This window comes from Impatiens glandulifera, chromosome 7, assembly GCF_907164915.1.
Source record: "Impatiens glandulifera chromosome 7, dImpGla2.1, whole genome shotgun sequence".
In the NCBI taxonomy this organism is placed as follows: Eukaryota; Viridiplantae; Streptophyta; class Magnoliopsida; order Ericales; family Balsaminaceae; genus Impatiens; species Impatiens glandulifera.
In genome coordinates this window covers 9,838,871-9,910,959 of record NC_061868.1, presented here as the reverse complement: position 1 = coordinate 9,910,959, position 72,089 = coordinate 9,838,871, and the positions used below count along the sequence as shown (strand labels likewise).

The 72,089-nt window shown below is 31.7% G+C and overlaps 4 protein-coding genes across 4 annotated transcripts; 1 reads left to right on the top strand and 3 right to left on the bottom strand.

Moving 5' to 3' along the window:
* Positions 1–28,698: 28,698 nt before the first annotated feature.
* On the top strand, positions 28,699–30,958 carry LOC124944945 (transcription factor GTE4-like). Its single transcript, XM_047485293.1, has 4 exons — positions 28,699–30,050; positions 30,115–30,160; positions 30,233–30,313; positions 30,392–30,958. The coding sequence occupies exons 1-4, from the start codon at positions 28,887–28,889 to the stop codon at positions 30,475–30,477; spliced, it is 1,377 nt and encodes a 458-aa protein (XP_047341249.1). The 5' UTR covers positions 28,699–28,886; the 3' UTR covers positions 30,478–30,958.
* On the bottom strand, positions 30,458–32,484 carry LOC124944946 (malate dehydrogenase, mitochondrial-like). The gene is made up of 7 exons (XM_047485295.1): positions 32,183–32,484; positions 31,931–32,104; positions 31,656–31,824; positions 31,280–31,341; positions 31,067–31,188; positions 30,868–30,985; positions 30,458–30,774 (listed from the first exon to the last, which is right to left on the bottom strand). The coding sequence occupies exons 1-7, from the start codon at positions 32,426–32,428 to the stop codon at positions 30,634–30,636; spliced, it is 1,032 nt and encodes a 343-aa protein (XP_047341251.1). The 5' UTR covers positions 32,429–32,484; the 3' UTR covers positions 30,458–30,633.
* Positions 32,485–55,733: 23,249 nt separating this feature from the next.
* Positions 55,734–59,179, bottom strand: LOC124945054 (probable beta-1,3-galactosyltransferase 14). The gene is made up of 7 exons (XM_047485424.1): positions 58,642–59,179; positions 58,358–58,510; positions 58,192–58,274; positions 57,972–58,071; positions 57,788–57,901; positions 56,541–56,683; positions 55,734–56,003 (listed from the first exon to the last, which is right to left on the bottom strand). Exons 1-7 carry the CDS (start codon positions 58,992–58,994, stop codon positions 55,918–55,920), a joined length of 1,032 nt encoding a protein of 343 aa, XP_047341380.1. The 5' UTR covers positions 58,995–59,179; the 3' UTR covers positions 55,734–55,917.
* Positions 59,180–60,151: 972 nt separating this feature from the next.
* On the bottom strand, positions 60,152–64,891 carry LOC124946177 (increased DNA methylation 1-like). The gene is made up of 9 exons (XM_047486747.1): positions 64,375–64,891; positions 62,935–64,085; positions 62,095–62,212; positions 61,913–61,995; positions 61,557–61,792; positions 61,380–61,466; positions 60,904–61,003; positions 60,572–60,758; positions 60,152–60,501 (listed from the first exon to the last, which is right to left on the bottom strand). The coding sequence occupies exons 2-9, from the start codon at positions 63,961–63,963 to the stop codon at positions 60,305–60,307; spliced, it is 2,037 nt and encodes a 678-aa protein (XP_047342703.1). The 5' UTR covers positions 63,964–64,085; positions 64,375–64,891; the 3' UTR covers positions 60,152–60,304.
* Between the last annotated feature and the right edge of the window lie 7,198 nt (positions 64,892–72,089).

Genomic DNA, 72,089 nt, shown 5'->3' with positions numbered 1-72,089 from the left:
TCCAAGCATATATTTACGCATGTATGAAAAAGCATGCTCTATCTTTTCGACTTTATTATCATCCATGATAATGAAGGTTTGACAAAAAAAGCTAAAGTTAACAAATTCTCTTTTCTATTTAAAAAAACATGAAATTTATTTAAACATAAAGAATATAAACGAGGACAAAAAAAAAGAACGAAATCATCAAATAAACAATTTTTATTTTAATTCTTCAACAAAAGACTTTCTCAATTTTTCTTATAAAGATGGTTCTATTTTTCTTGAAGGATGATATGGAATTGAAGTCCTAAATTCAATCTTTTCTTTTTTTTTAATCTTAATTATAATTAAACAAAACATAACCCTAATGAATTAATTATTTAAATGAAATGAAAAGAAAAAGAAGAATTCATGGTGATAGGTCATTGTCACGTGTGCTGGGTAATGTTGACACAAATATTTTCAATTTGTTTATTGTCTAGACTCTAATGATTGTAACGGTTCCTTTACCATATTCAGAAAATATTTAAATCTTATAAATGGGTCCTTCAACTATTTATATAGTCTTTAAAATTTCTAACTTTTTTTTTAACTTAATTAGACTTTTAAACAATCTTATGTATTGGTAACCAATGTTCTAATAGTATATTTTTTTTATATAAAAAATTGATATATCTAAAGTCTTGTTTGGTTGATTTTTTTAAAAATAATTACAAAAATCCAAATAAACAGATCTATGTAGGAGTTCGGTTGGGCTAAAGTTCACTTCGAATTTTTTTACGGTACAAATGTGACGTTACCCTATAATTTTTTAATTTTTAATGTAATACACTACCTTTTTTTTTATCTCATTTAAAAAAAGGACAAAACTTACATTTGTCTACTTTCGTTTTATCTATAATATTTTCTTTATTTTTTTAAGTCCATATATTTTTTTAAAATCCACCTTAACTTAGATTCTTGAATCCGTCCCTGCAAACAAACCCATAACCTTATGATCACGAGCTTCGCGATTTATGCTAAATTTCTATTATATAAAGAGATAATTTGAAAAATAATACTTAGACTTTCTTTTCTCTAAGTATTTGACAAAGTGAAAAAGAGAAAGATAGAAAATGATTCTCCATATATATAAATGAGATTGGTCATTGGTCCCATGGACCATCACGGGCCCCATCAAAGTGAATGAAATCAACTATGAAGATTCACAAGGGTGGCCGTAGCTATCTATCTATTTTATCAATTTGAAGGAACAAAGAGGAAGAATCATAATCTATGTCACTATAACTCTTTTAACCTAAATATCTCATTTCCTTTGACAAATGAGAGACCACACAAGTTTTCCACACTTTTCCTCATATGTGATTTTTATGAAAATTGAATAGTCATCAAATTGAAACAACTAGAAGATGATCGTGAGAGTGTGATGATTGATACTCATAATGTTATTGAGGTCGGGACACGAGACGAAGATCGTATGTCCCCAAAGTTGGGAATGAAAAATTTTTCGACTTAATGGACTTGTCGAGATGTATGTTTTATCATCAAAAGAAACCTAATTTTCGAGATGGATTTATATATATATATATATATATATATATATATATATATATATATATATATATATATATATATATATATATATATATATATATGTTTAATTTGGAGTGTTGAAAACTTGGAAATCTATGTGATCTTAAATATATGATATGTTTAAAAAAAAGTACAAATGAGTTTAATGGGCCAAAAGGCCCAAAATCAAATGTATATGAAAACAAATAACCTTTAATTATTCCAATCCTAACAGTTCAAGTATATGAAAATTTGAAATTAAGGAAATCCTTGATACATTCTTTAAGAAAAAGAATTATTATTAGTAAAATGAAAAATCATGGATTACATCTGTTTAGGTATAAGATATTAGCAATACTTTTAATTTAACCCGTTTTAAATAAAAATTGAATTGAAATATTTAGTTATATGAACTAGGGGTGGTCAAAAAATTCGATCCGAAAAACTTGATCAGTTAATCCGATCGATCTGATCCGAAAAAATCTGTATCCGATGGATCGGTTTCGGATATCGATCCGATATTTTTACCGGATGTTCGTATCGGATACGGATCAAGCAAAAAAAAATCGGATACCCAAAGCCGATCTGGTGATTTTTAAAATTTATTAAATAAACAAACCCAAATTAAAAAATTATTAAAAAAAATACAAACCCAACCAAAAAATTTTCTCTTCCTATCTTTTTCTTCCTGTTTCTCTTTCCATTATGGTGCAAGTTTGAGGAAAACATTTTTATAACAGATGTCTACTATCACAGTTCAGACTATCAAGAACACCAGAAAACAAATTATCCTTGATGTATGCTCCTAGAAATGATAATTCAATTAATGTCATCTTAACTTATTATAATCAAAGTACATATAAAATCAAAGAATATCTCTTATGTTGTACTATTCTGGACTTCAACCAGTCAAAGAGAAGAACAATGACCTCTTGAAGAAGGTATAGCCGTTGAAGTCATAAATATATCCGTTGATATACTGGCCAACTTAAGAAGACATGAGGGAATCTGCTTTAGCACCTTTTCGACAACATTTTCCCGATATCTTGAATCTTTGCTATCAAATCGCTCAAGCTTTCGAAACTTACAAGTTCTCAAAGAGTGTCAGAAACGCAAGTGTATTACAACACTACCTATTCTGTGTGAGTGGTGAGCATTGTAAGTTGACAAAATTTGTTTCTGTTCAACAGAGTGAGTATATTGAAGGGTCGAAAACAAGCAGTAATTAAGCATGGGTTGTTCGACTAAGTTTGTGTACGTGTTGTAAACAGATCGAATATTCTAGTGAATATCATTCTCAAAGATTTGAGAAGAAGGAGTGACGTAGAAGTTTATCTCCGAACATCCATAAATCTTGTGTTGTGTCTTCTTTCCTTAACTATCTTCTAAACCGACCATCTGCTGCTTCAAGTTGAAACAAACACTTTCGCACTTGAACTCGGTTCATGAGTTTGTGACAACTTGTGAAAAATAGAGATCGATATTAACCTCTAACATGGTTACTATCAACCGACGTGTGTGCAAGCGTTCCCTATTGGCGATCCCGATCCTAACACATTCTGTAAGAGATCCCAACTCCAGTAATGGATTCCTCAACTGCTGATATTCATACGACTACCATAGCCGCTGATGAAAGATTCATTCATACTCCAACATTCCCTCGAGGAATTTTATTCAACATGCCTCCTCCAAATGAACATGCATTAAGAAGGGCTCTAGTTGAATCATTCTCTTCCTTTGTCGCTACGAGAACAATGAGGAAACTTGAAATTAGAGAACCAATTCTAGAATTCGAACGAGAGGAAGTCATTGAGCCAGGCAAAGGCAAGACAGACAAAGATGTCGCTCCTCCTACTCCTGATTCACCTCTTGATGTCACCCTAGAGGCACATACATCCATTCAACTGATTTTTGAACAAGTTGAAGATGAAGTTATGGTTAAAATTGCCTTCAACTCATGGGCGAACCTCAGATTGGAAAAATAAATAAATTAGTGAGGTGTTTGCGGATGTAGCAGAAATTAAGAAATGCTCAAGACTCTTGAAATTGGAGGAGTTAGTCTTTTCCATTACTAAAATAAGATCAGTCGCCGCAGCTCTCAGAAGAAGTGAATTCGTGGAAACCTATGCAAGGGGCCGCACGATCTTCCCTACCATCCAAGCATGTCAGTCAAACTTTATTTCTACCTCCGACACAACGAAAACAGATGCGGATGTGATCAATCACCTAGTTGGGCTACTAGAGAAGTATATCTCTACTACTCTTCGATATATGGATGGGGTGAAACCTTAGAAAACCCCGACATTCCTCCTTAGAAATCCAACTTAAACCATGACGATGGGAACGAGCCCCTAGATTTCATTGAAGAGATGACTCCTCCTCGAAATTCAACCTATCAAATTTGCGCCAATCATCAATGAAGAAACTCAAAGAACGGACAAATGTAGATGATCATGACAATTCCTATAGCTATAAGGTAAGAGGACCTTTTATCAAAGAAAAGTATGGTGGTATGTCAAGACATGATTGAGAGCGTTTTAATGAGCGAACGAAACCTACATCTACCGACGTAACAGAATCAGGCCTTCTTGGCTCTTCATCTAAAGGTAAAGAGAACGAGGATGGGCGAGATGAAGCCCACTCGTTTCCATCATCCGAAGCGAACAAGGATTCTGCCTCCTCTCATCAGGTCGAAAATCCAAAATTAACCGGTATTGAAGTATATTAGAATCGGGATCGCCGATAGAGGACCGGGGTCCAGCTAAAGGAGATCTCTTAGATACACACAACGGTTGGCGCTAATCTGGTTAGGAATTAACACCGATCTTAACACTATACAGACTGTCACAAACTCTTGAACCGAGTTCAAGGGCGAAAATGTTTGTTCCAGCCTGAAATAACACACACATGGATCAGATAGAAATAAGAATGGAGAGGGGTCGGTTAGAATAGAGGGAAACCTGTTCGGTTAGTTAAATGACCGGAAATAAATAAAGAACACAAGACACATATTTTATGGATGTTCGGAGATGAAACTCCTACGTCACCTCTTCTTCTCAAACACCGAGAAGGATATTCACTAAGGAATATTCAACCACACAATACAATCGAGTCTTATTTACTGCTCGATGTTCACTTTACAACACTCACACGGTATTGTAATACACATTTACATTTATGTAAAATACTCAGAACTTTAACAGTTTGTTTTTATCACTCAATAGCTTGATGGATTTCTCAAGGTATGTTCTCAGGAGTAAAAAGATCGCGTAATAGTTTTCTCAAAACGGAAGAGGAAGGCGACCAAGAAGATTTTCGTCAGCTCTTTAGCTTCTTTTTATAGTAGAATTATGACAACTGTCATATTTCTCTCTCTAAGATGGTTGGTCAAAAGGACAAGCAATTCATTGGAAGCTTCCCAAATTATGATGTCGTGCCGGCTCAAGTCAGGTAGCTTGTACGTTTGTATATTTGTACGCTTGACAACTGTACATTTTCCGGCTGCCTGCTCCTTGGAGGTTGCTTCTGGATTTATACCAAGTCAGGTGACTGTTCACCTGACAACTGCCTTCAGTGTAATCAAAAGACTTTTTTCAGAAGACAAGTGACGCAGTCTGAACCTTTGAAGACCTTCCTCTGCACATTCCAAGGAATATATGTTTGCATCAACATATCAACTGCCAATGTATCTATATCTTTGATCTTGTTTTGATTTAAAACTGTCCGGTGAAAGTTCATGTTGCCTTAGGATTTGATCTGACCGGACACATATCGGTTGATAACTTGACCGGTCCTAAATTCTAGACGAGCTGGACTTTCGAGAAGATAAATAAGTTGTTTCAGTTTGTACTGTTTCGGGAGAATAGTTTTGACCGGCCAAGTTGAAAGTATGTACCTACACATAGAGTTGAATTTAATTAAGTCATTTAGATAGTTAATTACTTATCAATTAACTTATCTATTTTTTCTAATAATTTCTCTCTTTTTGATTATTTAAATTAAATATTCAAAACCCTATAGTCGTTGGCCGATTTTAAAGAGGTTATATTTATTTGGCCGGTTTTTAAAAAATGGTTTGATTTAAGGAAAACTTTATTGAGAAAAATATTTGTATGAAGAATTTTGTATATTTAACAATTTCTAAATATCAAAACCATTTTTATTTAAAACCAGTAAGTTGAGACTGAAACCGAAGACTTTGCATTTTCAAAATATCATAATTTCCCAAAATATTCGTAAGTCATATTATATATATAATTTTTAAACCGAATAATATAAATTTCCAAAAATATCATAAGTTATAGTTATAAGATATATATATATAATTAAAAAGGAAAGCTTAAAGGTTGAGAATTCATTGGCCCCTTTTATCCGGTTGGTTGATCGTGTCCATGACGCATCCGTATACGAAACTCGTTCCCGGAGCAGTAGGATCTCGTAAACTGCTAGTCGGTTGACCTGAGAGTCCAGCCGACTGTTGGGGTCTTATCAGTCGAGCAAGAGCTTGAAAAGATGAAGTTCTCTGACTCTGCATAAAGTTTTCAACCGAGTCTGCTCTAGTTCCTTGATCTGACCGGGTACTGGAGTGAACAGATTGAGCTCGGGTTGCTGAGATCGGTGTGGTTGAAACTGCAGACCGACACTTTCTTGGATTCAGAGGTGCAGCATCTTCCTCTTCTTCATCAGCAGTTGGATTATTTAGACTACCGGCTGAATTCGCAGCTGTCTGAATGTTTGTCTGTTCAACACGAGCTAAAACTGCCGCTACTTGTTCTCTTTTTCTTTTCTTTGCCTGAGCCCTTGTCTGTTTGGCAATCGGAGTGGGTGTCTTTCTTCTTTCTTCATTTGCCACCTCTAAAATTTGTTGTTGTTGAAAGTTTCTAGCCGCATCGACGTTTTCTTGTTCAGCCGCTTCAAGATTATCCTCTTCGTCTTGAATTCTCTAGGCTAGTTTTGCATCAGTAATTTCGGTTTCCTTGGTTAGACATACCCTTTCTTCCTCATCGACCTGAATCTGTCTTGTCGTTTCTTCATCTCTTCGTATTTGTTCTTCATTTGCAGCAGTTTTGATTCTAGCCAACTCATCTATCTGTACCGACATGGCTTTCGCCATTTCTAAAGTTTGATAAACAATCTTTTCAACATTTTCAATTTTGGAATCGGTCGATGAAACCCTAGCTTCCAGGAATGCCTGCCACAAGGCCATGAAGTCCTGAACTGTTTTCTGAATAACGCCTTCATTTATCTAGAAATGGAAAACAACCTGATTTTGTACCGAAGGCGCATAATGAACCGATAGAGATAGAGTTGTACCGGTCTGTCTTAGAGGATTGTTCTCTATAGATTTATTTCGGTTAGGAGACTTACCCGATGGAGACTTTTCATTAGTTGTGTCCTTGTCTTGGACATTTTCGGTGGATGGAGAAGCCGTTGTACCATCTTCTTTTTCCGGAGATGTAGAGGAAGATTTAGGTTAACTTTCTTCATGTTGATCCCCTGTCGGTCTGGATGATTGACCGAATTCGAAAGTTGTATGTTCCGGCTTTTTTCCGTTTCGGTCAGCCTCTTCAACTAGAGTAAAGTTCATTGCAACATTTCTCTCGGCTTCTTCTTCCATCCTCTTGATATCGGCCTGAAGTCTCTCTACAACCGATTTTAGTGCTTCCATCACGCTCTTATCTACCCCGGTTATTTCAATTCATAATCGACTGAATCGAATGGAGGCAATGCACGCATCCTCTTCAGGTGCGCACAACCAAGAATTGGAAAAAATGAGGCAGGAGATGCGTCAAGAGTTAGGTAAGATGCAACCCATAATTAACAAAACGCTCACCATTCAGACTGAAACTAAATCCTCCGTTGAAATTCTCACATCACAAATAATGGAGATGGCCAAATCTCAGAATGTTGATGATGCTGAGAAATTAAGAGAACATGAAGAAGCAGCTCAACGAATTCAAGATGAGAAAAACGCAAATGCTGAAACTGCTAAATAGACTAAAGTTGCTAAAAAGGCTAAGGCTGCTAAACGAAAGAAGGCTAAACAAACTTGGGTTATGGAGGATGGAATGACATTATCCCAATACACTACTCAAGTTGTGAATTCTCGGTCTCAGCCTAAAGCATCTCAACTGGAAGTTTCACGTAGTGCTCGATCTAATCGGAGGTTCTGTCGAAGTGATGAGATCCATATTAACGACATACTTGATCAACCAAGAGAAATGGGCCATGGGAGCAACATCGAGGATCAACTGAAGAACAACCCAATGGACCCTTTATGATCGAATTAAAAAGGATATATCAAAGAGAGTTGCGAACGCTAAAATGAAAAGAGGGAGACGCTAAACCTTTTCTTCATTAACACATTCTCTTACTGATTTTTGACTAACCATATTTTGTGCTTCAATTGTTAGACATGGTTGTCAATTGTTTCATATTAAAATTATACTTGAATTAGGTTTTGATAGTTTTAAGATAAAACAATCAAAAGGAAAAATTGCTAAGAGATAGATAGTAGGCTTTGATAATTTATTCTAAACAATTAAAGAGAAAAAAATTGTTAGATTAAAGTATTTAATCAACTTAAGAAAATTAGCCAACAATTATAAAACTACTAAATTTTGAATATTTAGTTTAAATAATTAAAAAGGGAAAAATTTATAAGTAAAAATAATTAATTAAGTAGTATTAATTAACTATTTAAATAAGAACATAACTGTGTCAAAATAATCATGTGCAGATTAAACCAAATCGGTATTAAGATTAAAGTTTGTGTTGTCAAAATATCAACTTTCTGTAAAAATTGGCTTTTGGAACAAATTGAATTTTGGTGCATATCGGCATTTGGACCAAATCGGCTTTTGGAATAAATCGGCTTTTGGAATAAATCGGCTTTTGAAAATATCGGCATTTGGACCGAATCAACTTTTGGAACAAATTGACTTTCTAGAAATATCGACATTTGGTACAAATCAGTATTGGAACCAAATCGACTTTTAGAACAAATCGGCATTCTAGTCATATCGGTACTTTGCAGATCGACTTTCTGCAAGCACATTCGACATTCTATGAAGCGCATCCGACATTTCACAACTCCCATGCTTTATCAACCTAGTGACATTTTCAGAAAATTCAGACATCAACTTTACACTTCCCAAATGACTGTTTCCATTTAAGTGCAAAGACGAATGAAAATCTTCATGCAGCAGCAGAATCATTATCAGAGACAGGTCAAACAGTCTGAGATATACATTCTTTGGAGAATGAAATCGCATTAATGAAAATTTGGCTTATTATTATTCAAGTACATACAAGATCAAAGGATAATCCATATGATGTACTTCTCTGGACTTCAACCAATCAAGATCAAGATAGATGTCCTATGGAGCAGTTATAGTCGTTAAGCAGCAAATATATTCGTTGATATTTTTGCCTACTTAAGAAAACATAAATCAATCTACTTCAGCACCTTACGCAACCTGAACATTTTGCAATCACTCTAACCTTTTCAATAATCTTGAGAGACAATAATTTGCATCCAATTACGAACCTTAAGCTATCAACTTTTAAAGCTCTCAAGAAGTTCAAGTATGTTAGAGTTCCAAAGTTGTATTACAATACTAGCTATTCTATGTGAGTGGTGAGCATTGTAAGTTGACAAAATTCGTTTCTGTTCAACAGAGTGAGTGTATTGGAAGGTCGAACACAACCAGTAACTAAGCCCTGGTTGGTTCTTCGACTGAGTTTGTATACGTGTTGTAAACAGACTAAATATTCTAGTGAATATCTTTCTTAAAGGTTTGAGAAGAAGGGAGTAGGAGTTTATACTCCGAACATCCATAAATTATGTGTCTTGTGTTGTGTGTTCTTCCTTATCTTATCATTCATATTAATCATCTGCTATTTTAAGCCCAAACAAACAGTTACACACTTGATTTTGTCAAGAATTTGTGACGGCTTGTGTAGAGTATAAACGAGATAATCAACATCTAACAGGGTTATTATCGAACGATGTTTGTGTAAACGTTCAATGTTGCGACACCCCGTCTCCTTCAGCGATCCCGATCCCATAAGAATGTTTTTAGAAGGCCCCTTTATAAGTTACGATGAAGTAGTACGGGCATTCTTCGACTCGACGAAGATAGTCGACGATTTCATTCATGCCAATGTGAATAATACAGAGTTCACTCTTATAGAAAAAAGGTTTGCCAAGATTTTGAATCTCTCGACAAAGGGACAAGACTTCTCTAAGGCAATCTCATCTAACGTACTGTCTGCGATGCAATCCCACCTTTCTAATATCAATGTTCCAGTCAGCTGCAGCGGAAAGAAAAAGAACCTGAAGTGCGAGTATCGCATTCTTTGCGATATCGCTGATAAAGCGCTCCAAGACAGAGGAGGAGCTTACAATTCAATCACCCAGTCTAAATTCGAAATAATGACGGCTATAATTAGGGGTGACACCGTCAACTAAGGATACATATTGTTCAACGTTCTATGCGAAATGGTGTCTCTCCCCACACAAAAAGAAGTATGGGTTTCTCAGTCCAGATAGGGTGGATATTGAAGCACTTGTATGTACCCACCGGTCTAGGTACACCTTTGAACCCTAACAAGATCATGTCCTCTATCACTATCACTCGATATATTACCAAGAGAAAGAAAGCCAAGGAGTCTTAACTTCGAGGCCTCCGGACAATAGTCTAGTGGTGGTGAAACGGCCAGTGCAAAATCGGTAGGAGGAAAGTCGATAGGCGGCTCAAAGCGCATAAACACGTCCACCTGTGCCGCGTTCGCAAAAAGACTTAGATCAGGGGTTAAGTCTACTGCTAGTACCACCAGTATTGCCAAAACTAGACTTGGAGAATCTAATGAAATCACCTCATCTCGAAAGAGAACTCAGCCTGAGGTAAACATCTCTTTTCCTCCATTATTTAATGCCTCTTCTTTGCCGGTAAATGTTCCAGTTCAGGAGCAAGGTTCTGCACCTCTTGTCACTCCGATTGAGTCTGCGGTTTTAAAGGTTCAATTGATAGTTATTGATGTTACAAACAAGGTAGTCGATGATGCTGCTACTGATCGGTTGGAAGTCTTTCAAACCGACCGGATAGATGATGTTTTTCAAACTGATCGATTGGACGATTCCTAAACCGCCCGATCAGAGGCTGCCAAACCGATCGGTCTGTTTCTTTGCAAATTGGCCGCAACCGGTCAACTTGATTTTGTCCCAATCATTCCGAAGGAGGTTCCAACTCTGGTTGTGGTCTCCTCAACAAGTCAAAATGTCACAAATGAAGATCCAACGATAACACTTTCAAAGGCTTCTCCTCTTTTTCTCAAATGAGAACGGTGAGAGGAATTGAGTTTAGAGAACCTATTCCTAGTCCTAAACGCGCTTTAGTTGTAGGGGCTGGAAAAAGTCATGTTGACCCCCTTCTGCCTCGCTTCTTGACGTTTCTCTAGAGGCTCAAACCTCTATTAACTTGATTTTGGAAGAGGCTAAAGTTGCGACACAAATGAAGCTTGATTTTGGAAGAGGCTAAAGTTGCGACACAAATGAAGATCAATATGTTCAACAATTGGGCTAACATAAGATTATGCAACAACTTTAATGATGTGCTACCAGATATTGTAGAAGATGAGAAGTGGGTTGAATTGTTGAATTTGGAAAAGGTGATATATTCTCCTTAACCAAAACTAAATATGCTGTTGAAACCCTCAAAAGGAGTGGATTTGTAGAACCTTATGCAAGAGGTTGCGCCCTATTCCCGTACTATACAAACTGCAGAAAGAACTATGATTAATCTGTTGTTACTGCAAGAACGGACGCGGACGTCATTAATCATTTAAGATGGCTTTGGGAGGAGTATGTTTTTACCACTCTCAGATATGAGATATGTGGACGGTGGTAAATCTTCTAATTGTATACTGTTTATTCTGTGTGAGTCCTCAGTATTGTAAGTTGATATAATCTATTTATGTTCAACAGAGTGTTGTGTTTTAAGAGTTTGGAAACAGACAATGTTTAAGTCATGATTGTCCGACTGAGTTTGTACAAATATTGTATTCAAATCAAATCTTTTAGTGAATATCTTTCTCAAGGTTGAGAAGAACGGGTGACGTAGGAGTTTTTACTCCGAACATCCATAAAATCTCTTGTTTCTTGTGTTCCTTCCTTTCAATCTCACTCACCTACTATTTGAAGTCTAAACAAACATTTCCGCACTTGAACTCGTTTCAAGAGTTTGTGACGACTTACGAATAATAGAAACAAATATTAACTTCTAATAGAGTTAATATCAAACGAAGTGTGTAGCGTTCAACATAGTCAGACCCCCGTCTCTATCGTTGTACCTGATCCTAATAATATCTAATAGAATCGGTACACTTTTGTTTTTGCATTAACAATCTAGATAAGAGTCTAAGGTGAACAACAAATGGTGATTTTAATATCTCAACCAACAAATGGTGCAAATTCTTGCATTTTCCTATTTTTGAGTTCTCACGCATAACCTCCATTAGAGAGATGAAACGCCTCTGTTGACAACAATGGTTCCAAGTTTGGGCATTTAGACTTTTCCACAAACTTTTCCACGAGCTTTTCCAAAAAGTTTTCGAACGCTCTATAAGTTTTTCAAGCGAGTTAAATCGGATAGTATTCTATTCGAATTTCAAGAGTTACTTTGGCTCCTTTTGAGACAGTCAAGGAAATTGTTGACTTTTCCTTAACCTTACTCATTTTCTACATCCTCATTTCACTCTTCGTGTTCTTTCCTTTATCCATTATTCATTAGAGGGATCAAAAGGTTTACACTTGTCTGAATGTAATCATAATCAATCGTGTGAAAATATTTGATTGTTTTAAATACCCCTAGTTTCGATGTTGAGTTTTGACGTTTGACTTGGTCAATGTTAGCTTTTTACCTAAGTTAAAAAGTTCATCATTTTAACCATCATTTTTATTTTAGTAAAAATACCCCTAGTGTTGAAATAGAAGTTTTGTGTTTTTGTTTTTTTTTTATTATGATTAGAACCAAACCCATGACAGAATGAAGAAGTCAATTCGATGGAGATGCTTGACTGCCTACGTATTCTCATAAAAGGAGAAATCAAACCCAACGTAGTTCTAGTTACAAATGAGTTGAAATTGATATTGTCCTTATTGCGATGTCCCTAGTGTTGACATAGGGGGTTTTACATGACAGGTTGCATACGTATTCTCATTAAATGAGAAATCAAGTCCAACGTAGTTCCGCTTATAAAAGAAATATTTTTTTATTGGGGACCAAACCTCATGAGAGGCTGCCTCATGAGAGGCTGCCTATGTACTCTCATAATAGGAGAAAATTAGGTCTGACATAGTTCATTACAAAAAAAAAGTCAAATTAACCTTGCCGTGATATGCCTTCCTCCTTTGGCTTTGGTTTCTTGCTTCCGATGTCGTTGACGTGTAACTCAAACCTTGATTGTCTGTTGTATGCATTTAGTTCGACTCTTCAATATCGTCACCACTGCCTTCAGCTTTTCATCTTCAACAATCAATCTTGATGGATCACTTCTGCCTTCAGATCTTCATGCACCTCGATTATATTCACTATATGATTTGGTAAGGGATTCGACTTGGCCTTTGGGGCTAAGATGATCTTGTCGATAAGTTTTTGAATCGCGCCTCTTAGTGAAATGCAATAATTAGTCCCATGCCCTTTAGTCTAATGGTATTCACACAACTCATTTGAAAACCTCCACTAGTAAAAAAAGAGTCTATACCGATCGATAAACCAATCGGTAATATCTTGAATACCAATCGGTATAGAAAAATATCGATTGAATTTAATCCGATCGTCACCGGTCGCTAGAAGCTCTCTCGGTCTTACAAATTCAAGGCATGTCGATTGGACTCTAACTAATCGGTATAGGGTAACACCGATTGGTATTTTAACCAATCTGTATAGACCTTTTTTCAAAGAAAAAATTGATGAATCATCATATCTAATATGGCTTTACAAGTAAAAAACATATCATTGCTTAATATTAATTATCATTGCATTAGGCATATCAGGGTAGTGTAAGTCTAGTTGTGTTGCATGCATGCACCTTCATCCATTAAAAAAGGTCATTCGTAGACATGACTTGTGGCCAAACCTAATCAAGTTATGGATTTAAACTTATAAATTATAACCAACCTGTTCCACTAAGTTCCTCTGAAAGCAACAATAACCGCATTTTAACTCTTTGCATATCCTACATATATATATATGCTTGCCAACAAAACCATATTTTCTAATCATTATAAATTTATAACCAATGCTGCAAATTTTTTATCTCGAAAATATATAAACTAAGACCAACCTGTAAGCAATGCTTACCATCAACAGCTCGATAATTTCGAACCCCTGTTTAGTAGCCATAAGCAAAAAGTATTTCAATAATTTCCATCATTTTAACCTAAAGTTCATTAACCAGGTATGAACAAATTACAAAATCATTCATAAGCAGTTGAAGGATAGTACCTCGGTCAAATCATTGCCTCTTGAACATGTCCATGTGAATAGTTCGGTTAAATTTGTTAGATAAACCTGTCAATCGTTAAAAATACTTATTTATCAATAGGAAAAATATAACATTTTAGATATCTAACCATTACATTAGGATTGAAAAGGTTTGTGTTAGATTTGGCCAATGACCATGAAATAAAGCATTTACATGAAAAAAATTTAAGCATTGTAAAAATCTTAGTGCTTTCCTCATGTGGTTAATGAAATACAGACATGGTTGATATATTATTGCAATGATTCTAGTATTCGTGAGCAGAACTTACTGTAGAGTGTAGAGGCGTATTCAACTATAATTGTTGCAAGAGTCTGAATGTATACAGAAGAATTTTCTGTTTGCTTCATCTTGATTTTTGGACAGTCATAATTAGAACATGTCACACATTTCCATATGAAGAACATAACGGTTTATAAGAGAAGCAATCGTGTCTGCCTAATTGCGGAAAGAGCAGGGTTAGTCAAGCAGCCATATACAATCGATGCAGATTAGCATTTATCAAACCTAATAGACCAAATCATTTATGCAGCATTATGTATTGATCGTTTCTGCAGTATGTATTAAGCACATACGGATGTCCTAATCTAACCTAACTTAAAAAAATTTGCTTATCTAATGTCCTCATATTAAGTAGTGGAATTTCCTGACATATGTTATATTTTTCAACTTGAACAAAGAGTTTAAAGCAAGCTAAACCAACTTTGCAATTTTCATTCAAGAAAATTCAACCATTGACCCAGCCATATTTATTGACAGTCTAACTATTGGTCATAAATTCATCAAGAAGAGAGAAGTCGACTAAGACAGATAGAGATTGAAGCCAGCCACAAGAAAGCAAAAGGGAAAGAAGATTGAAGAATCTAGAGAAAGTTTCAGATAAACAAATTTGAACTTAACCAGATCATTCTTTTACCATTAAATTTATGGCCCATTAGAAACACTTTTTTTTTGTCAATTATATCAATCGGATGTCTATCTAGATTATGTAAGGTTTGAAATAAAACTTATTTAGAGGTGAATTCATATTTTTTGTTGAAGTTTTCTCATCCAAACCCATATCCAAAAGTGTTTCTAAATGGGTAACTTATTACCAGGGGATTACAGATTCGTTTACAAGAAAGTGAGTTTTTACTGATTAGTTTTCTCATACATTAGGCAAGACAATAGTAAAGATGACTACTCTTATCCTTTTTCATAAGAATCCTTATCAGTTTAAAGCTTATTTGGTATGATTGAAAACCCATGTGATGTTGACTGGTTATCAATCACTATCAATTATTGAGATGCTGACATATTTGAAATCCTTTTATGTTAAATTTGAATTAGACATTGTCACTATGTTAAGCCTTGGTTACCTATTATTATTACTATGTATAAAAGAACCAATACAAGTTTGTAGTGTAATTTTTGCTAAGAGGAAGGCACATACCTTATCATCTCTTACAGGAACCTTGCAGCATAAAAGTAGATTCAGGTAATTGTAATCATAAGCACAGATTCGATGGCCACTAAGCCTGTTTAAAGATTACATGAATCCCTAACCCTAATTAGGTTCAATCAACAATGGTTATATCTCTAACCGCAACAGTAATGTAGAAAACGAAAAGAAAAGGAGATGATACCTAACAGATCGAAACAGCAGTTTCTCTAGTCCGTTCCAATGGTGATGTATACATCGTATTGAATTGAATCCCCTGGAATCTAAAAAACACAGCTAAAGCTTTGGCTTGTCGCTTTCCATTTGGAGTAAGAGCGGCTTCTGGACATTGACCAGCAATCAAATCAAGGTTTGACTGTGCGATCATCGTGAATGGCGTCGAATGAGAAGGTTATGTTGAATTGAGGCGGAGGAGCCAGCGATGGGGGCGGGGAGCAAGAATAATTATAATTGTAACTATGGGTGAGAATATCTTGGGTTCATGCAAACTATTAATTTGGATTGGGTATGAATTAAGCTGTGAATGGTTTGGTTTAATTATTCAAATTAAATTAATATAAATTAATCATCTTTCAATTTTAATATATATTCTTTTAATTTTTATCACGTTAATCTACATTGTCGAAAAATAAAAATAATTAAAAATTTTTAAAACTTATTAATAATATTTTTATTAAATATAGTACAATCATAAAAAACTTAACATATTATTATTTTTCTTAAACTTTTTAATAAATTATTTTGTTTCTCAAAATTAAAGAGTTATCATATTCAATTCAAGACTTTATTTAGTATAAATTATTAAAATATTATTAAAATTATTAAAATTATTAAAATTCTCTTATACAGATAAAAATATTAAAAATAAATAAATCATTAAAAAAATAAAATAATATGTATTTCAATGTTTAATTTTTTTAATAAATCATGAATAATATATTAAAATAAAAAATAAAACACTCTCATTTACCCACCCACCAATTTATCACAAATTTTAACCAATATCATTCAAGTACAACTTGACCTTCTTTATCCTTAATTCGGGTAACTATCTATCTCATTCCACATTTATCCACCGCAATAATCGACCTCTAATATGTGACCTTACACTTTTACTTCGGTCAAAAAACATACATAGAATATTTTTAATTTTATTTTTAACCGTTTTAAGTTTATGGACAGGTTAACCTACAATCCGACCCAAGTATTCATTTACTCTCACATACATATCCAAATAACCATAGCTCTCGACCCGACAATCCAAACACTTTTAAAATTCTAGTTTCTCCTTAATTCAAAATATATATATATATATATATTAGTTTGTTAAAAAGTTGAACTTATATTATTAAAAAATTTAGCGTTTATCAAATTGGTGTTGAATTTAAAATATAAAGTCGTATTAGCCTAGTTGGTTAAAAAGTTGTACTTGTTTTTGTTAGGTTGCAAGTTTAACACATATATATAATATTTTAAATTTTATTTTTAACCGTTCTAAGTTTATGGGCGGGTCAACCCATAATCCGATCCAAATATCCATTTACTCTCACATATATATCCAAATTAACCACAGCTCTCGACCCGGCAATTCAGACACTTTTGAAATTATGCATAATTATATATAGAGAGAGATGAATAATCCATATTAATCTCACCTATTATTTCTTCAAATAATTTAGTAATTAAAATATCAAAATAATTTCAAACAAATCAAAATTATTTTAAACTGATCAAAATAATGTATAATAATGTCAAAGACATATTATAATGAGCAAAACAACAAATTAAACGGAAAAAATGTTAAATGTGTCACAAGTGTGTTAACAGACCAAAACTTGTTAAACATGTCAAAAACGTGTTAAACGTACCAAAATATGTCAAACATGTCAAAACTTATTAAACATGACAAAAACGCGTTAAATATTTCAAATATATATTAAGCGTGCCAAAATTGTGTTAAACTTGTCAAAAACATGTTAAACATGTCAAAAATGTGTTAAACGTGCAAAAACATGTTAAATGTGCCTTAAACGTGTGAAATGAATTAAAACGAGTTACATACTTGTTAAAACTAGAAACATATTAAGCGAGTTAAAACAGGTCAAACGAATTAAATATTAGATAAACGAGTTAAAATGTATTGAATAAGTCAAAAACGTATTAAATTGGGTAAAATAAATCAAATAATTGTTAAACGGATCAAAATTTGTTAACCGGGATAAAAACATGTTAAATATTAAACGAGTAAAAAACGTAATAAATGTGTTACAAACTAAAATTTAGTTTGGGCTACCCAACTCATACCCAACTCAACCCTACCCAACCCATATTATTCAATATGAGATGGATAATAGGTTGACCAAATTTAATTTGGGTTGAATATGGGTTGGATTACCCATTTGCACACCCCTAATTGTAAGGATCCCAACCCTTGATAGAGTAGCCGAGATGCGGCGTGTTAAGAGAGAATAGCTGGGGAGAGAGAGGAGAAATGGAAGCGTGGGAATGTAACATTTCTTCGGACGATAGTAGATCAGAGAAAGGGAGAAGAAAGAATAAATCGAGAATCTCTATATACTAAATAAATGGAAAATATCGATTGGTGAAAAAACTAATCGGTAAAATGACTAGAAAAAAATGGCCTTTTTTCCTAGAGTTTTTTAGGTCTATACCGATTGGGTTTTTTGACGATTAGTTTTCGTACCAATCGGTAGTATTAATGGGACTTTACCGATTGGTTGTAACACCAATCGGTATTAATAGAATAATATTGATTGGTATTATCAATCAGTATTATTCAGTTAATACCGATTGGTGTTACAACCAATTGGTAGAGAGGATCGTCATTTGCCTTTTTTTACTAGTGCTCGTTGATATAAGATTATCGGGATTTGGGGTTAGGACCTAGATTAGATTTTTTAATTTAAAATCTTGAGAGCTTAATATAGTGTCATGCCCAGATTGTCGAACTTCTTGGGGCTTAAGTGTAAACAAGGTAGCTCCATTAAAACGGTGTGTGATAAATTTGTTGACGGCTAGCGGATGATCCTTAAGGGTGCATTTGCTCGACATTCATGATTTCTTATATTTCTACATCTCATGCATTGGCGATGTAGTTTACTTGTGTCTTTATCTTTTTCTAATTAAACTAAGGATTGTCTTGGTATACTGACTTGCCCTCGATGGCTTCTTTCTTCAGTGTCGTCAAGATCCTCCATGAAATTGTATTTATTGACTTACATGACTTTGGTGTACTCTATATTCATGTTAACATAGATCATATCTACTTGAGTTTGTTCATTCGACAGTCCATCGATCAGAGACGCCACAGCCTTCCACCTATCAACATATGATTCAAGAGTTTCATTCGGACCTTATTTAATACTCATGAGCTTTCTCTCAGGCTTGTCCACCTTCAAGAACATACCGACTCAGCTAATGAATATCTTGACTAGCTCTTCAATTGTTTGGTGCTAGGCTATATTTTGACGCAAATACCACTCAAGTGTCACTTCTTCAAGATATTGATAGAACAACTATAATATTGTGGGCTTCCTGAGCTGCAATGGCATGATGTTTGTTAAATACATGTTCATATATGTCGTTGGATCTCTATTATCGACATACTTGGTTAGATGTGATAATTTTAGTCCATGAAGGACGACGGCTCTCTTAGCTGCATCTAACCTAAATTTCTAACTCTCAGCTCTGTGTGTTGACTTTCCTTTAGTTAGGGCATCAGTTTGTGCTTTTATTTTAATCTGAGAAGCCTTGAGTTGCGCTAGTTCGTCGCTTTAACCAGCTGGTTGTACGAATGGTACTAAGATGAGTATTGATGATGTAGTTTGTGCTCTAACAGGTGAAGGTGTTTCCATCTTCAGAGCTTGTTCAGTATTGGTACCCGTATTACAACCTTGATGCATGCCTAGTATGGCGGGTTCTTTCTTCTTCAGTTCTTCAACCATGACTTTCTTTCCCTCTCGGCTGTTGTAGCCTTAGTTTCTTGAAAGTGTCTTCCCGAGCTTCCTCGTCATCTGAGGCATACCATGATTCTAATAACATCTCATCTTTATGTTCATGTGTCGTACGAGTGGTTGATACATTGGGCTCAAGTGGGTTAGTGGGTCTGCTAGTGGTCCTAAACAAAGGGTTTGTTTGGCTAGTGGGTTGATTAAGTAATTGCCTCATGTAGTCCAATAGCAAAGACATCTTCTCATTGAGATTGTCCACTTGGATCCCCAAGATAACGCCATAGGTAGTTTGCTCATTGACCCTTGGTCTAGGAGGAATAGTGGGCAATGAAGATTGTGATGTTGGATCCATATCAGACAATTTTTGGATTAAGTGTCCGGTGGTGAGATCTCGTGTGCGATCCGTGGTGAAAATTTTAAGCCTGTAGAACTATCAAGAAGAGTGAGTTCAAAACAAGTAGTGAGGACAAACAATGTTACCCTTATTCATTTGTGTTTTATAATCATAGTAGATGCCCAATTTCCGATTCATTCTAAAACGTATTGTATTTCGATGTGAGATAAACATTAATAACTCGAAAGGGAAAATAATATAAGAAACGATGATATAAATTTAGTTCAGGTCCTTCATTGTTCGTTTACTCCTTCGTTTCTATCTCTGGCTTGCTTCTGTGTTGTTTTCTTCGTAATATTTTAGCCTTCTTGAGTGAGCTTTCTTACCTCGCAGATAACACTTGAATCTCCTAGTCTACGTGGCTAACGGTCTTTTATATATGTAATAAATGCTCAAAGACAATAAATCGTTATGTTAGATGTTTTAATTTTTCCTTTTATTTTCAAACGAATTTTAGAATGTACTTTTGGACGCTTATCTCATCTAAATGCATACATGTATTTAATATGTATAATAGACACATAAGAGGCTCTTTGACATGGTTTTGTTTCTTGGGCACGACAAGTCAACAACTTGGTATAAATGACTTTTTGGCTTTTTGTTCTAAAGTTATTAGTGACTTAAGAGAGAGTTTTCCACCAACAGGGATACTATCTTAAAAAGAGATCTTTTGATGTAAGAGGAGCTCTCAATTGGACGTACCCCTCACCACTATTTAAAAGTCCCTAATTTTCAAGAATATGGGATTTTTGAAAAGTAGAGAGAGGGTTAATTCGGGATTTTCCTAGTGTATACTCATCGTACAATTCACACAAAGCCTTAAATGCAGATTGAGATCATCATTCCTCATTGACAATCCTAGCACGTAATCAATAAATGTATAGGCTTCGTTCAACGACGTATACCTTATAACTATCTTCACATCGGAGCCCTAGAGCTCATGCACATTAAGAAAACAATATTTTTTTCTGGATAATAACATTAAAGTGTAAAATAGATTTCTAAATTGGTCAAAATTATTTTTTCAAGCTAAGCATTGAATGTCCCCAACAGAGTTTCCAGAAAACTATACACGATAAAAACCGTTGAACTAGATCTTACATCGTTTAAACTGATATTAAATCTATATTTTTTACGTGGAGAATTTATTATTTTAATGGTATCGAAAAATTAAGCGATGAAAATATAGACTTTATAGTCAACCCCATAATTAACATTCCCGTTGAATCTCGTCTAAGATTAAGATTTTAATAGGAGGTTGACATATGTCTTTTTAATTTTTTCGATTAAGAATAACCTCACGACTAGAGAATCGCCACCTAATTTTTTTTAATTAGGAATTTAATTGAGGCGTATGCACGCCACATAATTAGAGATCTTTTTATGAATTCAGTATTTGATTACGTGTGAGAAATGACTAAAAACACTATATCCCAAAACACCATGTAGGTCTCTATTTTAACAATTTTGGCATTTAGAAGAAAAATATTACATTTCACCTTTTAGACATTTGAAATTTTGTATCCTACCGTGCTAAGTCTTAATGTTAAGAATGTATGTTTGAAAGAATAACATAAATCATTATATAAGACATATACATCATGAATTTCCAATAAAATAATCATGTTAATCATTCATAATCATTAATCACTAAACAATATATGAAGATCATATAATTATATAAATAAATATATTAAAAAAAGAGATTATAAAAAAAAATATTTAAATCATAGGCCTAATAATAATGTGAAACATTTTTCTAATTATGTTAAATATAGACAATTAGAATATTAATAGGTATGCATTAAAATATTAATTTATAATTGTAAGTGTAGAAATATAAACGTGATATATTGAGTTTAAACAGAGATCATGGTTGTGGGGGTGTCATTCTAGCTCTCCTTTATTTAAAAAATAAAAATAAAAAATAAATTGATATATATATATATATAAGGTCAATTTTAAGATTTTTAGAGTCCTAAAATAATAATAAAATAATTAAATGAAAAAATCATGACCAAACAGGTCATTAATTAAACATTTCATACAAATATTACTTCATTCATTAATTTTGTAATTTTTCAACCATTTAAAAAAAATTAGGTGGCGACTCTCTAATCACGAGATTATTTTTAATCGAAAAAATTAAAAGACCTATGTCAACCTCCTTTTAAAATCCTAATCTCATACGAGATTCGACGGAAAGATTAGTTATGAGGTTGACTATAAAGTCCATATTTTCATCACTTAATTTTTCGATATCATTAAAACAATAAATTCCCCACGTAAAAAAATATAGATTTATTAGCAGTTTAAGCGGTGTAAGATACATATCAAAGCTGAACGATTTTTATCGTGTACACTATGAAGATTATCTACAAAACATAAATGAGTAATATCATCCTCCCTACAATATGGATGGTGGATGTATGGTCGATTCCTAAGAAGCTTCTTCAAAACACAATCTAAAATCTCCATGATGAGGACAAACATGTATGAAGAGAGAAGATTCACCTCACACCATTTTCACCTTTGAAATATCCACTATGGATGCCATGCACACAAACGATAAAGTGAGTAGATATGCATTACAAAATCCAATCAATAACAATGTAGGGAAATCCAAAAGTAACCAAAAACTCATGAATAATGTTCCATCTAATTGAGTCGAAGGCTTTCTGTATGTCAATCTGAATCTACCCTAGGCGATATATTCTTTCTACCATAACCTTTTAATAGACCCTGCATAAGAATAATATTATGAGGATCGTCCAGGTATGAACGTTGATTGCCCAAGACTAATAAGCTTAGATATAATATGTTTTAAACGATTTGAAATGATTTTATAAATGATATTGCAACAAGAAATGGGGAAATTCTGAATTTTCTCGAGTATGAGACTATTTGGCATAAGATTCAACACTGTTACATTCCACTACTTGAGCATTCTTCAATTCCTAAAGAATTCTTTAATCTCTTCGCATATGTCATTGCCCACAATCTCCCAATTGTCCTTGAAAAACTTTGCATTGAAACCATCTTGTCATGGACTCTTGTTTCCATTTATGGTGAAAATTGTTTGTTCAATTTCCTTGTTAGTAACAACCTCAATTAGTTTTCTACTTTCCTCCTTTGTGACCCTCTTATGAACAATCTGACAAAGAATATCACCCGAATTAGTAACATTTGTCCTTGTTTCAACGAGTTCTCGATAATAGTTGATGGCTTCCTCATGAACTTGTTCTTGTCCTTGAGTGATCGCACCGTTGCTCTTCTTAAGTCTATACACATTGTTCATGAGATTCCTTAATGAACATTTCTTGTAGAAGAAGGTAGTGTTTTTATCCTTAGGGACAACCCGTTTTGTCTCGACCTTTGCTTCACAATACTCTCTTCATGCATACTAAGTAACCGAAAGCAAGTCATGCTGATTTCTTCAACTCTTAGCCTTTTTTATTCTTCGCTTCCCCAATAATTGACTTTCTATATCCTCAAGCTTGGCCCTAGCTTCAACAACTCTACTCGAGATATTGTTGAACTTTTTGTTGTCCAATCTTTGTAGCCGAATTTTGAGCTTCTTAGTTTTTCACTAGCCCCAAAACATACATGTTCCTTAAACCTGCTTTGACCAAACATCATTCAGTGTATAGGGACATCAGTTGTATTGAGTCAACTAATTTGGGTAGCATGTTCACATGGTCATCAAAATGAGCAAACAAGGAAAAGTTGGATTGGCCGAGGATTAATTAAATGGGCTATTCAAATTACAAGCACTCATGTTCAGGTTCTTTGTCTAGGGATCTTTGATCACGGTTCAAATAAACTCTTCTGGAAAAGGAAAAGAGAATGAAAAGGACATTTAAGTTTTTTAATTTTTTTCAAAAAAACGAACTTAAAATTACCTAAGAATTAAATTAGTTAAATTAAATCGTGTTACTAATAAACTAATTATATGAGAGTATTGGATTACATTTATTCGTTCAGTGTAGGGATCATGACAATAGTTAATGTTCACGGAAGATTCAATTTTAGATAACTGGAGGTCAATTAATTCTTTATTTTTGATACAAATATTATTTTATCTATATATTTGGGCGAAATTTAAATTGAATTTGTGGAAGGTTTAAATTTTTTTTTTTAGGAGCTGAAAAATAAAACCATATTAATCATTTAAAATGAATAAAAACTACAATTTACATAAAGATTAATATCTTTGATCTCTTAGATAAAAGTTTTTGACATTTCAATTATATATAGTATTTTATTGTAAAAGAAACCACTTAAAATAATACCGTTAAACTAAGGGGAAAGGGGGGCCTCTATGAGTGAATAATACATGTGAAGAAGAAGATATGATATAAATTGTGATCTGCCTATGAAAACGGAAAGAATGTCTGCCAATGTTTTTGGTGGTTGTCCTATCTTAATGTCAAAGAGAAAGTGGTGACATTTAGGTCAACCGTGTCTTTTAGTGGATAAGATGAAAACTAGAAAAATAAAAAAAGTTTGGTTGATTCAACTTATTCATGTTATTCATTCTATCTTATAATTTTGCTCAAGGCCTTGAATTATTATTTTTGAAAGGGTTTAACGCGTAATAGGGGTGAGCTCGAACTTACACTTAAAAATAAGGCATTTTAATCAATAAGTTACGCTCAAACTAAATATTATGTGTTTATCGGCGAATCACAAAGAATAACATCAATCAAACTAGCTAACACATATATTTGTCAGCACCAGCAATCCCCATTTAATCAACTTTAACTCAAATTAATTATAAAACTAGGTTTAATTTGGCCATTAACTAGAGAGAACCCCATTTGACTTTTGTGTGTGTGTGTATTTTGTGTCATTCTCTAATTGTAATATTATTAGGTGTTATCTAATCTACAATCTTTTTCCTTTACCTAATTATCTTGTTCTGAATTTATTCACAATTAAGTTTTTTTTTCTATATTATCTTGTATCAAATCCTAATTGTTGGTCTTTTCACTTGATTAGTTCCATCACCCATTACATACGTTAAAACAGATTTTATGTAAATTTGTTTGGTTTGGTAGGATATATAATGTGAAACAATCATAACTATGTTCATTATGAGTTAGTTTTTGGATCCGATCTCGCAATTATCATAAAAAAATTCAAAAAATATAGAAAACTTTTAAATTAATGAATTTACCTTCGTTAAGAATTGTTTTTCTTCGTACTTAAAGGGTAATTGGCGGTATGATCATTTTGTTTTTAATATTTTTAAACTTTTTTTCTTATTAATTAGGAGATACATGTTTCTTTTGAATTAGTTGTAGGTTAATTGTAATAAATATAATTAATTTAATATATTAGAGATATAATATAAAGATAATATATCTGTAAAATATTATCACAGTATGATAAATTGTGATAATATCAATATTATATTATATTAGTATTTTAATAAGTGTAATTGAATGTCTATATAATATACATACCCTATGTAATTCAGATATAATTCAATGCAATCTTCTTTTATATTTTTGTATGGTATTATAGCCAAAATTTTGTCCTTGACACAAAATATAGTCTTCTGCTGCCTCAATCAATGGTTACTTTAGCCATTGATAAAAAGCTCAAATAAAGCTCTACTACCTCTCTCTATTTCTTTTTTTCCCTCCTCCTCTTTGTTATTCTCCTTTGCGTCGTCTACTACCTCATCTTCTTCGTCGTTCGGTTTATCATTTCCTATGTTTTCTTCAAACTCTAACCCCAGTGTCATCTGCTTCTGCTAGTTCCTTTCATTTTAGAGCAAGTGGTGTCCCTGCCTTCAGATTCGGAACAACTAGTGCCTCGATTTTAGCCGCTTCCACACATTTCTTTGGAACAACTGGTGCCTCGACTTCAGTCGCTTTCACACCTTCTTTGGATTTGGTGCAACTAGAGTCTCTGCTCCTTTTGAATCTGAATTAACCAACACAACGACTTCCACAACCTCCACTCCTTCATTAGAATTTGAATCAACCGTCGTTCTTTCTTTGCCATCTCCTCCTTATGGGATGGAAATTAGTGCATCGTCGTCTCCTTTTGGTGTATCTACTTTCGGATCATTTACGACATCAATAGTGTTTGGGTCTTCATTTGTTGCTACTCTGACTGAGACACCTTCTTCGGCTTCGGCTACTACACCATCGCTGTTTGGGGTTTCTTCGGGTTCAGCTTCTACTGCACCCACTTTTTCTAGTTTTTTTGGATCTTTTGCATCTAGCATAAGTGTCTCCTCAGCTTTATTTTCAGCAGGCTCTACCCCTTCATTTTTCTTTAATTTTGTATTCTCAGTTTCAACAACACCTACGGTTGAATCGACTTCTTCATACATCATCAACTTGCGGATATCTTCACGAAGTCTTTCGAGAGTTTTTTTGAAGAGTTTTGATACAATCTCAGTATACATCGCTCACCTACTTCGTTTGCGGGGTGTAATAAATAGAATCAATCTATATTGAAGATCGATATAATATAAAGATATCTGTAAGATATTATCACAATATAATAAATGGTAATAATATCGATATTATATTATTATATTCTATTAGTTTTTTTATAAGTCTAATTTAATATATATATATATATATATATATATATATATATATATATATATATATATATATATATAATAGACATATCTATATATATATATAAATATTCTTACCAATTGTATAATTATAAAATATTCATATCAAATTCTAAGATGTTCTTCTTTATTTTTGATTTGTGTTCTAGTTTGTTTAAATTTATTTGTTTTTCTTCTATTAAGTTGTTTCTTATTTTTATCACTGTTGCTCAATTTTTTTAGGATGAAATAATTGAAAGAAAGTAACTAACAAAAGTTGGGTGCATTTTTTATTTTATTTCATTCAATGTATGCTATTACAAAGTAAATGATAGAATGTGGAAAAGTGTAAATGTCACTTGGGTTTTATAATTAGGATTGATTAATCATGTTCTCCCACTAATTCATTCTCATTCTAAGTCTTTGATTAAAGTTGTCTTATCTCTATTTATAAGTGAACATTAATGGAGTTGAGAAGTGAGCAAATCATTCTAAGAGCTTGAAATGGGAGTTTTGAAATGTTGTTTCTTCTCTATTTTCTTGCTACTTTCGACATATACCTTCTCTAATGCTTATAATTCCGTCACTTTTTCCAGAAGAAAAGTAATCGCAAACTCATTTATGACCAAAACCAGAATGGGGCGACAAGTTTTTGCTATGCCTCTTAACTATGACGCTCATCTCCACCGACTTAGCCCCGGTGGTCCTGATCCCAAGCACCATTAAGCTACCCGACAATTATTCAGCTTGTTTAGGTAGATACAAATATGAGTCTAAGTGTGTTGGTATAATATTTAATTCACGTGTAATACTTATAAAAATAAATTTGCTAAATATAATATATAGCTATAGAGAGTTTAATTTCTTGTGAAATATGTGTAATCATCATACATATCTGCCTTTGTGATATTTAATTGTTATATTTGTGCATTGTAATAAAAATGTATATATGTTTGTAATCTAAATTGTTATTGATTAATATTTTATTCAAACCAAATGGATTTAAACATTCTTACAAAATGATTAAAGATGTTTAATTTAAGTTATAAGCACAATTTTGTTGGTGCTTTATTTATGGTTTATCAGAAATGATATAGTTTCTAAATTTGGTGTTAGGTGTGATATTCGTTTTTGTCAACTAAGAAAAAAATATGTGTAATTAAATTATTCAACCAAATGTAATAAACAATTTTAAGAATAAACACACTATTCAACATGACAATAAGAACTTTAGAAGTAAATAAATGAAGTGTGATTAACTAGAACGAATTCAGAAATTAGTTAAAAATTAACTTAAAAATTGAAATAAATTTGCAAAATAAAGGAAAAAAAACAATTTTGATAACAATAAAGGATTAGAATATATTGATAATAATTTGGTTGTGTTTGTTGGTTGAAGCCCAGTTCTTTGTAAATTAATAAATTATTAGAGGAGGATGTTTAGGATGAAATTATTTTTCTAATCATTTTTTTATATTTTTTTGATGATATTTTTCTTTTGTTTGTTTTTTATAGTGCAATTTGGAATTTGGAGGTTGACTTCAAACAATTTTTTATTTGTTTTGGATGCTAACATAAATATGTTTTTTTATTATTATTAAGATCTGTATTGTTTTTTCATTTTATTTAACAATCATATAACTCAATTTATCAAAAAAAAAAAAAAAATTAGTTTTCAGAATAATTAATTGTTATTATATATATTAATATACTTAACATCATTTTTACTATAAAAAAAAAATACACTTTTATAAATTAAAAAATACAATTATTTAAATAAATTATTTTACTATGATCTATACATTTTAAATTCAGTTTATTTAAAATAAATAAAATATTTATTCAAATAATTGAGTAATATTGGAATCTGTAAAGAATCAGTTATATATGTAATAAATAGTTTAAAATAAAACGAATTAGGTGACAATTTAAATGCTACGACAATAAATTTAATAATAAATTTTTATTTAAAAAAATCAAAGTCAAATTCTCTAAAGTTACACGTATCTTATTAAAAACATTAAAAGGCGTAAGAAGCACGCAATAAGTCCCACTCGCAATTATCTCGCGTGTCATAAAGATGAATAATGTCTGAAAATTAGTACGAAATTGCTTTAGTGACACTGACATGTCCGACAATTAACAGCCTTACGATCAAAAGTTAAAATTGGCGCGTGAGATTAAAAGATACACGCTTTGGCCGTGTTTGAATCGTCAGTTTGGAGAGAGAAAGTAGAGGAGCGGTCGTCTTCTTCATTTTAGGGTTCCTTCTTTCAAAATCGAAAACCCTAATTTCTCCTCCAATTTACTTTGCTTTGTTTAGATTTCGTACAGTTATATCTTTGATTTCTCTGTCTGAGTTGCTAGATCTTCTGATTAGGGTTTCCTTTTTCATGTATGGATTCGGGGGTAACATTTGCAGATAATTCAAGAGAAAACCATAGATGGGGTGATTCTAGCAAGGTATATACTAGAAGAAAACTCAAGGACGATACAACATCTGCCGGCGCCGGCGCCGGCATTAATTCTCTCCGGCAGCATCAAACACCTTCACTTGTTTCTAGAGTTAAGAACAGGGTTAGGATTAATTTGGAAAACTTATTCCCAAAGGATGATGTTCGAATACTTAAGAGGAAGCTGATTTGTGAGCTTGATCAGATCAGGAATCTACTAAATCAGATTGAAGCTAAGGAGAAGATCCAGCTGAGTGTTTCAGTTGTGGAGAATAAAGAATTATTTGAAAAGGAGAAGAGAACTCCCAAGGCTAATCAATATTACAGCTCTGAATTTCTCCTTGCCAAAGACAGATTGCCACCCGAAAGGAACAGCAAATCGAAATCGTCGATTCGAGGGAAGAAACACAATAATCGAAATGATCATACTAACAGATCATCATTAAAGAGTTGTCACAATTTGCTTGCTAAACTATCCAAGCACAAGTATGGATGGGTTTTCGGGAAGCCTGTAGATGTTAAGGCTCTAGGGCTTCACGATTATCACGATATCATCAAGCAACCGATGGATTTAGGTACCATCAAGAATAAGTTAGCAAGAAACTTGTACAAATCCCCCTTAGAATTTGCAGAGGATGTAAGACTTACGTTTAGCAATGCCATGACTTATAATCCTAAAGGTCAAGATGTTCATGTTATGGCGGAGGAGTTATTGAAGATTTTCGAAGCGGAACTAGAAGTTCTTCTTTTGAGGTATTCAAGAACATTTGATAGGCCTGAATTGATCAAAAGGAGTGCTTCAATCGGAAAAGCACCTGCTCCGAAAAGGCCTAAAGCGAAAGATTTGAATAAGAGAGATATGACTTATGAAGAGAAGCAAAAACTTAGTACAAAGCTTCAGGGTTTACCGGTTGATAAATTGGATGGAATAGTGCAGATTATTAAGAAGAGAAATACCCAATTGTCTCAACATGATGATGAGATTGAAGTCGATATTGATAGTGTTGACGCCGAGACACTTTGGGAGCTTGATCGATTTGTGACCAATTATAAGAAGAATTTGAGCAAACACAGAAGAAGAGATCAAGCCAAGGCTGATCCTACTAAGGTAAGGCTTCTTAATTGTTGTATTATTTGGTTTTGTAATAATTTAAGATATTTTGCATTTTTAGGCCTCCATTGCCGATGTTGCAGACACTGCAGGAGAAACGAATATAGGTAAGATCTGAGTAGGGTTATGATTGTTGATTGTATAATGAACTACTTGATAACCCTAATTGTCTTGAACAGTTGCTAGTGGAGTTGTTGTTCCTCAAGGAGATAACGTAGATAGATCAAGCAGGTCCAGCAGCGAATCTAGTTCTTCAAGAGGTGAGCAATATTTCCAATTCAAATTGGCAGATTAGGGCTTCTAAGTGATTAAACTTACATGTGTTTTGATTGTTGCAGATTCAGATAGTGATAGTTCTTCTGATGGGTCAGATGAAAGGAGGGAGCTTAAAGCTAACCTGAACATTGATGCAATATTGGATTAGAATAAAGGTAAAATTGATTGCAAAATATGAGAAGATTCAGTTTAGGTATATGTATCTCCATTATAAACCTAATGGAGAGACATTATTATTCACTCAAATAGAACCACCATAAACAAATAAACATATCATTTGTATTATTTATGCTTTGTTTTAGATTTAACTCTGGTTTGCAAACTTGATTCCTTTCTCAATAGAAGCCTTGAGCTCTGGTAGGAGGCTTGCCAAACCTTGCTTTTCAAAGTCTGTTAGATTACCCAATTCTAGAACTTCCTCTACACCATTCTTCCCTAACCTCACCTGTATATTTCAATATATTGTAAATAATGAGTTTGGTTTGAAATTGTCATCTTTATAGTGGGTTGTTTTGTAACAATTTTTTCAATCTATTACCTTGGAAGCAAAGAATGGAAGTTCGGTGACGGTTGACTGTACATATGAACATTCTATAACATCTGGAACTCCGTTTAGACCCTTTAAGCATGCATCCGCAAAAATAGCACCAGCATATCTATCATGGGGAGAGACATTATCAAATGTCTAAGAGATCAAGCATAAGAGTGTTTCAATAGTTTAGGGTTTTGGTTCTTACGCCATTGAGAGTGTTGCAGAACCTTTTCCGGCTTTAGCCTCTACAACTTCAGTACCACCATCTTGTGTCCTCTTTGTGAGAGCAATAATCTGTTCATCAGACAAGTTTGCTTGTGGACTAGCCTGGAAGGAAACATTACCAAAAGTAAAATGTCATAAAAATGAAAACAGATGTGAAATTTATGTAAAGGGATAAAATTTAACAAAACAATGCCTGTGAAAATAGAGGAAGAATGGTTATCCCAGCATGACCACCAACAACAGGTACAATAAGCCCTAAAATTCAGACCAAGAACAAACTTCTTTGTTACATAATCAAATGAAACTGATAATTTTCACATATTTCATACTAATTGCATATAGAATAACTTTCATTTAATTACTTTGATACTGAACCCCACATCAATGAAGGTGTTTTAGGTGTATATCAAACATCAAACCACTTGACTTCCCACAGCCACGGGTTTCATAACCCCACCCGATTCAAGTTAAAGTGTTATTAGTGAGAATCGAATATAAGATATGTGGTCTCTTAGGTAACTATTATATATAATCATGATATAATAAATGAGAAGGGAAGAGAGACACACCCTCAATAGGAACATTTGCCTTTCCTGCATAGAATGTTTTGGCCCTAACAACATCCAATGTAGTCACACCAAACAGTTTCTTCTCATCATAAGTTCCAGCTTTCTTGAATACCTCGGCCGCAATCGGAACAGTAGAATTCACTGGATTACTAATCATATTCACAAGTGCCTGATTCATGACGATGATCACAAATGCAGAAAACAAATCAATTTCGATTCAACAACAATAATAATTTAATTGAAGAAAAGAGAATTTGTTGCTATTGTTTACATACATTAGGGCAATATTTTGCAATAGCAATGGAGAGGGATTTCACAATGCCAGCGTTGATGTTGAAGAGATCATCACGTGTCATACCAGGCTTTCTAGGAACACCAGCTGGAATTATAACTAAATCTGATCCTTCCAACGCCTGCGCTAACTGTTCCTCGCCTGCATATCCAGCTACCTAATAATGCAGATCAAAAGCAGTTCAGACCGATTGAAATACAAATGCTGAAAAGGAAAAGGAAAACAGAGAAACAACCTCAGATCTGGTATTGACGTGACTGACATCAGCGGCGACGCCTGGGGTTCCGGCAATATCGTAAAGAGCTAGTCTGGAGACGAGAGGATTAAGCTTCATGAGGAGGGACAACGGTTGTCCAATTCCGCCGGCGGCTCCTAAAACGGTGACCTTTCGCTCCGGATGAGACTCCGACGAGTAAGGACGGCGGAGAAATCGAGATGAGGTGGTGCTACTTCGGAGAGATCTCAACATGGCGGCCATCATTTCTGCTCCCTGAGAAGATTGAGATCGATAGAGAAATGAGAAAAGCCTTTGTAAAGAAGACTCCTTAAAATTGAGAAATAGTATTTGTAGTGGAATAATATTTATAATATTAAATTTCTTAGTTATATGACTTTTTCTTATTTTAAAAATTATGTATATTTTCTATTAAATTTGATTTCAAAACTAATTTAAAATATATATAGATATATAAACTAAAAAAAAAGATCTAAACTAAAAAAAATATACAATGTTCCTGTTTGTTTGGAAACAAGATTGAGGTTTGGGAAAAATAATTAATTTATAAAGAAATAACTTTTTTAAATAATTTTATTAGAAATTGATTTATATTAATAATTTTTAAAATATATTTTAATTAGGTATATATTAATAAATTTAATAATATTTATTTATTAAAAATCAGTTATATTAAATATGCCTAATATTTATTTAAGAAATAACTAGATTATTAGTATCTTATAAGTATTTTTTTTTAATTAAGTAGAACTATCATGATCTATCACCGTCATAATTCTTTTTCAACTCAAAACGTTTTTCTAGATGGAATCGAACTTATGATATTTTGGTCTCTTAGGGTTTTTAAATTTTTTTCACTTTATTAAGATTCACATTTTAAATAAAATTTCATAGAAAAAAATGTATAATCCACGTACATTTTTATGTGAAAATACAGTGATTTTATAAAATGGTATAGCTTTTGAGATATTTTTTAGGACAACAAATTCTCCAACGTAATGACTAGTATCATTTTCATCTTCATAATTTATTTTTCTTGTAAATCAACAAAATTATTTTCTTGAGAAGAAAAGGATGAGGATAACAAGTCAGCCACGTCACCTTTGCTAGGGTTTTCTAGTCATTTATTTATTCTCTACTTTATGATAAAGGAGTGATAGATGGAGGGAATTTGGTGAGAGAATTTGGTAAGGGAATGACGTGGCATACTTTCATTGGTTGAAAAATGTAAAAGTGGGAGGAAAGAAAGAAAAGAGAGAAATTATTTGATTTTTTCAGCAAATAAGATTATGACAAGTCATTCCCTCACCAAATTCCCTTACCAAATTCTCTCACCTAATCATTTCTCATAAATTATTTACTAAAAAATGGTATAATGTATTTTTATATTTAAAATAAATTAACAATAAGATGTGATAGATGGATTTTAATAAATAAAAACATCAACCGAGTTCATATTGTCCCCACATTTATTTATGCTGTAGATAAAGATGATTCGTGCACCCACCATACTTTAGCTTTTTTTTTTAGTAAATTTATTCTAAATACTTTATAGAAAGTCAACTATTAAAATTATATTAAAAAACATATATAATTTAAGTCTACATGAAACCGATCCAAGGTTGTGTTTAGTTGATGATATTCAGGACATTTTTGCCCTTAACTGCCTCTTCATTTTCCACATTATTACTTTGATTATTATTTTTCTAAGTAAATCCTAATTTATATTAATCAAACCCTAATTTTTAATAGCTGTAATGTATTTTAAATTTCTAAATTATATTAATCAAACTCTAATTTTTAATGTGATAAAATATATTAATTGTTTTCAAAATGCATAAAATGCAATGAGATTAAATCACGCAAACGACGCTGAAGACCTTTTAGAAACCTTATCACCGCCATCTTTCATCCTTATCCTTCGAGATTTCAACCACGAGCACGTCTCTTCCTTGCCATCATTACCCCTGAACTTTGAATTCAAATCCTACTCTATACCTAGGTTGCTAGGAACAAAATAGAACGAAGAAGATACAATTTAAGAAGCAAAATTGAAGTCAAATTCGACTTCAATAACCAACCTAGCTCGGGTATAAATAGTCTCTAGGAGTTCTTCTTTCAATCCATCAAACAAAATCCCAACATTACAGCCAATTCAAAGATCTACCAAGAACTCCGGTGATTGTCTTATTGAAGAATTTGCTCTGATGATCTAAGCTTCGATCCACGACTTGGGAAAACTTCATACACAACATTGGAGTGTTCTCCAATTGCTAGTAAGCTTCCAGACCCACTGTAATTCAATATAGGATTTAAAATTAGATTTTTCCAAGTTTGATCATGTTGATCTTATTTAGAGTTCAATTTTGTGTTTCTTTAGTTGAAATCACTCCCTAGATGATTTTTAAGCTTTCTGTCAATTTAACCTTAATCGAAAAAACTCAAATTTAATTTGAAAATCTAGAAATTTTAAATTTGTTGTTCTTGAGCTTTTAGGCTTGAATTTTGATTCAATTAATTGCCTAACATGTTTGTAAACATGTTAGGATGATTTCCAAATCATAAAATCAACATCCCGATCATTTTTTATCCAACTGAAAATTTTGAAATAAAAAGTTTGAATTTCAGTTTTGAATTTTGTTACAGAGCTTGATTAATGTTCTTGTTTTGATTGTGTTCGATTATAAACATCATTTCAAAGTTGTTGGAACAAGAATTAGGCCATGAGATGTCAATCAAAAGTTCTCAATTCTTGCCCTAGAAATCGGGTTGAGAAAATGATCCTTGTAGAGTTCTATTGACCGGGTGTAGGGTTAGGGATTATGATCCCTATATCCATATGAGTTGTTTGTAGCTTATAGATCATGTTTTCATGATCTGTATCAAAAGTTATAAGCCTGCAATTCTTCATACCAAATAAAGAACATTTGTTCCTCTAGAACTGAGTCTTGTAGGACTGAGGACCAAGGTTCTCGGGCAGGAACCGAGAAAACTAACATAGGGCTGATACCAAGGACCATCAGGACCAAGGATTGTGACCGATGTTCTTGAGTTAGGATCGAGCCCTAGGACTAATATCCAAGACCTAGGACCGTGGAATCTGACCGAGTTTTCTAGCTTTAGACCGAGTACTCCCTTTAACCTAGGAACAATTTTTCTAACATAGGACCGAGCACCCCTTTAGCCTAGGACCGAAGACCTAGATCGGTAAACCTCACATGGGACTGAGCCTCCTTGACCTAGGACTGAGCAATCCGAGTTCAAGATTGAGCCTCCCGAACTCTAGGACTGAGCCCTCCAAACCTATGGACCCATGCTCCCGAGCCCCAATCCAGACTATCATCGGTCTAGACCGAGCCTATCCGGTCTCAAACCAGCGAAAACGGACCCAAGCCTTAGGACCCCAGTCCTAAGGCCTATTTGGTTCCACTTTTAAAAATCCAAAATTATTTTTGTAATTTTAGAACCCCAATCCATTTTCAAATAATCTCAAAAGGTCATAAAATGATTTCAAAATATTTTTGGGATATTTCCCAAACAAATATTTTGGCTAAAGTCCCGTTTGGAATTTGTTTTTTAAATTCTAATGTTTTTTCTGATATTTTTTAGGTTATACTTAATCTGTTATCAATGTAATCATATGTACGCACTTCTAAATAATTTTGTACAATTATTTACGTAATATAAACATATCATTGTTTAGAACTCCTAGACTACTAATTTAAGAAAATAAATATTATAAATAAATCTTTTGATAGCTAGTCTTTAAAAAAAATCATCATTCGACGGGCTCGGAGGATATAGCGCGAAAACTCTTTCCTAAGCGTAATTAAATAACGAACCCTTATGAAAACTCTGGTATAAAGTATGTTTATACACGTACATTTTACTGTTTTTTTTTAAATTATTTGGCGACTATGTTTTCAAATAAGTAATCTTTGCTTAAATTAGCCATGTTTAATTGATTTAAACCGGATTTCAAGTTAAGTCACAAATTCCCAGATATTATTAAAATTTGAATAAAATTAATTCTTTTTACATAATTAAGTTCAAAAGCTCCCATGTATGGCACGCAAATCAAGGTTGAAATGCATCGAACATCAAGTCACCTTGGATCCCCGTATCGTCACGTGTTGTCCGACACGTGCTAAGTTGTGGGACCATCTCCGAGGGTTACAAATATATAAAGAGCATTATACCATAATGACCCCCACAATCATGAATTTCTGGTCTCTTAAAAACCACTCTATTCATTTAAACTATCTTAGTGGGTATTATACCTATTATCCTAAAAAATATTAAAAAAATGACCCAATTTCTATTTGGGTCTCGAAATTTGAATGTTTTTATCATATGGGGTTCGAACATTGAATTAGTCATATAGACTTCAACTATCAAACTTTTGACCATTTGGAGTTTTTCACAAATAAACATTTTTTTTTGAGAAATGACTTATAGTCATTTACTTAAAACCTAAAATTGGGATAAGATACATGAGTTCATGAATTAAAGCAAACAAACCTACCGTAATTAAAGAAAAATAAACAAGAAACAAGAATAAACCAAAACAACATGCATCCAAAATGAAACAAACAACCAATCACATCACCTTAAATGTCGATAATTTTGTGACTTCCTCGAGCTTGATATCTCATTTCTGACAAAGGTCTCAATTATCTGTAGTTACGAGGATTCGCCTCCAAGTGTGAATGAGAGGGTGGCCATCGAGAACAATTTCTCTCCAAAATTTCTCTTCACTTCTTCTAATCTTAAAAGATAATATTTGAAAATATTATAGTAGAATGTTTCACCTTTGGATTTAAGTAGTACCCATTCCTTCATATGAAACCAATCTTCATGAAAATATTGAATCCTGAAATTATTAACAAACTTCTCCCATATTACCTGAGAAAAGGGGCACTCACCAAAGATATGATCAATCGTCTCCTAACCATTAGCACAAAAAACACATCAAGTGCTTAGAATAGTCATAAATTTACTAATCTAATCGTTCTTCAATAATCTTTCACAGAATATAAGTCATATGACTACCTGATGTCAGGGAATAATTTTTGTAGACCATACAAAAAAAACACCCTAAACCACAATCTATCCTCTATCACGAATAAGATTCTAAGATAAATTCGAATTGAACTTATCTTGAATCTCAACTTTCCACACATGCAAATCTGCACTATCATTAAAAGAAATCCGATTAACCTCATCAATAATCCTCACCCCATATGGCATTTGCCTCAGAACAACATTGCATATCCCTTCTTTGACATCCTTAACATTAATTTTTTTGGTATTCCTTTCTAATGTGAACACTTTCAAATTCAACCATATCAAGAATTGACATATTGTTAAGCAATGACATGACATATCCTCTTTGATCCTACATGTCTAGATGCTTGTTTCTGATTTCATGAACCTCGTATGAACCCACCGAACCCAAAGTGATTCCCATTTCTTTTCAATTGCCCATAAATGACGATATGTTAATGCTCTATTCCATTCCATTCAACTCTTGATACCAAGTCCCCTCTCATCCTTTAGTTTACAAACATCTCCCCACTTGAATTTCTTCTCGCATCTTCCTTGATTACCCCAAATGAAATCCCTCATAAGTTCATCAAGGTCTTTCATTACCTCTTTTGAAAGCATAATCTATTGAGCTCAAAACCCAATGATTCCCATAATCACTTTCTTGACAAGTTCAATACGACCAACATAGGAAAGCCTCTTGGATTCCCAACCATGAATAGAGTCTTAACATTCTCAATAAGCAATCTGTAGTGTGAGACTTGTAGTTGTTTTGAAGAAAGAGGAACACCAAGATACTTGACTGGAAGAGATCCCTTCTTAATGCCCATCAATTGAAAAAAGACCATCTTTGTTCCATCATCCACTCCACCATAAAATCAAACTTTTATCTTCATTAAAGTATAGACCTATAATACTAGAAAAGATAGTTAGTCCTTCCTTTATAGTTTTAGATTCCACATCCGCATTAGTAACAATAAACATGTTGTCAACAAAACATATATGGGTAATGTCTTCTTCCCTGTAGAATGGGTGGTGGATGAATGAATGAATCTTCACTAATGTCTTAAAGATGCAGTTGAAGATCTGCATGATAAGGAAAAATATGTATGAAGAGATGGGATCCCCTTGCCTCACTCCATTTTCACCCTTGAAGAATCTGTTATGAACACCATTCATGTTTATAATGAAATGGATGGATGAAACACACTACATAATCTATTCAATAAAAATATTCATAAATTCAAAAACAATCAAGAATGCATTAATAGTATCTCATCTAATAGAATCAAAAGTTTTTCTAATGTCAATCTTAAAAGCAACCCTATGTGGTATTCTCTTTAAAAGGCTCTATATGAGAAGGATATTATGAGATATTGAACGACTATCACTACTAAAAAAATGGATTTTAACAAGGGAAAAACTATATGTAAAAACATATTTTCCCTATTATCACCGAGGGAAACTAATGCTCTTGGACCGTGTTGGTAATTCGCCTATCGGTGAAAAAATAGTATCACCGAGAGTATATACAGACCTCAAAGATAATTATATTTTTTTTACCGAGAGAAGAGCCAATATGCTCGGTGATAATATTAAATAATTTACAGTTTATTCATTGAATTCCTTCCATCTTCATCATCATAGAAACTTGAGTTTAAGATGTAGGGAAGAATCCAAACGAAAAGCAGCATCGTCGTTCTCGTACAAGGAAGAAGAGGAGATGAAAAAGGATATTCTATTTTCCAGAATTCAAAACTTAATGCGTCTTCTGAAGAGATTTCTTACTTGTTATCCAACAGGTTCAGCTGCACATTTTAATAGCTCTAGATCTAATAGTAAAGGAAAGATTTAGTCTATACTACGACATTATAGGAATATAGAGAATAATGATAGAAAGATTCACAACAATGGAATTCTCACATTTGGTTATCATATACGAAATCTTTTTTCGACTACGCAAACTCCCTACAAAAATCGCCTTAGGGTTATAGAGTTGAAGAAACTAGATTTACCTATGTTCAATTTCCTCCTTAGAAAACAATTCGATCGGTCTTCTACTCTTAGTATCAGAGATCCTCTTTAACATCGTCTGACTAATAAATCCAAAATGACATGGGTTCTCCCTCCTCGTGCCAATAAGCTCATGATATTAATGAATGACCTCCATATGGACTTGCTCTTATTCCTGAGCAACATCACCATTTTCTAAATCAAGTCTATACACACTATTTCGAAAATTTCTAGCCAAGTATTTCCTGAAGAAGGACGTTTGGTCTCTTTTATTTGAAGTGTCATTTCTTTTTTAAATTTTATGTCACTTGTCATTTTTTTTCGATATTATAAAATAAATTATAAGCCTTTTTTCTCCCCCTTATGTTTCTCCTCCCTTCCTCATCCTTTTATCTAAACATTTCATGTTTTTTGAAAGATAGCTTATGTATTTCAATCATCGTCGGACTTGCAAACGAATGTTGGTCGACTGGTTCTTACAAAGAACTCGAAATCCTATTAAATATTTTATTGGTCGTAAATATTATTGTTCAAGTCACTAGAGACAATTATCGACAAAAGATTTGCATATTTCAATTGGTAGTTAGTGACATTATTCATTTATCGATCGTCGATCAAGTTCCGGTCGATTGGGTTTTCTTATTGGGTTATAGCTTGTGGGAATGGAAAAATGTCGGGTTTCAGGGGACTCGAATTGACCCCGACCCCAATAAACCGGGTCCATGATTAACCCGAATCTGACCGATTCCGACCTGATAGAAGTCCATAATTATATTTTTTATTTTTTAATCTGTCTAATTTTTTTATCCAATTAATAATTTAATATTTTTTTAAATATTCTTTTTACCCTTTATAAAATAATACAAATAAAATTAATTCTATGAAATCCTATACACAAATTAAGAGAAAGCAAATACATACATCTATTGGGAACTAGCCAATTAGAAAAACTCATCATCTCAATCTACATAGTTGAATATCATCTTAACAATTACAAAATCATTTTTTTTAAATCTATTTAGAAAAGTCAAATAAATAGTCATTAACAGCAAAAACATGAAATGTAAGTTTCCTCTATTGAGGAACACAATTACACATCTATCTATTATAGTAATATAGCATACAATTTAATTCCTTTTTTCACACCAGTAGATCCAAAATCGTAATTACTACGAGAAATTATTTACCTACTCAATTTTAACCCAAACAAAATAATAGATCTAATTAAAAAATAAGACATTAAAATTAATACTAAAATTCATTTATCAGATAATTATATAAAATATAAAATACCCCAAATATATATATATATATATATATATATATATATATATTATAATCTTCATTCTTCCATCCTTTACTCACAACTAATTACATAAATTCAAAATACATCTTCTCTAAAATATATTAAATTCTTGAAATCTTCATTCTTCAATTCTCTCATCAAAGTCATTTACATTTGTAAAAATTAAAAAAATAATTAGCTAAAAACATTTACAAATTATGATTGCAAATAGTAAAATTATACCAAAATCTTTATCGCATTCTAGGTCCAAATCTATAAACGCGTCCATGAATGATGTTTTATTTGGAGGTTCACCTACAACTTATTAATAAAAAAATAGAATAATAATAAGAAGAAAAGAGTAAGAATTATCTTATTTTTCAAAATGTTATTAACAATACATGATAACCAACTTTTTGCACACATAAGAGCCTCCACCATCTCCACATTAATCCTACTCCAATGAGGACCAACAATTCTACCACTTGTACTAAACGCAGACTCTTAAGCAACTATTGAATTGAGACTGGAATTGTCAACAAATATCTTGCAATTGTTCGTAGTGTGGGATATTTAAAGTTACCGTTCTAATAAGTGAGAAAATCAATATTCATGGTTGTTAAGAGCAATTTTTCCTCCAATACATATCTAGCTCATATTTCATTGTGTGCTCATATATTCGCCGCTCTCACAAAAGCTAGTAAAGTCTGCAGGATAGATAGTACTCATTGACTAAAGATTATTTGTGTCACTCGTGGTCATTAGGGCATTGAAAATATCATTTGTTTATTTCTTCAACAAATCATACAACTTTTGACGCACTTCTTTTAACTTTGTTTTTCATTCACTTGGGTAAAAACGTGTAAAGTAGTATTGAACCAACTTCAATTTACTCCTCGGATCCAGAATATAAGAAACAACCATCAAGATATGTGTATCTAACCAATATTTATAAAACTTTGACATCATTAAAATTGTCATATCTTGGATCTTTTCATTGGGAGACTCTATCCAAATAATGAAAGTTAGTTTAATCTCACATATTTTAGCAAAACATATATTGGACATATGATATTTTGTTGAAGAAAATAACTCAGTCGCATTGAAAAATATTTCAAGTATTTCACATAATTCTTGAGAAAGATCCCACTCATTATCATTTGACTCGTGTTTGTATTGTATATCCCAAAGAGAACATTGACAAAAAAATAACATATATTGCAATTTAGCTCTTAGCTTGAAAAAAGTTGAATTACATCGAGTTGGACAATCTAGAGACAATTTATTTCCCATGTGAATTCTAAGTGTCCTTGCATTATCTTCAAATTTCTCAATCCTTCTAAGAGAAGTCAACCAATACACGACACTACCACGTACTTTTTTAATTGACGACTTAATGACATTTAACCCATCTTTCACCATCAAATTCAAAATATGTGCACAACAACGCATATTAACATATTCATAATTAAATAACAAATGACTTTTGTACAATCTACCCACCACATCTTAAACCATTATATCACTTGCAAAGAAATTGTCAATGGTGATGGTTAACAATTTGAAGTCCAAATTTCATTTTGACAATGTATTGGTTTAACACATTGGCCAAAGTTTTGCTCTTATGTGGACATGGTACGTAGATAAATCTCAACTAAAACTTTGCAAACACTCATTTATCGTCGATAAAATGTGTTGTCAGAACCATATATCATTTTTGTTGGTATGTGCATGTCCACCATGTCGGTGGTGATAACAATTCTCGATTCGTTTCTTTCTAGCAAAAGTTTCACTCTAGCTTTTTCAGCTTTATAAATCTTTTAATACATATTTTTTGTGGTATTTTTCTAAGGAAATTGCATCGGTTTTGACGAACATATTCAAGTAAATCTTTAAACTTGATGTGTTCTACCATAGAAAGTGGATAGTCATGAAAAAGGATCATAATTGTAATATTTCTTTGAAATCTTCATCATTAAATGACTCAGTCTCAACAACTTGTTTTTCTTTCAACAAATCTATTTTTTGCACATATAAGAGACTCCACCATCTCCACATTAACTACTCTAATGAGGACCAACAATTCTACCACTTGTACTAAACGCAGACTCTTAAGCAACTATTGAGACTGGAATTGTCAATAAATCTCTTGCAATTGCTCGTAGCATGAGATATTTAAAGTTACCGTTATAATAAGCGAGAAAATCAATATTCATGGTTGTTAAGATCAATTTTTCCTCCAATACATATCTAGCTCATATTTCATTGTGTGCTCATATATTCGTCGCTCTCACAAAAGCTAGTAAGTCTGCAGGATATATAGTACTCATTGACTAAAGATTATTTGTGTCACTCGTGGTCATTGGGGCATTGAAAATATCATTTGTTTATTTCTTCAATAAATCATAAAACTTTTGACGCACTTCATCTAACTTTGTTTTTCATTCACTTGGATAAAAACGTGTAGAGTAGTATTGAACCAACTTCAATTTACTCATCGGATCCAGAATATAAGCAACAACCATCAAGATATGTGTATCTAACCAATATTTATAAAACTTTGACATCATTAAATTTTTCATATCTTGGATATTTTCATTGGGAGACTCTATCCAAATAATGAAAGTTAGTTTAATCTCACATATTTTAGCAAAACATATATTGAACGTATGATATTTTGTTGAGGAAAATAACTCAGTCACATTGAAAAATATTTCAAATCTTTCACATACTTTTTGGGAAAGATCTCACTCATTATCATTTGACTCGTGTTTGTATTGTATATCCCAAAGAGAGCATCGACAAAAAAATAACATATATTACAATGTAGTTCTTAGCGTGAAAAAAGTTGAATTACATCGAGTTAGACAATCTAGAGACAATTTATTTCCCATGTGAATTATAAGTGTTCTTGCATTATTTTCAAATTTCTCAATCCTTCTAAGAGAAGTCAACCAATACACGACACTACCACGTACTTTTTTAATTGACGACTTAATGACATTTAACCCATCTTTCACCATCAAATTCAAAATATGTGCACAACAACGCATATGAACATATTCATAATTAAATAACAAATGACTTTTGTACAATCTACCCACCACATCTTAAACCATTATATCACTTGCAAAGCAATTGTCAACTGTGATGGTTGACAATTTGAAGTCCAAATTTCATTTTGACAATGTATTGGTTTAACACATTGGCCAAAGTTTTGCTCTTATGTGGACATGGTACGTATATAAATCTCAACTAAAACTTTACAAACACTCATTTATCGTCGATAAAATGTGTCGTCAGAATCATATATCATTTTTTTTGGTATGTGCATGTCCACATGTCGGTGGTGATAGCGATTCTCGATTCATTTATTTCTAGCAAAAGTTTCACTCTAGCGTTTTCAGCCTTATAAATATTTTAATACATATTTTTTGTGGTATTTCTCGAAGGAAATTGCATCGGTTTTGATGAACATATTCAAGTAAATCTTTAAACTTGATGTGTTTTACCATAGAAAGTTGATAGTCATGAAAAAATATCATAATTGTAACATTTCTTTGAAATCTTCATCATTAAATGACTCAGCCTCAACAACTTATTTTTCTTTAAACAAATCTATTTTTGCATCTTTCATGATGTTTAAATAGATGTGAAGTTACATTGATAGAAGAGCCACCCAAATATTTACCATAATAATTACATTTGGTTTTAAGAATACCTTTAATACTCTATTTAGTGAAATGCTCCCAAATCGTACTTCTATATTTTTTGTAGTATCATTTTACTAATTTCTTTCTTTTCATTTTTAACATGATTCAAATATTCACTAATGGTTTCTGTTGTGTTATCAAAACAGTCTAAGAACTCTTTCATAGTGGTGCCTTTATAGTTTTTCAGTTTTACTCATTTGACTAAAACAAATTAAATAGCACATACGTCAAAGGAGAAATATGATCATACAATCTAGTTATTCAAAAAAAAAAATTAAACTAACAAGCCTACAAGTACAACAAACAAAAACAAATTTGGATATATTTTAAAATCTCAAATACATGAGATTCCATTTTACTCTCTTACTTTGTTACTCATTACTCTCTTACTTTGTTACTCATTAGATTCATCAAACCAATTTGGAAGAAGTTCTAAAATTTCAATTCTTCAATAGATAACTTTAATAAATTGTAATGATAAATTGATTTAATCTTATCCTGCTCACTTATTATCACTCAAGCTACACTGATGTAGATTTTCCACAACAAACACTAATAAGTTAATTAAGGATCCAAATAATATCATAATCATAATTATTCAATGTTAAACTTTTTGAAGCTAAAAAAATATACGTATACTACTACTGTCATTAATTTGAAGCTAAGCTTAATGTTCAAAGTTGAGCTAGTTTCTTGTCAATGAAATGTTCTTCCTTTTCTCCTCTATTCATCATATAATAAATATCAATCATCTCATCAAATTGATTAATACATTATTATAATTTTCACTAACTAATACTCTTTATAATAATAATAATAACTAAGGAGTCCTTAACTCTAAATTTCAATCTATGAATTGATAATAATTAAGTGAATGAAAACGCTAGTATTACCTTACTTCAACCAACAAAAACCAATTTTCGCTCTTTCGTATTATCCAATCTGTTCTTGATGGATTTTGTTTCATATTTTAAATAATGTATGTAAGTTCAACAACAATCAAATCTTTGAAGAATTCTTCTAAATCACTGAAGACATGCACATAATCTAGAAGAACATAATGAAAATATGCAAGATTAAACTAGAAGCAATGAAAATCATAGGAATATGCATGATGAATGAATCCAAAACAACAATCAAATAATGTATCCAAAGATACAAGATTATGTTCTTGCTTAAAATGATATATGCAAGTTCTAACTATATATAATAACTGATCCAATTCCACAACAATAATCAATTACTTTAAGAAATCTTCTAAATCATTAAATATAGATCATAGGTTAAAAAAATTGTTAATAATTTTCCCCATCAAAAACATCCAAAATATGTACACATAATTAAAATATAGAATATTAAATGAATGAATCTAACATCAATAAGATAAATCTTGAAACAGAAGATAACATTATCTTTTGGAGTTGATGATAGTCTTGCATAAGAACTTGATGCTTCAGTCTTGTCTTAGGATCTTCAAATACTGAAGAAACCCTATTTAGAAAAAATGAAGTATTGTCATCGAAATCGCCAAGGTTGCAGCTGTTAGAAATCTTGTCTTGAAAAATAACAGAAAAATATATATACATACGATGTTACAAATAAATAAAATAAGATATACGAAGAACAATATTACCGCATTTGATGGTTGATTCGAGGCATGTGTTAAACACATTTCCCTTAAAACAGTTCCACCGTCTCCCCGTGTGCTAGAGCTTGTCACAGATGGCTGTTTCCCAGGGTACAACGAATCTAGTAGTGATTCAGCACCGGAATCACTACTATGAATGATGAATGAATCCAAAACAACAATCAAATAATGTATCCAAAGATACAAGATTATGTTCTTGCTTAAAATGATATATGCAAGTTCTAACTATATATAATAACTGATCCAATTCCACAACAATAATCAATTACTTTAAGAAATCTTCTAAATCATTAAATATAGATCATAGGTTAAAAAAATTGTTAATAATTTTCCCCATCAAAAACATCCAAAAATATGTACACATAATTAAAATATAGAATATTAAATGAATGAATCTAACATCAATAAGATAAATCTTGAAACAGAAGATAACATTATCTTTTGGAGTTGATGATAGTCTTGCATAAGAACTTGATGCTTCAGTCTTGTCTTAGGATCTTCAAATACTGAAGAAACCCTATTTAGAAAAAATGAAGTATTGTCATCGAAATCGCCAAGGTTGCAGCTGTTAGAAATCTTGTCTTGAAAAATAACAGAAAAATATATATACATACGATGTTACAAATAAATAAAATAAGATATACGAAGAACAATATTACCGCATTTGATGGTTGATTCGAGGCATGTGTTAAACACATTTCCCTTAAAACAGTTCCACCGTCTCCCCGTGTGCTAGAGCTTGTCACAGATGGCTGTTTCCCAGGGTACAACGAATCTAGTAGTGATTCAGCACCGGAATCACTACACAACGAGCTTGATAAAGTACCTGAACTATCACCGGGTTTCAACGGAAAATAACGAGCGAAGAACTCGAAGAACACTCACAAAACAAGAAGAAGGCTTTTGGAATTCTAGAGTGAGAAAGATGAAGGATGAAGTATGTGTAAAATGAATAATGAATGAGTATATATTGCTGAGAATTAAACCTGTAAATAAAACCATCCAAACGTTTATTAGCAATAAATATTGCTCATTCATTTGTTAATTAATCCATAACTAATTAACATCAGCCTATACGTTGATTTGCAGAAATGCAATGTTAGACATTCAATGCTAATGCTAGCTAATTGAAGAGTCCATACGTTAGCTAATAGGCCAATTAAAGTTAAATGTTTATCCTAACATTATGCTTTAATTTTCTAATTAGGCATTAAATATTAATTAAACAATTAATATTTAATTATAATTTGGATTAAATTCACCGTTAATTCACGTTTGAATTTGTGTAAATTTTATTTGATTTTATTTATTTACAATCTTATTTCCATTCATTAATGGAATTGGCTTAATTCCAACAATCCCCCACATTAATGGAAATTGAAAGATTAACCCGGTGAAAGGTTCAACAGTTGAATTCTACATAGGATAGGTAGGTGTAACCCTTTGAACCTTCCATTGTGAAAGCATATAACTTTACTAGCTGATTAGTAGACTCGATGTCCTTGAACTATTCTGCCTTTTGTGTAAACGATTACACACTTTCACATATAATTCTCCCTAATACATGTCAAGCTCTCATGGTTGTGTCCATTTTGGCCATGGAACACGCGCCTGGTTCTGTGAGAGGGTCTAGAATTGAGCCGTACAATTCTTTCGAAGCGGCCCCACTTCTCCCTCACATAGGTGATCTCTTTGCTCACAAAGAATCATTAAAAGCGATATACTTATCCTCGTCAAAATATTATTGTTTCGTTATAGGATTAATCCTCAACAATAACTTTCCAAATTAGTACAATTAGGTTGTCCCATTGAACCTAATTCTTGGGATCTCCAGTCTGCATAGGTTGGGTTTTCCTTCATATCAACTTATAGTAGGCTAATGTCTCAAAAGACTTCAAATTATCTCTCTATTCAATAATCTGATTAGTGGATCCACAATGTTATCTTTGACTTACATAGTCAAATTTGATAACTCCATTAGAGAGTATAGTCTAATGACATTATGTCTAAGACGTGTATGTCTAGACTTGTCACTGACTCTAAGCTTGTCCAATTTCTAATTACTATCACAATAATTAGAAATTTATGTTGGTACATTCTTAGTTAACCTTGGAACATCTTCTAATAAGAAGCATAGTTATTCGTACAAGCTTATCATATAATTTTTTATGAAAATATTGTTTACTTGGCTAACTAGTAGACAAAATGTCTTTGAACTATTCTGCCTTCGTGTAAACGATTATATATTTTACATAAAAATATTTTATTTTTCGACATAAGTCAAAAATATAGATTATAACGTTTAATCTATCCATCATAAGTTTCTTAGAAGATTTCCATACGTAGATTGCACTTCTAAGTGTAAATATATTCACTTTAAGACGTAAAGTCTTTCATTTAATAATATCAACATATCATTTGATAACAACATGATATTTCGTTTAGTGCAATTCATATCCTTAATGGATTTTATCATTTTTATCGTAATTTTCAATGATAAAATATCGTACAAAGGACAAGTAATGAAATAATTTTCATTGTCTTCATGATATATATAATTGTCACATCCACTTTTTAATAAAAGTATGATCAAATTTTCATATCATTATTATAAAATTTATTATAAGTCATATCAAGACTTTATAAACTTTCCTTTTTATTTATTTCATAAAATCTTTTTGAAGACATTGATTCTTCAAAAAATTTATGAAAGTAATGTCAAAATATGACACGTTTCTTGATTTCAAAATCCTCAAATTTTAAATATCGATTTGAGCACCAACTCAGCAAATATAAACAAGACATTTTCTTGTTATTTTCTTTCTTTTTGTAAAGTTGCGCAACTTTATCTTTTATAGAGAACATATTTCTCTAACAATGAATTATCTTTTTATTTATCATAATATACACAATTATTTTTGTATTATAATCAATAAAAATATTTGCCCTCACATTCGTGTTGGTATCCTTTTTAAATCACACACATTTGTATGATTTAAATCAATTATTTTCTAATCAAGAAATTGTCACACAGTTCTTTTACAGATTTCTTTTGTTATACTTATCATACAATTAATAAGATAACTATATCATAAATATTTAATTGAATAAAATATAATTTCTATACAAGAGGTTAGAATGTTTATTCATATATAAATCATTCTTCACATAATCTCTGCATAAGAAATTAAAAATATTTAATCAATTAAAATATTTATTTCAACACTTAATTTCTATAAAAGAAATTAGAATATTTAATCAAATAAATAATCACCATATCACATGATTTCTACAAAAGAAATCATAACGTTTCAAGCATATTTGACCGAAGTCGCTTAAACATTTATTTCCAGTTGCACGTTTGCATCCCGTAATATCGGCACGTTTGCCACATTATTCTCAAATCAAACAAGACTTTGCTTGTAATTATTTGATTTCAAAATTATCAAATTAAGTAAGTCTTAATGATGCAATTGAACAATGTATATCAAATATAATATATTAAACCAAAATTAATATATCCATATATATGATATTATATATTATTGCTTCTTTCATTTTAGTCACCATAATGACAAAACAACTATAATATATATAGTCAATAACATAGAAACGTAATCACATAAATAATATGTCATATATATTATTAAATAAATATATATACAACTTCATTTATCATTAAAAACACCGTTTAAAAAAATACATGATAATTAATTAAAATATTAATTATTACACTTAATTAGAATGTTTCATTTATCTTTAATCAAATATAAAACTAACTAATTATATAAATAAATGTTCATGTCATCAATTATTCGTTTCTTAATTAATTAGATGACCTTTAACATTCTATAAGAAATCTTTGTCAATCAAAGAACACATGATTTGTGACAAATTTCAAAATTATCTATTAAAATAAAAATAGATAGAAAACAAATCTTAATTTATATATATATAAATTTCTAGATAATCATACTTATTATGAATAACATGAATCATCTTTATATTAACTAATATGCATATTTATATTAATAATCAATTAGCGCATAATCAAATCAAATATAACTACAAATATATTTCATATCTTAATCAAAGCACTTACATTGCCATGTTTTGAACAATAATCGACGTTAAACGACTATGCATGCTCAGAATACATCTGAGTATATTATTTTCATCAAGACAATTTTTGCGAAGACAATTTCGACTAACATAGTCGTGTCTCTTTAAATGCATGATTAGAATAAGTTCTAAAACAAATAACTTATTTAATCTCATTATACATATGACCTTCATTTTCTGTCATTATGAATCACATAATTTCTATAAAAGAAATTATTAGGATACCCAATTCATTTCATAATTTCTACATAAGAAATTATAATGATTTCAACCTTCATGATTAATGTCATTTAAACAAATCATATTATATATTTTTATATATATATTTTATAAAAATCATTATGAACCCATTAAACTCATAATTTTTACACAAGAAAATTATAATGATTTTCACATCAAGACTCAAGTCTGAATTTTATAAAAAAATCATTAACTACACCATTCATCTCCAACATCAATGGAGAGAGTCATTTTAAGGAGTCTGATTTCTACCAAGAAATCATTGACTATCCATTCATCTCATAATTTTTACAAGAAATTAGAATGGTTTCAACATCAATACCTTTAACAAGTCTGATTTCTACAAAGAAATCATTGACTATCCCATTCATCTCATAATTTCTACACAAGAAATTTGAATGGGTTCAATATCAATGACGACTAAAGTCATTTTAGCTAGTCCGATTTCTATAAAGAAATCATTGACTACCCCCATTCAACTCATAATTTCTACACAAGAAATTGGAATGGTTTTTAACATCAACTATCATTTTAACAAATCTGATTTCTACAAAAGAAATCATCTCATCAGTTGGATTCGAACACATGACCTCTTTTCCTCCACGCGCCAATGCACCATTTCAATGTTATATTACTGTTTACGACCTTTTGTCTTCTTTTTAGAGAAACTTAATTTTCTCTTCTTTTTGGCTTAAACTCTGTCAAACAATGAATATATACACATTTAAAACCATAACTTATTACTATAATAAAATGTAATATATAAAACAATGTATAAATAAAGATATCATCTCTCTTTATTTATTAAATCATCCTACCATATTCTTATTAATTATATTATAATTAATTATTTTAAAACTGAAACCATATGTTTCAATTATAATTAATTTTAACACCATAAATTTTATAAAATTGAAAGCTAACATATTAATTACTTTCTTATTTTCATTCATTATTATTAATAATTTTAATAACCAAACAAATCTTTAAATAAGACTAGAACAAATTAAATTATTGTGTTCTAATTTATTTCCTATATAACATTTGTATAATGAATATACAAATTAATGTTTGTTGAGAAAATTTTCATATCAAATTATATTAGTTTATAAAACTAAGCTTTAACAGCATAAGAACATATGTGTTAATAATCAAACATATTTATATGCAATAAAGACTTATCTTTATTTGTTGATTCCTTAAGATGAATCTTTTTCATTTTTTCGAAATGAACATCATCTCTTCCGCAACACCGCGACTCGTATTTCTGAAACATCAAAGACAAAAAATATATTCGATGGTACAAACTCTTAAATAGCTTAGTACAAAGAAATTGTTTTAAGATTGTTAGAAATCTTGTCTTGAAAAATAACAGAAAAATTTATATGCATACGATGTTACAAATAAATAAAAATAAAATAAGATATACGAAGAACAATATCACCGCATTTGATGGTTGATTCGAGGCATGTGTTAAACACATTTCCCTTAAAATAGTTCCACTGTCTCCCCGTGTGCTAGAGCTTGTCACAGATGACTGTCTCCCAGGGTACAACGAATCTAGTAGTGATTCAGCACCGGAATCACTACACAACGAGCTTAATAAAGTACCTGAACTATCACCGGGTTTCAACGGAAAATATCGAGCGAAGAACTCGAAGAACACTCACAAAACAAGAAGAAGCCTTTTAGAATTCTAGAGTGAGAAAGATGAAGGATGAAGTATGTGTAAAATAAATAATGAATGGGTATATATTGCTGAGAATTAAACCTGTAAATAAAACCATCCAAACGTTTATTAGCAATAAATATTGCTCATTCATTTGTTAATTAATCCATAACTAATTAACATCAGCCTATACATTGATTTGCAGAAATGCAATGTTAGACATTCAATGCTAATGCTAGCTAATTGAAGAGTCCATACGTTTAATTATAATTTGATTAAATTCACCGTTAATTCAGAATTTGTGTGAATTTTATTTGATTTTATTTATTTACAATTTTATTTCCATTCATTAATGGAATTAGCTTAATTCCAACAGCAGCTACTAGAATAATCAAGAGAAGTCTCATCGGAGTAAGGGTAGGCGACGATGAATGATAAGAAAATTGATTTCTTTGCTGGGCGGTAGACGGAGGGAACTAGAGGTCCAGACAACCAAAGTTTAAAAGAGAGAGAAATAGATTTACATTTGTGAAATGGATGATTAAGTTATTTTTAGATTTAAATGGTTTATATCAATGACAAATGGTTCACAACATTTATGTGAGATTTAACAAGATAATAATGTGATTGAACTTTAGAGGAATTTCAATTCATCATCCGTCCCAAAGTTATGGCTTTTTCGTGATTGCTTCCTCCATCACCTACGCTATCAAGAAAGAAAATCCTCTAAAACATTATCTTGTCTTTGCATACATATCATCCGTAACTAGGGGTGTTCAATATTTAGTTTGAACCGAATCTGACCGGATTCATATTCACCGAATTTGAATCAACTGAATTCCAATTACATTTTCGGTTTTTAAATCGAATTCTAAACCGATTCGAATTTAAATACGGTTTTCGATTTGGTTTTCGAGTTTAGGTTTCAACTCAAACACTAAACCGAAAACTAAATTCAATTTTTATTATTTATTTTTATTATATATGATATAATTTATTACATATTATATATTAAATCAGTATGGGCCTCCTACTAAATCTCTAATATCTAGTCCAATAATTCAATAAATCCATAATCTCTCATTCCTTTTCTAGTCGTCCATCTTCTTGCCCTTTGTGGTTCTTCCAGTTGCCCACATCATCTCTAATAAACTGAATATCCGACCAAATTCGAATAAACCAAATTCGAATTTATTCAAATCGGACCGGTTTTTGAATTTGCTTATAAAAAATAAAAATTCGAAGAACCCGAACCGAAAACTCAAATAACCTAAAAACCAAACCGATGAACACCATATCCGTAACATTATTATTGTCATGAAGAATAAGAAAGATGGTAAAAGGAGATGAAAAGATAAAGAGGTTAATTATGTTAGGGCATGTTTGACAAATAAATTTAATTAGTAATTGTTGAAATATAAATAAAGCCATGTGTACAAAAATTTAACATTGTCATTGAATTATCGTTAATTTAATAAATTTGAGAACTTTTACCAACTTTAAACATATAAACAACAGATTTTTAGGTTAGGGATAAATTTAAGAAATGATCCCAATGTCAAACATAAATTTTGTATTCTTCCTAATGAAAAAGCTCCCGTGATGCATTTAGGCGCGTGTAAAACGATGGGCTCAGTTAATATCATTTGTACTAATAAAACCGAAACTTTAACCACGGATCATATGGATGGATTCGAAAGATACGCGTTGACTTCAGTAGATATTTTCTAGACCAATATTCCAATCGATTAAATAGAAAGAGAAGGTTTGTAGAAAATGAGGAGGAAGTGAAAGAGAAGTTTGAAGCATGACTAAAATAAATAAAAAAGGATAATTTTTTATTTCAGAATATCTTATAAAGAATGAATGGCATGTGGCATAAAATTTAAAATAAGAAAAATGACATATCAAATAAAAAGAGACAAACTAAACAACTATTTAATGAAAAATCTCAAATGACCAAAAGTTTGATAATTAAAGTCTTCTATGGCTTAAATCAAAGTTCGAACGCTATATCGGAGGTGAGAAGAGAATTCAAGCCACTCGCCTTCCGACGACAAGAAATTCTTATCGGAGGATTAGGCATGAGGTGAGAGATAAGAAAAAAAGGTGATATGCTCATAGTCATTTTATAATCCTCAAAGTGATGAATCCAGCTGAGGATATAAACCTTCATGGAATCCAGCTCATGATTATGTTTCAAACATTTGGCGAGGTGGCCAAAAGAATATGGCCAAAATACAAATAAAAAGAGAGTTCAGGGACTGACATAAAAGAAGAGTAATAGAAAAGAAAACAAATGGTAATAATAAAAGAAATACATTCTAGATCCGATGGTCCTAATGGCTCCACGTGTCACGTCCTCCTTCGTCTGGTCAGGTACATGTTGTAGCATTACTTCCCCCTTTAACACATCGGCGTCCTCGTCGACCGAAGTCTAATCTCTTTCCTTTTTGTCCCCATTCCAAGACTTGTTCTAGGTGTTTGATATCAAGGTTTTCAGGTCTTCCCATGAATTCTCTTCATTCTCTCAATCCTTCCATTTACCAGTAGTTGTCTTCGATCTTTGCCATCCACCTCTCGTTCCCGTTCGCCCTGGAAGTATTCTGGAATCCAATCTAAAGTGGTCAACTTGAGAATCTCTTCCATCACTCTAGGAGTTCCATATTACCTTTTTAATTACGAAATGTGAAATACATTGTGTATCTTTACTTCTTGTCCTAATGCCAAACGGTAAGCAACTTCACCTATTCGATCTGTGACTTGAAAAGGTCCGAAATATTTTGAGGACAATTTATGATTTTTTTTTGAACTGAAATTTTACGATAGGATTGGAGTTTGACGATGGGACTAATCTCCAATTGCAAAACTGGCATTTGTTATTTTTATCTTATAGTTGTTTCATCCTATTTTGGGCTCTATGTAAGTGGAACTTGAGCAATTGAAGAGTTGTTTTCCTTGTTATAATAAATATCTTTAATTTTTAGTTTTGTTACTCCGCTTCCATTTAAAGTGTTTCTACTGGAAATTAAACGTGACCTTTTTGCTCTTTTAAGTCAACTATTTTCATTGGATCGGTGTATAATGTCTAGAAGTTCTTTGTAACGTTGTAAAGTTTGTTGGTGGGTACTAAATTATTTTTTGTTTAAGTAAATATGTTTTTTATGTATCAATGTATAATATTTCTACCGTACCAAAATGAAGTTATACTGAAAACAAGATACGATAAATGTATAGATTTTTTCCTATACCGAAACTTTCGGTAAAATATAAAGTATGGATAAAAAAATAAGATGTTTCGTACTGACTCACTTTTAAATATATTGAAATATATATAATTTTGTATTTAAATTAATAAAATAATGTAGTATAATGTAGTATAAAGTATTTTTTTTAGTTTTAAAGATCTGGTGCATAGCCTAACTTAAATGTTTTAAGTAAAAATTCATGACATTTTATATTTTAAAAACCAATTGAACTACTTTAGTGATTTGTGGGTTAAAAATTAACTTTCTTTTTATTATAACTTAAGGGCATTAATTTTTTTTACTCTTTATACATAACAATAATACATACAACTTCTAACCAAATGTACTCAATACAAAATACATTAAGAAAATAAAATTTTGATAAAAACAATTATTTAAAATCACTATAATATTTTTAAATTTAAAATTAAAATAATTTACTTAATGAATTGTGAGAGTGGATGGTTGGAAAAGATATTGATTGGAGAATTTCCTTTAAAAAAAATATGAATCTAGCTCTTAAAGAACATTAACCATGATCTAGTGGGGGTAAATGTAAAAAAAATGTCATCCTAAATTACTCTGGGATTAATGAAGTCAAAAAGAAAATCAAGTTTACATCTAATACAGCCACCAAAGATTGAAACTTTAAACAAAAATATATCTTAGAATTTACTAACATGTCATCCAATGTGTTTAGTTACCTACTAAATATTGAAGTGAGATTCAAATGAATAGAAATGTTATTTTATTATTCATCGGGTTCAAGAGTTGGACTTTTCGAACACATCTCTTCCGCGTGAAGCTCAAGCATCTTCTTTTCCGGTTCACATAGACCTACAAAACAAACGATATGTTATAAAGTTCATCTTGATTTCGACTTCTTAACCTAAACCAAAATTATTTCCTCATCAATCATGAAGAAAATTTTGTACAATGAAGAATGCTTATTCCTCGTGTTTAATAATAGGTAAACACGCTTAAAAAAAATTGCCTTCATGAATGAGCAACGTTCAGATGAATACTGTACAACTATGTTAATATAAACTTACATTAGAAACAAAAAAGCAAAAAGCAAAAAGGTGAATTACCAATTCAACTGGCCTAATGAATGAGTTATTCAATGATCAATGTTCAAATCAAGTGTTGAATACTTGGTATCACAAACTTTTAACATTTAAAAAAAATAACAAATTAACAATTCAATGTGGCATGATGGATCAGTTGTTCATATCAGTGTTCAAGACTTGATAAAATAAAAATCTAATGCTGATCAAAACGAAAAATACCCATCTTGTTTTTCGATGGGGATTTCTATATTTCTGAAAAAAAACAAAGTAGATTGCGAAAGAAATGAGAGAAAATGACGCTAACCTGAACACTTGGGGATATCCCATACAGAAATACTTGTTGAAGTACATTGTAGTTGACATAGCTCTTTGATGTTCTCATGATTAACATTCATTGCAAGCATCCAAGCACCAATAGTCACATCTTCATTGCTGAACATCCGAAAACTGTAAAAATTCAAACATATGATGAATAAAAGAACTCATGATAAGATAGAAACACATAGGGTGTTTTAGTTTGTATAAAATTGATGGATTTCAGAGGTAAGATGAAGTATGAAAAAAAATCTACTCAAATGTGTTGATTAAGAGGAGAATGTGGAAGAAAAGTCTGAAGAATCTCACAAATTGATCGTTTGATGGATGAAATTTATGAAAAAACTTGTGATGAATATGTTTTGTTTTTGAAAATGAGAACTAAACATGTTAAACATCTCAATAAATTTCTGTAAATCCTTCTCATTATTAATACAAGGTTTTTTCCTTTTCGCAAAAAAAATATCAACATTTTGATGATTTAGGACTCTATTGCCCATGAGTATTTTCTTCTCCCACTTACAAAAGCAACGTGTAAGGGTAAAATTGGAATTTTACCACTAGAAGAATCATAATCATAGATCCTGCCACTAATTGATTTTCCAAATGATATTTTGTGCTCTCAGCTAGCCACACTTTTATACCAAATAAATATATAACCTCATTGATCAGCCCTAATTATGGTGAGGTGATTTAGCTCGTCTATGCTTTTTATGAAAAAAAATCCACACTATATAAAAAATAATAATTGTTTGATGGTTTAAGTCCATAATGCCCATAAGTAATTTCATCACCCATTTACAGAAGCAATGTGTAAGGCTAAATTGGAATTCTACCATTAGAAAACCCATAATCATAGATCCTACCACCAATTCATTTGCCAAATGATATTCTGATCTCAACAGGCCACACTTTTATGCCCCTAGAATCTAGAAAGTGGTGAGGTGATTTAGCTCATGTCTGCTTTTCATATTGCCCATAAATAAATTCTTCACCCCATTTACAAAAGCAACATGTAAGGGCAGAATTAGAATTTCACCATTAGATAAATCAAAGATCCTGCGACCAATTGATTTGCCAAATGACATTGTAATCTCAACCAGACAAACTTTTATGCTATTTACTTTTCAAAACAAATTGAAGGTTTTTTCAGCTAGACTTAGCAACTAATAAGATAATGCAGATAATGAAGAAAGTGATTTGTGTTAGGGTGCGTCTGATCAAACACTGGCTAACCTGTCATTTCTGAGAGCGGACAAGCTAGCAACAACATCAGCAGAAAGAGCATATATTGGTCCATAAGCATGAAGGAAATACTCCTTTCCAAGCAAATAAGATAATGGCTCAAACCTGCACCATTAAAACTCATCTTATTGTGCATTATTCAAAGGAAAGAAACTATATATGACCAAGAACTAACCATTTAAGTTTTGGGTCAGTAAAAACTGGACCCTTTTTCATACATCCAATATAAGTTTGAGAGTGAGACCGTTCCTTTGCCAACAGTAGTGACAGGCGATCTAGCGATAAATAACAACAAAAATCAAAGAAAACAGAGATTATTACACTATCCTTTCTCAATCTGTCTCCACTAAGTTTAGTTTAGTGAATCAGAAGAACATATAGAGAATTTTACAGACCTGGCCTCAAATATATGTCATCATCAGCTTTAACATAAAACTCAGAATCAAAGAGTGCATAAGCAGCTTTGAAGAAAGCCAACCTGCAAATATAAACAATTTAAGTAAGGATTGCAGAGATAAAAATGGAAATGGATACAAGCAGATGATCTGTTTCAGCACTAACGTTTTGTAAGGAAGCTTACTGTACTGCTCCTCAATATCCAACAACATGAAGTCATCATACTCTGAAACTTCCCTTCTCAATTCTGACATCTTCGATTGATCATTTGTTCTTCCTATAACAAACCTAAACGCCAAACCCGTCTCATCTTCCAACCTTAAAGTTCCAACAGAGAGAGAGAGAGAGAGAGAGAGAGAGAGAGAGAGAGAGAGAGAGAGAGAGATTCAAAATAAGCTTTAATGAAGAAGAAGAAGATGAATCGAAAGGGTGAAATTGAAAACGCATACCGCTTAAGACCATCCTTATCAGATGGCATCCATGTCTTCCGTAAAGATCGCCTTCGTCCGGAAGATCCAAATCCAGTTTGAATTCCAACAAAGGCCATAACTTTATACCTCTTCCGATCTCCATCAGAAACGCCATAACTATCTCTACCGCCTCCGCCACTTCTATCCCAAACCACGGAAACTGAAGTGGGTTTACTCTGTATACATTTATTAGCCAAGCTCCGTCTAGAGAAAGCAAGGAATCCGACGAAAATTGCGGCGAATACAATCAGTAATAAGACTAGTAGCTTTGATCTGCGAGGAGAAAACGACGTGGGTCGAGCGTAGAAAGATTTTGGAGACGAAGAAGGCATGGCTAATCGCGATTTGAATTGACTAATTACCCAGAGGAATTCATAAACAGTGTTGAATTCCTTCAGATCGTAACCGCGATTTGAAGTATTGTTGATTGTTAATCATGATTCATCATCAACCATTGAACCATCTTGAGTGAAGAAGCGCCAAAAAGATTTTAGGTAAATCTCAGATTTTGATACGTTTTTAAAGGTAAATCGTAAATGGGTATTAACATTTCTTAGATCCGGTGGTGGGTTCAACTGAACTTTCATTTTTCTCAGCTTTCCTTTCTCTTCTCATTTTGCATTTTTTGAAAATTATTTCTATTCATGAATTTTTTTAAATGATTTCAATTCATGACCTTGTTTTTGCGTTTTACTACTAAGTTACGAGTCTCACGCTCGTTACGAGTCTCACGCTCGTTACGAGTCTCACGCTCGTTACGAGTCTCACGCTCGTTACGAGTCTCACGCTCGTTACGAGTCTCACGCTCGTTACGAGTCTCACGCTCGTTACGAGTCTCAAGCTCGTTACGAGTCTCAAGCTCGTTACGAGTCTCAAGCTCGTTACGAGTCTCACGCTCGTTTCTTCTTATTTTGCCATACATTTTTAAAATGTGAAATAATATTTAAAACCAAAATTTATTTTTCGAGAAAACTAGATAAATCCTGATTTAACTTGAATTGGACTTCTCAAGTGACAAAAAAAAAAAATTACCCAAAAAATCCATTAGATTGGATTAAATTGATGACAACAATCTTATCTAAAAAATCAAATATTTTAAATTTAAAAGGTAATGATAATCAACTTGAAAATACCTGAGAAATCAAATATTTTAATATCAACAATACTAAAAAATGTCTCATTTAAAAGAAGGGTAATGCAACCCAGGAATACCTAAGAAACAAAAAATTGTAAGATTACTTCACACTAAGAGAAAGCCTCATTTAAAAAAAAGGGTAATGCTAGTCAATCCGGGAATACCTAAATAATTTATTTTAAGATCGATTCACACTAAGAACGTTTGATTTAAAAGAAGGGTATTCCTAGTCAACCCGAAAATAAATAAACTTTGGGTAAAAAAGAATTTATAACGTTCTTAGTATGAATCGAACTAAGAGAGATTGAATCATAAAATTTGAAATAAAAACCTTAAAAAAAACCAATCTTTTCAAAGTCTAAGGTCTATTATTCATTCTACTCCAATCAATTTCACAACATTTGTAGTATACATTGATGAAGACTTTAAATTCTTTTAATTTAAAATTTATCTTTCCTTTTTCTCTCCCTCTACCTATGTTTTTTCCCCCATAAACATAAGTCTACTCTACTCACTTGGTGAAGATTTTCTCTCATTATAACCATTTTCTTCACCATCTTCATCCTCAACATCTATGGGATGATTGCGATCTCCTGCACCACCATTTCCATCATCTTCCAATGAAGCAATTTCTTCAGTTGAAAGCTCCATAAAATTCAACTCTTTTCCTATGTCTCCACTATTGTCAAACTCTTTGCATGATCCTGCAATACCCAGAAAGAATTCTCAGATTACATTAAAATTATGCATAACAATGTTTGATTTATTACTTACCAGCTTCAGTAATGTAAATTTGCTTTTTCAGCCAAACGGTTCCTGGAAAAACCATCAAGTTTACATCGCTCAGACTCCTGCGCTCGATGGCATCCATATGTTGGAAGCTGAAACCATTTACCCAAGTCTCAACCAAACTAGGAACAGCCGATATCACAAACATCTCAACTTTCAAAGAATATAGCATCTACAAGAAGAGAAATATTAAATAGGGTAAGTCAAACTAATCCTCTTCAAGAGTTAGAAAGTTCCATTTTAAATAACAAGAAACATGCAAAATGGCTCTCATTATTATTATTACAAATCCTACAAAAAAAAGAAAGAAGGGTTACCTTTTCAATACAATCCATGAGTCGACGACACATTCCTTGTCGACGATATCTGTCGCAAGTTGCTATAAGAGGCATTTCCGCAACTCTAGCTTCATGAATCCTAAGAAAAAAGTAGTGTTATTTTGAATTTAGTGGATTTAAAAATATTTTTATATTTATTTTATTAAATTTAGAAAGTTAACACAACTCCAAGGTAGTTATGGTCCCTCACTTCAGCTTAGTGGGTTTTTAATGCATTTTTAATGATAATTGAAACTAGACTCTTTCTACTTGAACCCTACTAGGTTAGGTAATCCAATAAAGATAATATATCAAGCACCATCTTTCTTTAAAAAATAAAAAACATTTTTTCATTAAGAATCAAACTTAGACATCAATTTATTAGTTTTAGAATCTTTCAACTTGAGACCTTTCTATTTAAGCTTTTTAATAATGACATAAATAACACAGTTCAAATTAATTAGTAAGAAAACTACCTGATTGATGCCACAGCAGTCACAACATCATCCATCTCGAGAATTGCTGTGTAGAATCCATGGTAATCAAGTCTAGCAAATTCTGACCTGCAATTATCATCATCATAAAGAAACTAATGTTCAACAAAATTCCAAAGAAATAAGAATAAATTTGAAAGATGAAACAAAAGGGCTCACCCCCAATTGTAAACTAATTGGGGAATCATGTTTATTCCGGTTCTGGGATCCAACATGGCAAGAAAGCATTCTTCCATGATTGTAATGGCAACAGCTAGTTTTGAATTGCATTCCACCATTAAATCAAACATTTGTTCATCTTTTTGGTCCCCCAAAATGCACTTAAGCAGAGTCCAAGAGAAATTATCAGAGATGATATTTGAACGTCCCATAAGGGTATTAAGCCCTAAATAGACCTGAATACAACACAAGCTTTTTTTATGTTAAGGGGTAAAAAAAAGTATTTTTTTTCTCAACAGACTTTATAGAGGAAATATTCATGTTTGTAGATACTAGAAGAAGAAAAAAAGATTTACCTCCTGACAACTGTTACCACAGAACCAGACATTCGAATTCATATCTACATCAGCATTGTCCCCCTTAAAGCATGTTTTGTGGTCTGTCCAAAAAAATATCCGATTTTAATGAAATAGAAAAAAATTCTATTATAAACCGAAAATGTCTTTATCTAGATAGCTTAACAAGGTTAGATAATTACATTTGTGCTCACACAGTGAACATTTCAATGCACCAGATGATTCCAGAGATTCATTTACGAGATCTCCACAAGTCCAACATATGCAACGCGAACAGTACCAATTGCCTTCGGGAAATTCCTATATAGAAAAACAAACAAGATACAATTTTAGTTAATTAAATGAAAAATTGATTACATGAAAGATGTATATAAATAAATATATCAAAATGCAGAACATATAGTGTTTTCTTTTTGCACATTTATGTACTCTAACAAGGCTAAAAAATGAATATCAATTTGTTATCACCCTATCAACATTATGTCACAATTAGGGCTAAGACTAGTTCTAAATATAGAAATGAAGAAAATGGTTCAAATGTAAAGGCGACTTGAATAAAATGTTAAAATAGTCCCTAAAGTATTAGACAGTGTAATAATGGTTGTATAAACTTCTGTTAGACATAATTAAATTATGTATAAACTACATATATACAGACATTCTACAAATACACTTCATCTCTAATTCTTTTTTCTCATTTAAGCTTGAAAACCCGTTTATGAGAAGGAATACAAAATCACAGGGCAACAAAATTCATCATGTTTAACACCATAATTACTTATAAAGCAACCGCAATTAAGACAAGTTTACACACTTTCGGCACTTCATTTCTTACCCTAATGCATCGTAAAATAGTATTTTTACGATCACAGTAAATCATCTACTAAAATACTACAATACATTTAAAATAATAAACACAAATAATTCACCCTTCATCAAACATAATTATTTTAAAAAACCTACATTAAACATGCTCAAATATCCTACCAAATAAAAAATAAGTTATTTGCACAAAATTAAACCTGTGCAGCCAAACAAGCCTGATGAAAGGTAGATGGGCAATTATCGCAGCAGATTAATTCACCGCCATCTCCACACAAGCCACAACTGTCATCGTTCTCATCAATATCCTCAACTTGAATCGTTTGATGTCCAGCTTTACTAGCCTTATATTCAGCTAACCAGGCATCAAGTTGGCACAAACTAAACAGTTTTCCGGAGTTCATGAAAAGCTTTAACTCAGGACAGTCTAACCTCAGACTTGCATGCAGCTTAAACTTCGAAAGAGAAAATACTTTACAACAACACTCACAAAGTATACCTTCTTGAATAACTAAACCCTTCTTAACCACACTGCCATCTATTACATTCCTATAGTGCACACCATCATTGATAGAAATAACTCGAGAACCAATCATCCAAGATAAGATTGTTCTCTCCATAGAAATGCACCATTTTTCCTCTGCATATTTCACACTCTTTTCCCTACTATTCACTTGAAGCCTACATTTGCCTTTTTTCAACGTAAGTTGACCTTTAGTTGTCCTTATCTGTTCAATCGAGTTCTTAAGAGCACCACTCTTAACTTTATTCGATACGAAGAGTCGGGGGTGGTTGTCTTCGAATAGTTCGATGATACTTTCGTTGGTTATGAGTGAACTTGCACTAATATCTGTCCCATTAGCATCTTCAGAACCATTGAGTGGTCTAAGCAAAAGGTGGCTAGAGATAACTCCAAAAGTAGACGATTCAACTAGACAAAAAGATAATTTCTTATCGTCTTTGGAAGGTTCATTATTAGACAGCTTCATTTTCTTTTCAGGCATAGCTATCTCATTAACTATCTCATTATTCCTAGCTGATAAAGAACGCAAATTTCGCATTGGTTTAACTGGATTGAAGTTGAGTTTAGAAATTCCAGCGCCTGAAGACTTCTTACCAGTTTTGTTGGATTCATTTCCAGGAAAAACCTTAGAGATAACACCTTTCTCACTCACTGAACCATCAAAAGCATCATCATGTAGATTTTCAATCTCTTTCCCAAGTAGCATCTTGTTTGGTTGGTTGGTGGTCCACTCTAGAATGCAGATATAGATAGATAGATATGAACTAAGAAAGATATGTCACAATCAGCTTAGCTCAATGCTCAATCCCAGATAGTTACAGACAAAATCTGCACCCACAGCCAAAAGAAATATAATTTAAATCTATTATCATGTTCTTAAACAGAGTCTACACACAAATGAAGCAGATAAGAAGCCGTCATTGGTGTATCGAGTGAATGAGATACAGATACGGAATTCAAGACAATAACAAACAAACGAAAGAAGCAATTCAACAATCAAACAGTTGAAATCGTATAATCGGACACGGAAATCAACCACATTTGCTGTCGATAAGCCCGATACGGAAGGAGAAACGCGCATGGATCGGAAAAACACAAAGAAGAAGAAAAAACTAACCTGTTAGAAGGAAATGTTCAGCATTCTCCGCCGCAGGGAGAAGTAAGCAGGGGACGCTTTACGAGGTAGAAATTAGGGCAAGAGAGAAAGAGGATTCTTGAAAAGAAAGAAGGAAATGAGGGCCGACTTTGGGTTATATCGATGGGATATCAACTTTCAAAACCCATAAGAGAAAAATTGATTGAGCCGCGCTTTAGAGTGGCTTTCCCCAATATCCGACTTACATTTGGCAAATTTGATTACTCCTCTTCCTTTTACTCTCTCTCTTCTTTCACTCCTACTAAACCCAACTGTTCCTATCTCTTTACACCCACATTTGTCTCGTAGTAACTTAATTCTTCAGATTGCAATTTATCCTTGAAAGATTTCTCTTTTTATGAACACCGATTTGCCATGCTTCATCAAATGGAGTAATAAACAAAAAAAATCATCCCTTTTCTTCACTTTATTTGAAAATGGAGTTGAGATTGCATGCCTTCTTCTTTGCTTATACCTTCTGCTCATACTTTCTCTCTCTCCACTCTTTTCTTGATGTTCTTGTAAAGACAGCAATGGAAAGAGGTTAAAGAACCCTCCACACTAACGATGAGTGTAAAAGAACTATTTTTTTTCCTTAAAAGTTCGTTTTGTTTATCATTTCATCAAAAATTAGCTTGTCTTTTAACTTATATTTTTATATTCAATAAAATATATATTTCTTTTTTTAAACATTTAAAATCATAGTCATGTACTAGTTTGGTAAAGCTTATTTTTTTTATCTACTCTCGAATTTTGAGAGAATAAATTGAATTCTATCGAACTTATGATTATCGAATAAGTTGAACATTTTACGTGAGTTGTCGTTGATCTCATTGACCAAAATCTCATACTCGAATATAGTTTAGGTGGACGAGCTTTTTAAGTATTGCATGTGAATACAATTTTTATTCGAACAACAAACATAATAATCAAGGCATCAAAGTTAGACGAGATTTTGTGTTAACGAGCAATTTAGGTACAACGTATTTATGTCGTTTATAAAAGAATGAGATTGTATTGAATATTAATTTACTTAGACGGTAAATATAAATCACATCTCGTTAACATATCCATGCAAGATCTCTTGATCGTTAACCACTTATAAGAAGTCAACGGTTTAACTTTCTAAAACTCATTTGATATTTGTTTATTGTTAATATTAACTTGTTTTGGGTTTATCTTCTTAAATAAATTGTTATTATAAATTTATAAGAAAGATGAAACTATAAAATTGTAAAAGATGTATTTTAAAGAGAGAAACCACAATACATGGTGTGTTATTATAAGGAAATCACATACAATTTTTATTCGAGGAAAAACTCATATGTTAGTGTCTCGTCGTATTGCTCTTAAATTGGGAATACATCCACTTAAATCAAGACATCGAGGTTATACAAGATTTTGTGTTAACGAGCATTTTAGGTATAACATACTTATGTCGTCTATAAAAGAATGAGATTATATCGAATATTATTTTATTTAAACGGTAAATATAACCCACCTCTCTTTAACATATCATTACATGTCTCTTAATCCATAACAACTTATAAGAAATAAAATATTTATTTTTTTAAATCTCGTTTGATATTTGTTTATTGCTAATATTAATTTGTTTAGGTTTTATCTTCTCAAATAAAATGTTATTTTAAATTTATAAATAGATGGAAACAAAACTGTGTTAGTATTAAGGGTGAGAAAAATTATCGATACTATATGTATATCGAAAATACTATACCGTAATATATCGAAAATATCATTTTTTTTGTATACCGAAAAAAATATAAGGTATGGTATCGATACCGAAATAATATTTATAAATTCAAAAATATATAATACTTATAAAGAAATAAATATATTTGATATTAATTTAATTATAGAAATATTAATTTTGATTAAAATAAAAATATAATTATACTGTAATATTATTTAATATACTCAATTTTAGGCATTTTATTTAACCATATATAAAACTAATTTTTTATTTTTTATTTTTATTTTTAAAAATAAGCTTAATGGAATGTAATATGTTACCAAGTTCATTTCAAATAAAAAACACTATTTCACATTCACTTTAATCTAATTTAAAGATTACTCTTATGTTTATTTTTGTTAATTCCAATTTTTTAATTCTTAATATTTAATAATTTCTAAGTATTTTAGATTTTAAAATTATGATAAATATTTTTAATTTTTAGTTTTATTTAAGGTTTATGTAGTAACCATATTAAATTAGTTTTTTGTTTGAGTTAATATGTGTTTTAAGTATCAAATGTATAATATCGATATCGTACCGATATTAAGATATACCGAAATTAAAGTAAGTTAATGGTATGAATTTTTTATATCGAAATATTTAGTAAATATAAGGTATTGATAAAATATTAAGGTATAATATACCGACCCACCCTTAATTACTTTAAGGAAATATCATGTATGAGTGTTGACTCAAATGTAAGAGATGTAATTTAAAGAGGTAAACGACAAATCATCGCGTGCTATTATAAGGAAGTCGAGTTTAAGGGAAACGACAAATAACTGTGTTATTATAAGGAAGTCGCACTAGATAGCTCTTAAATCGATAGTACTCACATATGAGTAGTAAATTGTCTATTTTCTCTTATCAAATTTAAATTCATTTGATATTTGTTTATGTTAATATTAACTTGTTTAGGTTTTATCTTCTTAAATAAATTATGTATTGTTATAAGGAAGATGGAAACAACAAAATATCATGTGTTATTATAAGGAATCGAACTTAATTCCATGAATGAAGTTTATGGCTTTGATACTTGGATTTAGTCTTTAGTTTGTTGACGATAATTCAACTTTTGATTATTCCTTTTTTCACTCTTTTAGCTTATAAAATGTACAACATTTGAGAACCAAGTAATAAAGATCATTATAAATGCAACTGTTGTTGTTTGCAAAATTAAAGACGTCAATGAATTTGATCTTATGAAACTATAAAGCATTGATTAAAGCGGGAACAACCCTATTAAATGTGTTTCGGTTTGCTTATTGAAGTTTTGACAATTGAAAAAACGTTAAATGTTACATCCATTCTCAATTGTACATCATTAAATAAAATGTTAAATGTATCTATCATACTAAAAATGGTCCAGTAGAGATCTACATTTATTTTGAAGAGGAATGTTGAACACAAAAATGTAAACCTAAAATGAATTTCCCTTGTAAGAATATGTCATATTTTTTATTTTTAATTCCAAACCTTTATAGTTCTCTTAAGTAAAGTTGATAATTGCTAATTTGGATGAATATTAATAAACAATGGGATTTTATTTTTAAACACTTTGGTGTCATATTGTTAATTGTTAGAGACTAATTTTAAATAATTTATTATTTAAATAATAATTTATTTATTAATTGTATTATTTAAATTATTAATCAAAATACTTTGTTATTATCTTTTTATTTAAATAATTTATTTTTTATTAACTCAAATCAAATACAATTATTTGAACTAATTACTTGATTATCTAAATAACTCCAATTCAAACACGACCATATAAAATAATGTTAATGCAACTGTCATCCGGCCAAATTCTCACACTAGTTAAAAGAAATTATATGAATATTAAATATGTTTGGAAAAATCAAATAAAAAAATTATATCTAAAATAACTATTTATTTAACCAATAAATAAAAAAATTATATCTAAAATAACTATTTATTTAACCAATAAAAATAACATATATTAAATAAATACACACATGCCTCGTTAAATCTTTGGAAATTAACAAATTTTTTATAAAATATCATAAAGTAAATGAATTATATAAAAATAAATATAATCTGAAAAAAAAATCTTCATAATTTAAATTAATACTATTTTTTAAAAAAACTTTATTATACTATTCAGAATATATAATTGTGATTTCAAATATACAAGATTATAAAGATATTATATCAAGATTGCTGGCATATACCAAGATTACAGAAATTTATCATTCATTATTATTTATATACATATAAAAAAAAATCAATATTTAAACTATCATCGTTCTCTATATATATATCCTGACAACATTGAATTTTATAAAAAGAAAAACTTATTTAAATATATAAATTATTAAAAGTTTATACTATTAAAAAATTCATTCATTTAATAACACATATCTACATACATTTATTGAAGATGTTAATATATATTTAAATATTTATTTTTTAATATTTTTCTCATCATACTTTTTATTCTCTCTCCTCCTTCTCTCTCTAATTTAATTTTTTATTAAAATATATCTATCAATTAAAAATATTTAATATTATTTATCAATTATTTAAATTTAAATAATTTGAATTTTAAATATTATTTTATTTAATATTTTAATAAATTATTAATAACATATTTTTTAGGCTCATCAAAATTTAAATAAAATTAAAAAAAATTAATAAATATGATAAAATATGATACGATTTTATTTTGACTTTTTTTAAGAAACGTATATTTACTTCAGACGGATTGTTTTTATCAATTTTCATCATTTGATAAGAGTCGTAACTTTATTTTGATATATCTCATCCATAAAGCTTCAAAGGCTATTGAACTAAAAAGTTTTAGGCCTATTAGTCTCGTTTTGTCTTTCTATAAAATTGTCTCAAAATGTTTGGTCAACAAGTTGCGGAAGATGTTAAAGACAGTCATATCTAGTAATCAGATGACTTTTATTAAAGGTCGTCAAATCTATGATGTAATATTATATATATTACATAACAAGTGCGATGACTCAACTAATTCAGGAGGCGGCAAATGTGTTTTTGTTAAGTTAGACATCAAAAAAACTTATGATTCACGTAAATTGAGAGTTTTTATTTGATATAATGGACATAATTTTTTTGGGGGAAAAATGGACATAATTAGAATGAGTGTAAAATGGATTGATTGGATTAGATTTTGTTTGTCGACGATTAAGTTCTCTATCATTGTAAATGGAAACTCTCAAAGATTTTTCGAGAGCTCGCGAGGGATCACACATGGTGATTCACTCTCTCCTTTCTTGTTCGTTATTGTTTTTGAAACTCTCTAAAAAATGATAGTCTTCGTAGAAAACTCAAGACTCATCCGTGGAGTGTGTTAGGATCAGTGTTAACAATAGAGACGGGGTCTGATCCCATGGCAAAAGCAATCAAAATATAACTAAACAAGACCCCCGTGTCTCGGTCACCTTCCTTGCGGTTAGAGTTTGGATAATCGTTTGTACGAGACTAGATTTATCATCTATATCTTAACATTAGAGAAAAAGGAACTCGAGCCCTTCAAGCAAGATAATTTAGAAATGCTCGTATCTTAGCCCCGAACACATTTTGAATCCAAGTTTCCATGTCATGGATATGATTAAGGTTTCTTCTATTTTCAAACCTTATTTGAAACATAATTGGGAATGGTTCATTCCCCAGAATTGACAAAAACATCGGACGATGTTTCACCTAGTTGTGAAGGTCATTTCGTAAAAAAAAGGAAAAAAGGTTATGTTGAAATATTTCCTAAGTGATAGGAGTCCCCTAAAGAGTCGAGGGTTTTAAACCAGTTGCAGATGACATTTCGTCACATCGAAACCAAAGCTTCCTTTAGGACAACACAATTAATATTTCACCTACTTGCGAAGGACACTTTGTCAAAACCATAAAAGATAAGCTTCCATCCAGAATAGCACCTCTTCTAAACCATTTCCAGCTGAATTATGATGTTTTAATTAGCTATGAAGACCATTTTGTACAAGACCTCTCTAAAGTCTTATTTGTTAATAGTAATAGTAGATCATTGTTATGATTATTAAAGCCCTATTCCAGTAGGCATATATGTGGGTGATTTCTATAACTCATCTCTAACAGATAGGCGTTCATGTATGTTATTATTATAACATATCCCCTTGGAGTGATTGTTTTCACTATCCTCTACAAGAGTGAGCCCTATTTTTGATCGCATCCATACAGGTCATTATTATGAACAATCCCTACCAGAGTGATTGTTATCACATGACCCTTCAGAGTGATTGTTATCACATGTCCCTTCAGAATGATTGTTATCACTAATCTTCTTTATAGGTCATTGTTATAATATATATCCTCAGCATGATTGTTATCATCTCCATAGAATAATTATTGTTACATTCCCCAAGCAGGTCATGTTCCATGATAAACATTCATGGAATTCATTATTATGACTAACCTTCAGCAATAAATCTCATCTCTTGATGGACACAACATGATTGTTATCATGTTACTCAGAAGATCTTCTTTCATCCTCAGTAGAGAATCCTCTTCAATTCACAAGAGAGTCCAAGTTGGGGATAGACACCCAAAGAAAAGTCTTACCTACGATGGTAGTACCCTTCCCCACAGTAAGTCCTATATCATTATAGGCATCCTACGATGAGAAGCATCCATGGATGTGGTGTAATTATTATCACTATCCCTGGAGAGTTTTATCTATATTCCCACATAATTCTGTTGCCATTCCTAGAAGAGTATTCCTTAGGAGAGTCCTACCTCTTGACGGATAGTCTTTAGTATAAGAGTCTTCTCTACGGAGAATATTCTTTATACTCCCTAGATGAGCCATATCTGTTGATAGGCATTATTAAATCATTGTTATGATAGGATTATTATAATCTATCCCCAGTTGGAGTCTTGTCTGCTCCCCAGTAAGCATAAGACTATTGTGATAGTCTATCTCTAGACAAGATTCAACTAGCAAATCTCTTACAACTCTCCCCATTTATGAGTCATTGTTATGATTCATCCCCAGCATCTGCATGCCATCCAGATTTTATCCTTCTACCTTATTATAAGTTATGGTACAAATTTCAAGATGTTCATCCCTCAAACCCACGTTTTCCAAAAACGAAATTCGTTTTACTCAAACTCATTTCGAGATGAGCATTCTATAAGCATAAAAATTTGACTTACCCTATTTTATAAATAATATAATTATTTTTAATAATATTAAAATAATATTTTAAATTTTTTAATTCAAAATATCCCCAAAGGAGGAATTAATACTAAATTAAGAGTTAATTATTGTGATAATTAAACCCTAATTAGGAAATATTTTTTGTGAATTTTTTGTTGAAGAAAGACGCGAAAAAGGGATTAAAAATCGATTTCAAATAACTTTTTTTATATAAAATAAATCTAATAATCTAGTGCAGCATGAATTATGTTTAATTTTTGCAGCAGCATCCGTGGCCATCAGATGAGCACACAGGCATCATTCAACGCCCAGGAGCGCACCACACAACCGCTATAACGGAGCAAGTGCCCACCCACCCACACGGGATAAACTAACGATATAAGCTAACCTGGTTAGCCTAATTGCAAGAAGACTAGACAGAACGCCTAACGACGCCATGAAACGACGTCGTTTACGGTCGTTTTCTCCGCCGATGCAGAACGCTCACCGGAAATGCGACTCACCGACGACGATACTTCCAGAAACATTATCTCCGCCTACAACCATCATTATCCCTCCATATTTCTTCCAAGTGCTCGCATTATCCTTGCCAACACAATCCCTATGCTTATTGATTTTATCCTACCCTAATCTAGGCTACCACAGATCAAGATAGAATTAGGGACAAGATTGAAAATCGTCGAATTCGACTACCTTGACCGACCTTAGGATAGAATAAATACTCCCTATAGGTTTTTACACTAAATCATCAAACTATTACATCAT

Bases quoted from the DNA above. Each gene is read 5' to 3' on its own strand.
- LOC124946177 (XM_047486747.1), bottom strand. From the start codon at position 63,963: ATGCTACTTGGGAAAGAGATTGAAAATCTACATGATGATGCTTTTGAT. The intron at 61,793-61,912 runs GTAAATCTTTTT...TGTTGTATTCAG, and splicing joins GTGGTAACAGTTGTCAGGAG to GTCTATTTAGGGCTTAATAC. The intron at 61,004-61,379 runs GTAGTTTTCTTA...CTTTTTTCTTAG, and splicing joins ACTGCTGTGGCATCAATCAG to GATTCATGAAGCTAGAGTTG.
- LOC124944945 (XM_047485293.1), top strand. From the start codon at position 28,887: ATGGATTCGGGGGTAACATTTGCAGATAATTCAAGAGAAAACCATAGA. The intron at 30,161-30,232 runs GTAAGATCTGAG...TGTCTTGAACAG, and splicing joins TGCAGGAGAAACGAATATAG to TTGCTAGTGGAGTTGTTGTT. The intron at 30,314-30,391 runs GTGAGCAATATT...TGATTGTTGCAG, and splicing joins CGAATCTAGTTCTTCAAGAG to ATTCAGATAGTGATAGTTCT.
- LOC124945054 (XM_047485424.1), bottom strand. From the start codon at position 58,994: ATGCCTTCTTCGTCTCCAAAATCTTTCTACGCTCGACCCACGTCGTTT. The intron at 58,275-58,357 runs GTTAGTGCTGAA...TTATATTTGCAG, and splicing joins AGTAAGCTTCCTTACAAAAC to GTTGGCTTTCTTCAAAGCTG. The intron at 58,072-58,191 runs GTCTGTAAAATT...ATTTATCGCTAG, and splicing joins TGACATATATTTGAGGCCAG to ATCGCCTGTCACTACTGTTG.
- LOC124944946 (XM_047485295.1), bottom strand. From the start codon at position 32,428: ATGATGGCCGCCATGTTGAGATCTCTCCGAAGTAGCACCACCTCATCT. The intron at 31,189-31,279 runs GCATTGTTTTGT...GTTTCCTTCCAG, and splicing joins TTCTTCCTCTATTTTCACAG to GCTAGTCCACAAGCAAACTT. The intron at 30,986-31,066 runs GTAAGAACCAAA...TCCCCATGATAG, and splicing joins TCTGCAACACTCTCAATGGC to ATATGCTGGTGCTATTTTTG.